This window comes from Zea mays, chromosome 5 (genome assembly GCF_902167145.1).
Source record: "Zea mays cultivar B73 chromosome 5, Zm-B73-REFERENCE-NAM-5.0, whole genome shotgun sequence".
Lineage (NCBI taxonomy): Eukaryota > Viridiplantae > Streptophyta > Magnoliopsida > Poales > Poaceae > Zea > Zea mays.
In genome coordinates, this window is record NC_050100.1 from 224,944,624 (window position 1) to 225,014,635 (window position 70,012).

At 44.9% G+C, this 70,012-nt stretch overlaps 4 protein-coding genes across 9 annotated transcripts; 2 read left to right on the forward strand and 2 right to left on the reverse strand.

Moving 5' to 3' along the window:
• Positions 1–22,490: 22,490 nt before the first annotated feature.
• Positions 22,491–27,741, reverse strand: LOC103627906 (26S proteasome non-ATPase regulatory subunit 12 homolog A). Its single transcript, XM_008648220.3, has 11 exons — positions 27,519–27,741; positions 27,153–27,350; positions 25,526–25,633; positions 25,336–25,440; positions 25,148–25,204; positions 24,784–24,980; positions 23,729–23,828; positions 23,512–23,624; positions 23,253–23,406; positions 23,098–23,175; positions 22,491–22,927 (listed from the first exon to the last, which is right to left on the reverse strand). Exons 1-11 carry the CDS (start codon positions 27,519–27,521, stop codon positions 22,709–22,711), a joined length of 1,332 nt encoding a protein of 443 aa, XP_008646442.1. The 5' UTR covers positions 27,522–27,741; the 3' UTR covers positions 22,491–22,708.
• Positions 27,742–27,799: 58 nt separating this feature from the next.
• On the forward strand, positions 27,800–35,114 carry LOC100279733 (O-fucosyltransferase family protein). Of its 2 annotated transcripts, none has more exons than XM_008645252.3 (11): positions 27,800–28,008; positions 29,258–29,438; positions 29,559–29,643; positions 31,278–31,345; positions 31,428–31,516; positions 31,608–31,851; positions 31,938–32,050; positions 32,620–32,710; positions 32,791–32,919; positions 33,399–33,952; positions 34,243–35,068. In XM_008645252.3, exons 2-11 carry the CDS (start codon positions 29,286–29,288, stop codon positions 34,676–34,678), a joined length of 1,962 nt encoding a protein of 653 aa, XP_008643474.1. In that variant the 5' UTR covers positions 27,800–28,008; positions 29,258–29,285; the 3' UTR covers positions 34,679–35,068. The 2 variants fall into 2 exon arrangements, with proteins under 2 accessions (XP_008643474.1, NP_001146164.1); NM_001152692.1 differs by having other exon boundaries at positions 27,870–28,008; positions 31,671–31,851; positions 34,243–35,114.
• Positions 35,115–35,566: 452 nt separating this feature from the next.
• LOC100383336 (uncharacterized) lies at positions 35,567–41,919 on the reverse strand. Of its 2 annotated transcripts, none has more exons than XM_020553520.3 (21): positions 41,641–41,919; positions 40,718–40,781; positions 40,493–40,629; positions 40,313–40,399; positions 39,967–40,042; positions 39,588–39,662; positions 39,439–39,508; positions 39,269–39,346; positions 39,118–39,178; positions 38,937–39,015; positions 38,238–38,328; positions 37,938–37,998; positions 37,776–37,846; positions 37,573–37,646; positions 37,333–37,470; positions 37,124–37,228; positions 36,737–36,861; positions 36,552–36,648; positions 36,311–36,385; positions 36,079–36,134; positions 35,567–35,862 (listed from the first exon to the last, which is right to left on the reverse strand). In XM_020553520.3, exons 1-21 carry the CDS (start codon positions 41,703–41,705, stop codon positions 35,787–35,789), a joined length of 1,761 nt encoding a protein of 586 aa, XP_020409109.1. In that variant the 5' UTR covers positions 41,706–41,919; the 3' UTR covers positions 35,567–35,786. The 2 variants fall into 2 exon arrangements, with proteins under 2 accessions (XP_020409109.1, NP_001169465.1); NM_001175994.1 differs by having other exon boundaries at positions 35,596–35,862; positions 37,573–37,640; positions 41,641–41,841.
• Positions 41,920–42,302: 383 nt separating this feature from the next.
• Positions 42,303–45,481, forward strand: LOC100303994 (prolyl 4-hydroxylase alpha-2 subunit). 4 transcript variants are annotated; one of them, XR_552435.3, is made up of 8 exons: positions 42,303–42,877; positions 43,020–43,101; positions 43,744–43,939; positions 44,173–44,302; positions 44,407–44,594; positions 44,787–44,903; positions 45,017–45,136; positions 45,297–45,481. XR_552435.3 is itself a non-coding variant. In XM_035968120.1 (7 exons), the coding sequence occupies exons 1-6, from the start codon at positions 42,624–42,626 to the stop codon at positions 44,858–44,860; spliced, it is 924 nt and encodes a 307-aa protein (XP_035824013.1). In that variant the 5' UTR covers positions 42,303–42,623; the 3' UTR covers positions 44,861–44,903; positions 45,087–45,479. The 4 variants fall into 4 exon arrangements, 2 of the variants coding, with proteins under 2 accessions (XP_035824013.1, NP_001159002.1); XR_552436.4 differs by having other exon boundaries at positions 45,087–45,136; XM_035968120.1 differs by having other exon boundaries at positions 45,087–45,479.
• Positions 45,482–70,012: the final 24,531 nt, after the last annotated feature.

Genomic DNA, 70,012 nt, shown 5'->3' on the forward strand with positions numbered 1-70,012 from the left:
GGGCTAGTCGGTGGTGCCAGAGCCAACCCATGTTAGTCTTAGCAATTAAGCAAGTATCGAGTTCAGCTCTATTGAAATCAACTAAGTATAGTTGACCCTCTAATACTCCCTTAAAAGCTATTGAATCATCACTTCTTCTAAAGACAGTAACACCTACATCTGTAAAAAGACAGTTGTAGCCCATTTTACACAATTGTGAAACTAAAAGCAAGTTGTAATCTAAAGAATCTACAAGAAAAACATTGGAAATGGAATGGTCAGGTGATATAGCAATTTTACCCAATCCTTTGACCAAACCTTGATTTCCATCCCTGAATGTGATAGCTCGTTGGGGATCTTGGTTTTTCTCGTAGGAGGAGAACATCTTCTTCTCCCCTGTCATGTGGTTTGTGCACCCGCTATCGATGATCCAACTTGAGCCCCCGGATGCATAAACCTACAAAACAAATTTAGTTCTTGATTTTAGGTACCCAAACGGTTTTGGGTCCTTTGACATTAGATACAAGAACTTTGGGTACCCAAACACAAGTCTTGGAGTCCTTGTGTTTGCCCCCAACATATTTGGCAACTGCTTTGCCAGGTTTTTTAGTTAGAACATAAGATGCATCAAAGGTTTTAAATGAGATGTTAGAATCATTTGATGCAATAGGAGTTTTCTTTCTAGACAATTTAGCACGGGTTGATTGCCTAGAGCTAGATGTCTCACCCTTATACATAAAAGCATGATTAGGGCCAGAGTGAGACTTCCTAGAATGAATTCTCCTAATTTTGTGCTCGGGATAACCGACAGGGTACAAAATGTAACCCTCGTTATCCTGAGGCATGGGAGCCTTGCCCTTAACAAAATTTGACAATCTTTTAGGAGGGGCATTAAGTTTGACATTGTCTCCTTTTTGGAAGCCAATGCCATCCTTGATGTCAGGGCATCTCCCACTATAGAGCATGCTTCTAGCAAATTTAAATTTTTCATTTTCTAAGTCATGCTCATTAATTTTGGTATTAAGTTGAGCTATGTGATCATTTTGTTTCTTAATTAAGGCTAGGTGATCATGAATAGCATCAATATTAATGTCTCTACATCTAGTGCAAATGGAAACATGCTCAACAGTAGATGTAGAGGGTTTGCAAGATTTTAGTTCAACAATCTTAGCATGTAAAATGTCATTTTCACTTCTAAGATTGGAAATTGTAACATTGCAAACATCTAAGTCTTTAGCCTTAGCAATTAATTTTTCATTATCATTTCTAAGGCTAGCAAGAGAGATATTCAATTCTTCAATCTTAGCAAGTAAACTAACATTATCATCTCTAAGATTGGGAATTGAAACATCACAAACATTTGAATCAACCTTAGCAATTAAACTAGCATTCTCATTTCTAAGGTTGGTAATAACATCATGGCAAGTGCTTAGCTGACTAGATAGTTTTTCACATTTTTCTACTTCTAGAGCATAAGCATTCTTAACCTTAACATGCTCCTTATTTTCCTTAATTAGGAAGTCCTCTCGAGAATCCAAGAGTTCATCCTTCTCATGAATAGCGCTAATTAATTCATTTAACTTTTCTTTTTGTTGCATGTTTAGGTTGGCAAAAAGGGTACGCAAATTATCCTCCTCATCACTACAATTATCCTCATCACTAGAGGTTGCATATTTAGTGGAGGATTTTGATTTTACCTTCTTCCTTTTGTCGTCCTTGGCCATGAGGCACTTGTGGCCGATGTTGGGGAAGAGAAGGCCCTTGGTGACGGCAATGTTGGCGGCGTCCTCGCCGGAGGAGGAGTCGGTGGAGCTCTCGTCGGAGTCCCACTCGCGGCATACATGGGCATCACCGCCCTTCTTCTTGTAGTACCTCTTCTTTTCTCTCCTCTTGCCCTTCTTGTCGTTATCCCTATCACTGTCACTTGATAATGGACATTTTGCAATAAAGTGACCGGGCTTACCACACTTGTAGCAAACTTTCTTGGAGCGGGGCTTGTAATCCTTCCCCCTCTTTTGCTTGAGGATTTGGCGGAAGCTCTTGATGATGAGCGCCATTTCCTCGTTGTCGAGCTTGGAGGTGTCGATGGGGATTCTACTTGGAGTAGAATCTTCTTTCTTCTCCTCCGTTGCTTTGAATGCAACGGGTTGTGCTTCGGGCGTGGAGGAGTCGCCTTGCTCGATGATCCTTTTGGAGCCTTTGATCATTAGCTCAAAGCTCACAAATTTCCCTATTACTTCCTCAGGAGACATTAGTGTATATCTAGGATCACCACGTATTAATTGAACTTGCGTAGGGTTAAGAAAAACGAGTGATCTAAGAATAACCTTAACCATTTCATGGTCATCCCATTTCTTACTCCCGAGGTTGCGCACTTGGTTCACCAAGGTCTTGAGCCGGTTGTACATTTCTTGTGGCTCCTCCCCTCGGCAAAGCCGGAAGCGACCGAGCTCCCCCTTGATCGTCTCCCGCTTGGTGATCTTGGTCACCTCGTCTCCTTCGTGCGCGGTCTTGAGCACGTCCCAAATCTCCTTGGCGCTCTTTAACCCTTGCACCTTGTTATACTCTTCTCGACTTAGAGAGGCGAGGAGTATAGTGGTGGCTTGAGAGTTGAAGTGTCGAATTTGGGCGACGTCGTCCAAATCATAGTCTTCATCCCCTGGTGATGGTACATGTACTTCAATTTCAACAACATCTCAAATGCTAGTGTGGAGTGAGGTTAGATGATGTCTCATTTTATCACTCCACATATTATAATCTTCACCATCAAACATAGGTGGTTTGCCTAATGGAACGGAAAGTAATGGAGTACGTTTGGAAATGCGAGGGTAGCGTAGGGGGATCTTACTAAACTTCTTGCGCTCATGGCGCTTAGAAGTTACGGACGACGTGTCGGAGCCGGAGGTGGATGGCGACGAAGAGTCGGTCTCGTAGTAGACCACCTTCCTCATCTTTTTCTTCTTGTCACCGCTCTGACGCGACTTGTTGTGTGAAGGGGATCCCTTCACCTTGTTGGCGGACTCCCCGGATGGAGCCTTCCCATGGCTTGTGGCGGGCTTCTCGCCGGTCCCGATCTCCCTCTTGGCGGATGCTCCCGACATCACTTCGAGCGGTTAGGCTCTAATGAAGCACCAGGCTCTGATACCAATTGAAAGTCGCCTAGAGGGGGGTGAATAGGGCGAATCTGAAATTTATAAACTTAAGCACAACTACAAGACGGGTTAGCGTTAGAAATATAAACGAGTCCGAGAGAGAGGGCGGAAAGCAAATCGCAAGCGAATAAAGAGTATGACACAAGGATTTGTTTTACCGAGGTTCGGTTTTTGCAAACCTACTCCCCGTTGAGGTGGTCATAAAGACCGGGTCTCTTTCAACCCTTTCCCTCTCTCAAACGGTCACTTAGACCGAGTGAGCTTCTCTTCTCAATCAAATGGAACACAAAGTTCCCGCAAGGACCACCACACAATTGGTGTCTCTTGCCTCGGTTACAATTGAGTTGATCACAAGAAGAATGAGAAAGAAAAGAAGCAATCCAAGCGCAAGAGCTCAAATGAACACAAATGTCGCTCTCTCTAGTCACTATTTGATTTGGAGTGATTCCGGACTTGGGAGAGGATTTGATATCTTTGGTTGTGTCTAGAATTGAATGTTATAGCTCTTGTAAGGTGTGGGAAGTTGGAAAACTTGGATGCAATTGAATGTGGGTGGTTGGGGTATTTATAGCCCCAACCACCAAAAGTGGTCGTTGGAAGGCTGACTGTCGCATGGCGCACCGGACAGTCCGGTGCGCCACCGGACACTGTCTGGTGCGCCAGCTACGCCACCCAGCCGTTAGGGTTCGACCGTTGGAGCTCTGACTGGTGGGGCCTCTGGGCTGTCCGGTGGTGCACCGGATAGGTCCTGTAGACTGTCCGGTGCGCCGTCTGTTGCTGCTCTGACTCTGGCGCGCACTGTAGCGCATTGAATGCGTTTGCACTCGACCGTTGGCGCGAAGTAGCCGTTGCTCCGCTGGCACACCAGACAGTTCGGTGTGACACCGGACACTGTCCGGTGCTTCACCGGACAGTCTAGTGAATTATAGCGGAGCGCCCTCCCATTTTCCCGAATGTGGCAAGTTCAGCTTCGAGTACCCTGGTGCACCGGACACTGTCCGGTGCGCCAGACCAGGGTGCCTTTGGGATGTCTTTAGCTCTCTTTATTTGAACTCATCTTTGGTCTTTTTATTGGCTTGTTGTGAACCTTTGGCACCTGTAGGTTCATAATCTAGAGCAAACTAGTTAGTCCAATTTTTTTGTGTTGGGCAATTCAACCACCAAAATCTATTTAGGAAAAGGTGTAAGCTTATTTCCCTTTCATTAATCAACTAAGATTGGATTGGAGAAGTTTGGCTAAGTGCAGCCAAACTTGAACTAGCCTGAGGTGCACCGGACTGTCCGGTGTGCACAGGACAGTGTCCGGTGCCCAGGCTGGCTCGGCGACGAACTCGTCGCTCTCAGGAATTCGCCGAGGGCGTTGCGGCTATAATTCACTGGACTGTCCGGTGAGCCAACGACGCCCGTGCCAATGGTCGACAGCGCAATCAGCGGGTGACGCGTGGCCTGGGCCAACGGTAACTTGGTTGCACGAGACTGTCCGGTGTGCACCGGACAATGTCCGGTGCGCCAAGGGGACCGATGGCTCAATGGTCGGTTTCGCTAGAAAAGGAAGGAGATCAGGCACCGGACGGGGACTGTTCATGTCCGGTGGTGCACCGGACTGTCCGGTGCGCCACCCGACAAAAGGCAAGAATTGTCTTTCAAATGGAATTCCAACGGCTCCTAGCTGCCTTGGGGCTATAAAAGGGACCTCTAGGCGCATGGAGCATAACACCAAGCATTCACTAAACATCCTAAGACGACTAGTCTCCACAAATACACATTTGGATCATCGTGACTGAGATTTGAGCACCAAGTGTGTTGTGAACTTGTGGCATTGTTCTTGTGTGCTCTCTTCTTGACTTGTGTGCGTATTATTGATGCGATTCTAGTCTTGTGTGTGTTTCTTTCCCTCCCTTACTCTTGTGCTCTTGTTGTGATCAACTTTGTAAGGGTGAGAGGCTCCAACCTATGGAGATTCCTCACAAACGGGAAAAAAGTATAAGGAAGAAAACTGTGGTATTCAAGTGGATCATTGGACCACTTGAAAGGGGGTGAGTGCAACCCTCATCCATTGGGACGCCACAACGTGGAAGTAGGCAAGTGTTTTACTTGGCCGAACCACGGGATAAAATCACTGTGTCTCTTGTGTCACTTTTCTTTGTGACTGGTTTCTTCTCAAGAGTTCTCGCTATAGCAACTTGGCTTTAATCTTACTAACATTTCATAGCCAAGTTGTGCTATTTAGTGTTAAATTTTACACGATCACCTATTCACCCCCTCTAGGTGCTCTCACCCATTGATTACTACCAAGGTGACCTGGCAGGGTCTCACTACGTAGCCTTTACAAAGACTCCCCTGGTGCATATCTGCTCGTTAGGTTTCACCAGTCGTACAAATGCAGTACACCACCCCAAGGTGGGTGACTAACAAAAACCAAATCAAATGAACCTCTGCACCCCCCTTGGCAGAGCGAGCACTACGCCCCAGCCCCCATTGACAGTCCTTCGGCAAAGCCAACTATACCCCAGGTTCATCTAATTATTTAGCTAAGGACGTCACATTCCACCCTCATGGTTGCGCTGTTATCCCAGGTGGTCAATCAACGAACAGGTCCTTACGGAGAGGAACTCAGGAAAATTGCCCGAGTCCCCTAAAATATCACAAGATCATCATCGGGATAACATCATCGTATCATAAATATTCACATCATATTCATTGATTAAGTTGAAGCAATAGCATAAAGCTAACCATGATAACCTAAAAGGTAAGCAAGGACAAGATAAATATAGACTAGTAAATCCTTAGGTTACGATAATGTAGTGCAGTACGGTGAATTATAAAGTAAGTAAGACATAATAGGTCAGAGGACACTTGCCTTCACCAGGTTGTTGCTCAGGAAGATCTTTGGCAACACAATCGGGAACCACGGGCTGCTCATCGTCTAAATAAAGCGATCATACATTTAATATATTGGTGACTTGTTCTTAAATGCTATGAGTTAAGAACAAGGCAACACAGAAAATGTTAAACATTAAAGTCCTTCGCCCTACGAAGCATTATATCCCTTTGGGAGATAATGAGTTTCGGACGAAGGTTATGAGGGACATACCTTCATCAGTACAATAAATAATGAAGAAGGATTCACATAAAGTATGAGAAATAACATAAACACTTAAACATTATTATTAGCTCATTTCTATTTTATTATTATGGAAAAATAGAAATGATAACAAATTACAAATGTACCTTCGGCTTGAAAGAAGGCAAAAGTACAAGCGTGATGCAAAAGCAAATGCCAAGTCAGCGTGAACAGTACGGGAGTACTGTTCATCTATTTATAGGCATGGGACGCAGCCCATGTAAAATTACATCCAGGCCCTTTACATTTGCTAATAACTCCATAGTAATTCATCGGGGTCTAGATAGCCTTTTCCCCTTTAAGTCGGTTCCCTTTTTTCTGTCATCATACCAAAGCTCCCTTGCGCACAGCTTCGGCTCTGTTCCATCCTTCGTTTCCCTTGTGCTTCTTCTCATTATGATTTTGACTCAAGTCCGAAGGGTCCAAGCCCGAAGGTACCTGTTCATGTATTATACTCCAGAAACATCGTTGAATCACGTTTTTGAGGACCTTCGGAAGCCGAAGGCCCCCAACAGTAGCCCCTCGCAATATTAATTTGTTAGAATGATAAATTCAGATTGCGATATGGACAAAGACCTTAAGCCGAAGGTCCGAAAACACCTTCTCTTTGCTAGAATAGCTAGGGATGAAAACAATTTCGGTTTTTTTCGGTTTTTCGAAAACCGTTTTCGATTTTTTTCGCCCGAAACCAACGGTACCGGTATTTTTCGGAACCAGCATCGGTTATCGGAATTTTGTTTCGAAATCGGTATCGAAAACAATATGAGATTTTTCCGACCGTTTTAATCGGTTTCCGTTTTCAATCGGAATTTACCGAATTTAGGTATCGGAATTTTTCCGAAAACAAAAAAATAAGTAGGTTATTTAAAAGCCCACACTCAATAATGGACGCTTAGGCCCAAGTGCCTACCGTTTCATCTGGCTCGGGCTGTTATATAGATGAGACTCTTCCTCGATGACATTTAGGTGGGCGAGGTGGGACTAAATAATGTTGTGCACTGTACCCATCCGGCTTCGCTAACAGCTGCTGGGAGAAGTGGGTCCGTAGGTGGGCTGCATGTCTGATGAATCCGCTTCGTGGGCGACTGGACGGTGAGCTCCTGGTGGGCTGCATGTCTGATGATAGGCGACTGGGTGGTGAGCTCCCGCCATGTTCATATTGGCCCTCTTGCGTGCGTGTGTGTATATATATATATGGATATATAAATAATATTGTGTATTGTATTTGTATTGAATATCCAAGTTTAAATAGTTTGACTTAAGATAATTCTAGAAAGACAAATTCATGTAGACGGAGAGAGTACTCTTCTATGTGATATGGATGAATAAAGTTATACATAGTTAGAGTAAGAAAATGTTGAACCTTGAATCTATAAACATGTGATATTTATGAACTTGTTATATTGTGAACTTGTTATGTTATGAACTTATGATATTTATAAACTTGTTATATTGTGAATTGTTGGCTTGTGATCTTTATTGTATTGTGAACTTGTTATATTCATATGTTTACCGGTCGTATTTTAGATTCCGACCGTTACCGATGTATTTTCCGTATTAAACTTTCGTTTCCGATGTTTCCGAAATATCGATATCGTTTCCGTTTCCGGTTTAACCGTTTCCGATTCCATTTCCGATAAAAATTATGAAAATGAAAACGGTTTTAGTGTTTACCGACCGTTTCCGACTGTTTTCATCCCTAAGAATAGCAATAGTCAATGACAAACGGGGCCCTCCCACTTGCAACACACTTGATGACAAGCGGGGCCCTCCTACTTGCAACACACTGGGCGTATAAATAAGAGCACACTGCAAGCACATTTAGCACGCTTTCTTGCCATCTACTCTTGCTTTCTCAATTTTTAGCTCTTGCACACCCACGCTTGCTTAGTTTTTTAGATTTTTTTAGCTTCGGCCTTAAGAGCATGTTTTCAACATTTCCGAAGATGTCTCAGGATAACAAAGTTGTCGCCGAAACAAAGTTGAGCCTTTCTGAAGAGAAGAATCTTGGGTTTCTTGAATCGATGGCAAAGACGAACATAGAGAAGATCACTAGGGAGATTTTAGAAGGTTTATCTGAAGACACTGGTGAAAGTGACAGCTATGACATAGAAAGTGGAGGTGAAGACTCCGAAGATCGACCGTGGCGGCCCAGTCACGCAGTCTTCGGAAAGTCTAGTATTAAACAGAGTCATCTCGATAACATGAGGGGAAGATATTTTCGAGACATATCTACTGTGAGGACTGATGACGGGAAGAAGATTGTGCCTACTCCCGAAGAGAATGAAGTTGTGATCTTCCGAAGCTTTTTTAAAGCTGGGCTTCGGTTCCCGTTAAGCAAATTTGTGGTTGAGGTTTTAAAGATCTATCAGGTTTACCTTCATCAAATTACTCCTGAAGCGATTATAAGAATGGGAATTTTCGTACGGACCGTGAGGAGCCAGGGCTTGGAGCCAAATGCAAAAAGTTTCTGCGGCATGCACGAACTGCTTTATGAGACGAAACCCTGGGGCAAAGAGCAATATCATAACAACTTTGGCTGCTATAGCTTCGTCGCTCGTTCTGGCTCGAGCTGCCCCGTGCCAACCTTCCGGAAAAGATGGCCTGAGGACTGGATGAAGGAATGGTTTTACGTGAAAAACGATTTAAAGGCACGAGAGGACATTAAAGATATTATCATGCGTCCTATCTAGCAGCGCTTCTGCCTTCGGAAACCGAAGGTGGAAATTGATGAAGCAGCCGAAGAATGCCAAAAGGCCTTCGACATAGTATGTTGTTTCATCGGGACAAGGGATTTAGTCCAGGAGCACATAGCCTTCAGAGTGTGGCCGCTTGTAGAGCAATGGGAGATGCCAAAAGAAACTATCAGTAAGTCTGACGAAGGCGGACTGGTTAGATTGAAATACACCTTCAGATACGAAGGTAAATTTATTGAGCCAGATGACGATTGGCTGAAATGCATCAAAGCTACAAGCGACGAACTACTTGGGGCATATTCAAAGGCGGAGGATAACACACTGTCTGTGACCTTTGGAGGCCGGAAGAAGAAGAGGTTGAATAGAGTTTTCGATGCTATTAGGTTTATGTACCCTGATTACCGCTACCCGCTGAAAGGGCAAAAGAAAAAAAGCGCAACTTCTGGAAAAGGAGATGCTTCAGTTGCTCTAAGTGAGGCCGCGCCAAAGAGGAAGAGGGTGAAGGTCCTTACTCACCGTCCGCGCTTCATCGAACCGGCCTCCGTGCCCGAATTTGGTGGTGAGCCCTCTATGGCTATTGAAGCCAAAGGAACTGCTCTTACACAGAAGAATGAAGAGTCGGCTGCAACTGAGAGCACCTAGAGGGGGGGGGGGGTGAATAGGTGATCCTGTAAAACTTCAAAACTTAAGCCACAAAAACTTGGTTAATTGTTAGCACAGTTAATGCCAAGTGGCTAGAGAGAGGATCTTGCACACAAAGACAATCACAAGAAGTTCAACACAGAGAAGACACAGTGATTTATCCCGTGGTTCGGCCAAGTACAAAAACTTGCCTACTCCACGTTGTGGCGTCCCAACGGACGAGAGTTGCACTCAACTCCTCTCAAGTGATCCGATGATCAACTTGAATACCACAGTGTTATGCTTTTCTTCTCAATATCCCGTTTGCGAGGAATCTCCACAACTTTGGAGCCTCTCGCCCTTACACTTGAGATTCACAAAGAAATACGGAGTAAGGAGGGAACTAGCAACGCACACAAGACTCAAAATCAGAGCAACAACACGCACGCAAGTCGCAACAAGAGCTCGCAACACAACTCAATGAGTTCACAACTCAACAAGAGCTCTAGATGTTATCACAATGAAATGAATGCGCGAGATCGATGTCTTGGTGCTTAGAAATGTTGTAGGAATGCTTGGTTTTCTCCTCCATGCGCCAAGGGGTCCCTTTTATAGCCCCAAGGCAGCTAGGAGCCGTTGGGAACAAATCTGGAAGGCCATCTTTGCCTTCTGTGTCGTGGCACACCGGACAGTCCGGTGCACACCGGACACTGTCCGGTGCCCGATTTGTTTCCATAAACAGTGCATCCGACCGTTGCTGTCTGATGCAGATCTGCGCACCGTTGGCGCACCGGACATGTCCGGTGCACACCGGACAGTCCGGTGCCCCTTCCCGACCGTTGACTCGGCCACGTGTCGCGCGCCGATCGCGCGACCGACCGTTGGCCCGGCTGACCGTTGGCTCACCGGACAGTCCGGTGCACACCGGACAGTCCGGTGAATTTTAGCCGAAGTCGCTGGAGAAAAACCCGAGAGCGGCTGGTTTGCGCCGCGCTGGTCTGGCGCACCGGACACTGTCCGGTGCACACCGGACAGTCCGGTGCCCCAGCCCGAAGCAGCCTTTGGCTGTACACAGCCACTCTCCACTTCTTTTCTTTTCTTCTTCTTCCTGTTTCTAACACTTAGACAAGATATTAGTACACAAAACCAATGTACTAAGGCTTAGAAACATACCTTTACTTGTGATTTGCACTTTGTTCATCCATGGGCATATTTTCACATTTAAGCACTTGTGTTTGCACTTAATCACCAAAATACTTAGAAATGGCCCAAAGGCACATTTCCCTTTCAATCTCCCCCTTTTTGGTGATTTATGCCAACACAACATAAAGCAAGTAGAACAAGTGCAAAATTACTTCAAATGAAACTCAAATTCATTTTGATTCAATTTTGGCATATATGGATCATCCTTTGCCGCCACTTGGTTTGTTTTTGCAAATCAAACTCAAATCTCTATCTCTAAGTCAAATACACATGTTGAAGCATAAAGAGAGTCATTCCAACAGAGATTGATCAAGGATTTCAAAAACTCCCCCTTTTTCCCATAATTACTACTTCTCCCCACAAGAAGCCAACTTTTCTCACAAAAGAGGCAATAAGAGTTTTGACAAAACAAAAGCTCTACTCTACTATTTTCAAATCTCTCAAGTGGTAGCTGATCCATTTATTGCTTTGGCCTTTATTTTCTCCCCCTTTTGCATCAAGCACCAAAACGGAATCAACTTTGGCCCCTTTAACCCCTTGCCTCACCAAAATCTTCAATTAAGATCAAATAGCAATAAGAGTTCATGAGATGGACTTGGAATAAGTTACCCTCTCATCGGAGTGCAGTGGAAGTCTTTCATAGGTCCAAGTCCACCTTTCCCTTTCAATTCTCCTTCGAGACTAAATCAAGCAAACTCAACCACATAGTTAGTCTCAAAGGGTCAAGTTGTAACACATCTCCCCCTAAACATGTGCATCACCTTGCAACGGACTTGTGAGGTCCAGGGAGTGTTTGTACAACTTGAGCACCACATTAAGCAACAAAATACAGAATGAACATGATCAAAAGCATAAACACACGTATGCTACAATTCAATCCAAGTTCCGCGAATCTAAGACATTTAGCTCACTACGCAGCCTGCAAAAGGTCTTCTCATCTAGAGGCTTGGTAAAGATATCGGCTAGCTGGTTCTCGGTGCTAACATGAAACACTTCGATATCCCCCTTTTGCTGGTGGTCTCTCAAAAAGTGATGCCGGATGTCTATGTGCTTTGTGCGGCTGTGCTCAACAGGATTTTCCGCCATGCGGATAGCACTCTCATTATCACATAGGAGTGGGACTTTGCTCAGACTGTAGCCAAAGTCCCTGAGGGTTTGCCTCATCCAAAGTAGTTGCGCGCAACACTGTCCTGCGGCAACGTACTCGGCCTCAGCGGTGGATAGGGCAACGGAAGTTTGTTTCTTAGAGTTCCACGACACCAGGGACCTTCCTAAGAATTGGCACGTCCCTGATGTGCTCTTCCTATCGACCTTACATCCAGCATAGTCGGAGTCTGAGTAACCAACCAAGTCAAAGGTAGACCCCTTTGGATACCAGAGCCCGAAGCAAGGCGTAGCAACCAAATATCTAAGAATCCGCTTCACCGCCACTAAGTGACACTCCTTAGAATCGGATTGAAATCTAGCACACATGCATACGCTAAGCATAATATCCGGTCTACTAGCACATAAATAAAGTAAAGACCCTATCATTGACCGGTATGCTTTTTGATCAACGGACTTACCTCCTTTGTTGAGGTCGGTGTGTCCGTCGGTTCCCATCGGAGTCTTTGCGGGCTTGGCGTCCTTCATCCCAAACCGCTTCAGCAGATCTTGCGTGTACTTCGTTTGGGAGATGAAGGTGCCTTCCTTGAGTTGCTTCACTTGGAACCCAAGGAAGTAGTTCAACTCGCCCATCATCGACATCTCGAATTTCTGCGTCATCACCCTGCTAAACTCTTCACAAGACTTTTGATTAGTAGAACCAAATATTATGTCATCGACATAAATTTGGCATACAAACAAATCACCATCACATGTCTTAGTGAAAAGAGTTGGATCGGCTTTCCCAACCTTGAACGCATTAGCAATTAAGAAATCTCTAAGGCATTCATACCATGCTCTTGGGGCTTGCTTAAGTCCATAGAGCGCCTTAGAGAGCTTACACACGTGGTCGGGGTACCGTTCATCCTCAAAGCCAGGGGGTTGCTTTACGTACACCTCCTCCTTTATTGGCCCGTTGAGGAAAGTGCTCTTTACATCCATTTGGAACAACCTGAAAGAATGGTGAGCGGCATATGCTAGCAAGATACGAATGGACTCTAGCCTAGCCACAGGAGCAAAAGTCTCCTCAAAGTCCAAACCTGCGACTTGGGCATAACCTTTTGCCACAAGTCGAGCCTTGTTCCTCGTCACCACTCCGTGCTCGTCTTGTTTGTTGCGGAACACCCACTTGGTTCCCACAACATTTTGCTTTGGACGAGGCACCAGCGTCCAAACTTCATTCCTTTTGAAGTTGTTGAGCTCCTCTTGCATGGCCAACACCCAGTCCGGATCTAGCAAGGCCTCTTCTACCCTGAAAGGCTCAATAGAAGAGACAAAGGAGTAATGCTCACAAAAATTAACTAATCGAGATCGAGTAGTTACTCCCTTGCTAATGTCACCCAGAATTTGGTCGACGGGATGATCCCTTTGAATCATTGCTCGAACTTGGGTTGGAGGTGCTGGTTCCGCTTCTTCCTCCATCACATGATCATCTTGTGCTCCCCCTTGATCACACGCCTCCTGTTGATGAACCTGTTCATCGTCTTGAGTTGGGGGGTGCACCTTTGTTGAGGAAGAAGGTTGATCTTGTTCATCTTGTTCCTGTGGCCGAACTTCTCCAATCGCCATGGTTCGTATAGCGGCCGTTGGAACATCTTCTTCATCTACATCATCAAGATCAACAACTTGCTCTCTTGGAGAGCCATTAGTCTCATCAAATACAACGTCGCTAGAGACTTCAACCAAACCCGATGATTTGTTGAAGACTCTATACGCCTTTGTATTTGAGTCATAACCTAACAAAAACCCTTCTACAGCTTTGGGAGCAAATTTAGAATTTCTACCCTTCTTCACTAGAATGTAGCACTTGCTCCCAAATACACGAAAGTAAGATACATTGGGTTTGTTACCGGTTAGCAGCTCATATGAAGTCTTCTTGAGGAGGCGATGAAGGTAGACCCTGTTGATGGCGTGGCAAGCCGTGTTCACGGCTTCCGTCCAAAAGCACTCGGGGGTCTTGAACTCTCCTAGCATCGTCCTCGCCATGTCGATGAGCGTCCTGTTCTTCCTCTCTACCACACCATTTTGCTGTGGTGTGTAGGGAGCGGAGAACTCGTGCTTGATCCCTTCCTCTTCAAGGAACTCCTCCACTTGAAGGTTCTTGAACTCGGACCCGTTGTCGCTCCTTATCTTCTTCACCTTGAGCTCAAACTCATTTTGAGCTCTCCTGAGGAAGCGCTTGAGGGTCCCTTGGGTTTCAGACTTATCCTGCAGAAAGAATACCCAAGTGAAGCGGGAAAAGTCATCAACAATAACTAGACCATACTTACTCCCTCCTATGCTCAGATAGGCGACGGGTCCGAAGAGGTCCATATGCAGCAGCTCCAGGGGTCTTGAAGTGGTCATCACATTCTTGCTGTGATGTGCTCCTCCCACTTGTTTACCTGCTTGACAAGCTGCACAAGGTCTATCTTTTTCGAATTGAACGTTAGTCAAACCTATCACGTGTTCTCCTTTTAGAAGCTTGTGAAGGTTCTTCATTCCCACATGTGCTAAGCGGCGATGCCACAGCCAACCCATGCTAGTCTTAGCTATTAAGCATGCATCTAGACCGGCCTCTTCCTTTGCAAAATCAACTAAATAAAGTTTGCCGTCTAATACACCCTTAAAAGCTAGTGAACCATCACTTCTTCTAAAGACAGACACATCTACATTTGTAAATAGACAGTTATACCCCATGTTGCATAATTGACTAACAGATAGCAAATTATAACCAAGAGACTCTACTAAAAACACATTAGAGATAGAGTGCTCATTAGAAATTGCAATTTTACCTAACCCTTTTACCTTGCCTTGATTCCCATCACCGAATACAATTGAATCTTGGGAATCCTTATTTTTGACGTAGGAGGTGAACATCTTCTTCTCCCCCGTCATATGGTTTGTGCATCCGCTGTCGATAATCCAGCTTGAACCCCCGGATGCATAAACCTGCAAGGCAAATTTAGGCTTGGGTTTTAGGTACCCAACTCATGTTGGGTCCTACAAGGTTAGCACAAATATCTTTAGGGACCCAAATGCAAGTTTTATCTCCCTTGCATCTTGCCCCTAACTTCCTAGCAACAATTTTCTTATCCTTTCTACAAATAGCAAAGGAAGCATTTAAAGCACAATAAATTGTAGAAGGTTCATTTACTACTTTCCTAGGAGCATGAGTAATATTCTTTCTAGACATAGCATTTTTCCTAGACATATTTCCATTATGCATAAAGGAAGAACTAGAAGCAAACATGGCATGAGAGTTAAAATCATCATATGCATTATAACTCCTATAAGCATTTCTAGTTTGTCTCCTATCATGATATATAAAAGCATGATTCCTTTTAGTACTACTTGCCATAGGGGCCTTCCCTTTCTCCTTGGCGGAGATGGGAGCCTTATGGCTTGTTAAGTTCTTGGCTTCCTTCTTGAAGCCAAGCCCATCCTTAATTGAGGGGTGTCTACCAATCGTGTAGGCATCCCTAGCAAATTTTAGTTTCTCAAAATCACTTTTGCTAGTCTTAAGTTGGGCATTAAGACTAGCTAATTCATCATTCAATTTTGAAATGGAAACTACGTGTTCACTACAAGCATTAATATCCACATCCTTACACCTAGTGCAAATTTCAACATGTTGAACACAAGAGTTGGATTTTTGTGCTTCTACTAGTTTAGCATTTAAGTCATCATTAATGCTCTTTAATTTAGAAATTGAATCATGACATGTAGACAATTCACAAGCAAGCATTTCATTTCTCTTAATTTCTAATGCAAGGGATTTTTGAGCCTCTACAAACTTATCATGTTCTTCATACAACAAATCCTCTTGCTTTTCTAAAAGTATATTCTTTTCATTCAAGGCATCAATTAATTCATTAATTTTGTCTATCTTAGATCTATCTAAGCCCTTGAACAAACATGAATAATCTACTTCATCCTCATCACTAGATTCGTCCTCACTTGAAGAAGCATAGGTAGAGTTGCGAGTACATACCTTCTTCTCCCTTGCCATAAGGCATGTGTGACGCTCGTTTGGGAAGAGGGTTGATTTGTTGAAGGCGGTGGCGGCGAGTCCTTCACTGTCGGAGTCAGAAGAGGAGCAGTCCGAGTCCCACTCCTTGCCTAGATGCGCCTCGCCTTTTGCCTTCTTGTAATTCTTCTTCTTTTCCCTCTTATTTCCCTGTTCCTGGTCACTATCATTATCGGGGCAGTTAGCGATAAAATGACCAATCTTACCGCACTTGAAGCATGAGCGCTTCCCCTTCGTCTTGGTCTTGCTTGGCTGCCCCTTGTGACCCTTTAGAACCGTCTTGAAGCGTTTAATGATGAGAGCCATCTCCTCATCATTAAGTCCGGCCGCCTCAATTTGTGCCACCTTGCTAGGTAGCGCCTCCTTGCTTCTTGTTGCTTTGAGAGCAAAAGGTTGCGGCTCGTTGATCGGTCCATTCAAGGCGTCGTCCACGTACCTTGCTTCCTTGATCATCATTCGCCCGCTGACGAATTTTCCTAGGACTTCTTCGGGCGACATTTTGGTGTACCTGGGATTCTCACGAATATTATTCACCAAATGAGGATCAAGAATGGTAAAGGACCTTAGTAATAGTCGGACGACGTCGTGGTCCGTCCATCGCGTGCTTCCATAGCTCCTTATCTTGTTGACAAGGGTCTTGAGCCGGTTGTATGTTTGGGTTGGCTCCTCTCCCCTTATCATAGCGAATCTCCCAAGTTCGCCTTCCACCAACTCCATCTTGGTGAGCATGGTGACGTCGTTGCCCTCGTGAGAGATCTTGAGGGTGTCCCATATGTGCTTGGCATTGTCCAAGCCGCTCACCTTATTGTACTCGTCCCTGCATAAAGAGGCTAGCAATACAGTAGTAGCTTGTGCATTTTTGTGAATCTGTTCATTGATAATCATAGGGCTATCCGAGCTATCAAATTGCATTCCACTCTCTACAATCTCCCATATGCTAGGATGGAGAGAGAATAAGTGAGTACGCATTTTGTGGCTCCAAAATCCGTAGTCTTCTCCATCAAAGTGAGGGGGCTTGCCAAGTGGAATGGGAAGCAAATGCGAATTTGAACTTTGCGGAATACGAGAGTAGTCAAAAGAAAAGTTCGAATTAACCGGTTTTCTTTTCTCGTAGTCGTTGTGGTCGTCGTCCTTTTGGGAAGAAGAGGATTCGTCGCTGTCGTAGTAGACGATCTCTTTGATGCGCCTAGTCTTCTTCTTCTTCCCATCTTTGCGCTTGTGGCTTGAACCCAAGTCGGTAGACTTGTCATTCTTCGGCTCGTTGAAGATAGACTCCTTCTCATTGTTGTCGACCACCATCCCCTTTCCCTTAGGATCCATCTCTTCGGGCGATTAGTCCCTTTCTTGAAGAGAACGGCTCTGATACCAATTGAGAGCACCTAGAGGGGGGGGGGGGGGGTGAATAGGTGATCCTGTAAAACTTCAAAACTTAAGCCACAAAAACTTGGTTAATTGTTAGCACAGTTAATGCCAAGTGGCTAGAGAGAGGATCTTGCACACAAAGACAATCACAAGAAGTTCAACACAGAGAAGACACAGTGATTTATCCCGTGGTTCGGCCAAGTACAAAAACTTGCCTACTCCACGTTGTGGCGTCCCAACGGACGAGAGTTGCACTCAACTCCTCTCAAGTGATCCGATGATCAACTTGAATACCACAGTGTTATGCTTTTCTTCTCAATATCCCGTTTGCGAGGAATCTCCACAACTTTGGAGCCTCTCGCCCTTACACTTGAGATTCACAAAGAAATACGGAGTAAGGAGGGAACTAGCAACGCACACAAGACTCAAAATCAGAGCAACAACACGCACGCAAGTCGCAACAAGAGCTCGCAACACAACTCAATGAGTTCACAACTCAACAAGAGCTCTAGATGCTATCACAATGAAATGAATGCGCGAGATCGATGTCTTGGTGCTTAGAAATGTTGTAGGAATGCTTGGTTTTCTCCTCCATGCGCCAAGGGGTCCCTTTTATAGCCCCAAGGCAGCTAGGAGCCGTTGGGAACAAATCTGGAAGGCCATCTTTGCCTTCTGTGTCGTGGCGCACCGGACAGTCCGGTGCACACCGGACACTGTCCGGTGCCCGATTTGTTTCCATAAACAGTGCATCCGACCGTTGCTGTCTGATGCAGATCTGCGCACCGTTGGCGCACCGGACATGTCCGGTGCCCCTTCCCGACCGTTGACTCGGCCACGTGTCGCGCGCCGATCGCGCGGCCGACCGTTGGCCCGGCTGACCGTTGGCTCACCGGACAGTCCGGTGCACACCGGACAGTCCGGTGAATTTTAGCCGAAGTCGCCGGAGAAAAACCCGAGAGCGGCTGGTTTGCGCCGCGCTGGTCTGGCGCACCGGACACTGTCCGGTGCACACCGGACAGTCCGGTGCCCCAGCCCGAAGCAGCCTTTGGCTGTACACAGCCACTCTCCACTTCTTTTCTTTTCTTCTTCTTCCTGTTTCTAACACTTAGACAAGATATTAGTACACAAAACCAATGTACTAAGGCTTAGAAACATACCTTTACTTGTGATTTGCACTTTGTTCATCCATGGGCATATTTTCACATTTAAGCACTTGTGTTTGCACTTAATCACCAAAATACTTAGAAATGGCCCAAAGGCACATTTCCCTTTCAGCAACGCCGAAGGCTGACAAAATTGGAGAGCCGAGAGCTGAAGGGACAAAAACATCAGAAATTTTAAGTCCTTCGGCTGAAGTTGAAATGCCAAAAACCCAAAAAGGTCCAGCAATGACCCTCAAAAGAAAAAGGATGATTAATGTTCTGGATGTATTGGAGACAATAAAGTCTTCAAGCACTACTCCGAAGAAAATTACCGAAGTTCCCAGAGCGCAAATTGAGACAACAACCTCTGATGCCGAAGCTACAAAGCACCAAGCTGAGACTGAAGCTGGCCTTCAGAGCCCGCCAAGGTGAAATCCTTGGAAACCATAGAAAAAGAAACAGAAACGGCAGAACAAATTTTGGCTGAAGAAACTGGCATTGCCACCCCCGAAGCATTTTCCGAAGCTCTCAATTATATTTTACGACATGCTTCGGGGAAACAGTTGACTGAAAAAGAAAAGCAAGAGGCTCGGTTATATGTCCAAAAATTGAAATATCCGAAGGGGCATTGATTTTCAATGGCAGCGGAGAAGAAGACTTCTTATATTGTCTCCTAGACAATAAGGAGATCTTTGTCTGCCGAGAGATGGGAAGAAGCTTCGGATTCCCGACGCTAGAAGACGAGCTCTCAGTGTTATCAAAAGATGAATTGGCCGACAGCTTAGCGTATAACAGCTTAAAGGTGAGAGAACAAGATTTTTGTGCTTAAAAACAAGATTTTTTTCGTTTGCTTATACTTGATACCACACTTCTTTTGCAGTGCCTTATTCTTAGCAACACCCTCAGGGCGCAAAAAAGCGCTGAAGACGAGGGATATACCATGGCCTTGAATAACCTTCGTTCTGAAGTAATTGAGCTAAGGAACGAAGGTCTTGAAAAAGACAAAATATTAAACTCATTGTTAAACAAGATAAAAGAAGATGAGGCTATTTTGAAAGCCCAAACTGAGACCCAGAAGTGCGAAACTGAAGATCTTCGGAAACAGTTGGCAGAAGAAAAATTAAAATGTGCGGTTGCCGAAGCTGAGCGAGACGCTAGTGAATACTGGAAAAATCACTAGGAGAAAACAGTTGTGGAGCTTCGTTCTTCAAGAAAAATATGTTATGAAAAATCTATGGCATGTGTAGAAAAGATAAAAACCAGCTTCGCCAATATTGGCGCATACTCAAATGAGGACAACTTCGTAGTAGGCGACCCCGAAGGTCCAATCGAATGGATCAAGGGCAAAGCCGAAACCTTTGAGGAAGTTTTGAGTGGTCGCGGAGATGTCTGCGCCTTCTCAGGTGCCAGGGGAATTGCGGGTATCTTAGAGAAGGCAGGATGCGAGCATGTGAAGATTCTGGCCCAAGCCGAAGCTGCGTTTTCTATTGAAGATACAAAATACCCTTCGGCTGAGGCAAACCTGATTGGCGGAAAGATTTTTACCGACATCTGGGAAAATGGTGGCCGAGAGATGGCTCACGAAATTATAAAGAAGAGTGAAAAAGATACCCACGATGCTAGAGAAGCAGCAAAGGCAGTTGAAAAAACTGCAGAACTTGAAAGGCGGATAGGTTTTGTCTAATTGTTTTTGACTTTATGTTTTATCTTGTGACTTCGAACTTATTCATGTTTTATATCGCAGCCGAATTATCTCCTCCCCCGGAGCCCTTCGAGTTACAAACCGACCCCGAAGCAAAAAATGAAGATGAAATTATTAAGATGGCCGAAGCTATTATGGACAAAGTTGTGACTCAACTACTAAACGAAGCTACAGAAGTAGTTCTAAAAGAAGACTAGCTATTGTTGTAAAAACATTCGGAGTACTGATGTAATATTTGCTGAACTAAGTGTGTAATATTCTATAGTTTTGAAAGTAATATATATAAGCTGTATGTAATTCAGTTCTTTACAATGCATGAAACTTTACACACATACCGTTTTTGAGCCTTTGGCGAAAAAAACACCTTCCCTTCTTTTCATGCTTCGTGAAGAATATCCATATTCGTGAAAATATTATGCTTCGTAAGCAATAGATTTCCTCTGATACTAAAGTTGACGAAACTGCACTTCTTCAAACTTTATTTTGTGCCTTGGCACAATTTCTTCGAAACAATTTCCGAAGGTTAACGTTGTATTCCCTTCTTGTGCCATTGATGCGATATGATGTATGATGACATGTTATGCGAATGATGTGATGATGCTATGATATGCAAGATGATATTTGTGCCGAAGATACACACACATTCCCACAGTAGAATACAATCACTTTGCCGTTTATTTTTCGGCTTCACCGTTTATTTTTCGGTGTATCAGCGTTGACTTTTCGCTGTAAGCCTCCCTTAGGAGCTTCTTCGCCTTTTACTTCGGCGGTATCAGCGTTTATTTTTCGCTGTAAGCCTCCCTTAGGAGCTTCTTCGCCTTTTACTTCGGCGGTATCAGCGTTTATTTTTCGCTGTAAGCTCTGCATTCCCTTTGGAACGACTTTTGAGCAGTAAACTTACGTTGTGTTCCCTTAAGAACGACTTTTTGTAACTTCAGAGATTCTTTCTGTATCCACGGGCTCTTAATAATGAGTTTTCATGCTTCAGCGATTGTTTGGATTCCGTATATCTGTGTATAAGATACATTTTCACTATGACAAAAACGAAGCTGTTACAAGAAATTGAAAACGACAAGAAAAACTTAGGCTTTCAATGATTGTTCCTTATTAAAAAGAAAAATGGTAACAGATGCAAGAACTATTTCAGCAGCAGGATATCTTCTAGTAGATGTGCTTCGACTCTGGTACAATATTGTTTACTGTGCGAACTTTGGACTCCTCTCTGAAGTCTCGTTGCTGATGAGTGTGTTGGCTCCCTTCTGGCTGCTGAGCTCGTTGTATTGGTGGTAGAGGTGGAAGCTGTTGCCAAAATGCCTGAGGTTGGCTTGCCGAAGCAACAGAAGCTGCAGAATGGTTACCCACATATTCTGGAATGTACGGTGAGTGGTACGAAGCAGTATGCATAACTTGCTTCGACTGACTCTGCTGTGCTGCAGCTTCTGCTATCTCTTTCTGTTTCTGGATGGTGACATGGCACATCCTGGTAGTATGACCCTTGTCCTCACCGCAGAATAGGCAATATTTTTTTCTGGGCTGATCCCCAAACCTTCCTCCGAAGCCCCTGGCGCCTCTGCCCCTTGGAGCTGTGGGCCGAGGATAGCTCTGTTGCTGCCCCGAAGCCTGGGAGGAATATTGTGGCCTCTGTTGCTGGCTTCCTCTGTCGTCATTCTGAGTGGAATGAATTGATTTGACGTGCCTAGGATGGACTCTCCCTCCAAAGCCCCTGGTCATTTCGGAGAATCTGTAAGCTTCCTCCCTTCTCTGTCGAAAGTCATTATCAGCTCGGATGTATTCATCCATCTTCTGAAGTAGTTTCTCCAGAGTCTGAGGGGGCTTCCTGGCGAAGTATTGGGTTGTAGGTCCTAGCCGAAGCCCCTTAATTATGGCCTCAATGACAATTTCATTGGGCACCGTTGGCGCCTGTGCCCTCAGTCGTAAAAACCTTCGGACATACGCCTGAAGGTATTCTTCGTGATCCTGGGTGCACTGGAACTCCTATATTACCGACAGCAAGTTACTGGTTTGGACGTAGAGAATTTTGGTCCAAACCAGAATAAAATTATTGTATATTTCTTGCACATCACCCGCATGGTACACATAAATCACATATATTACTAGGCGGTGATTGTAGAACATCGGCATCGACCGAGAAACACTAAAATTAATTATGGGATATTTTTATCGTGTTTTTCTTTTCAGTTTTTTATAAACGTTTTCAGATTTTTAAAATTTTAAACAAAAAAATTTAAAAAACGTCTGGAAAACCGTTTCTGGGCCAGGCTGAAAACGGGAACGCATTTCTGATTGTGCCCGTTACAAAGTGGCTCGCCCAAACAAGGTGTCTACTTTTCCGAGACTGAAGCCTGGAGAACTGAATTTTAATAAAAAAAAAGGTGCATCTACTTTTTTTTTTCAGGACTAGGTATCTGATTGCAGATCTAGGAATCCGAAAAATATTCAGCGAGTCAAAGCAAATTTGCGGGGACACTGGCCGTGCCCAACAACAACAAAAAACCCCCCCTCCTGTTACGGTAACTCATGAACAGCACGGGTTTCAAAACCTAAACCAAAAGAGTTAAACTTTTAACGCCGTCTTGTGGATCATGGTCTCTTTATGTATCTCGTGGCAGCTCTTCTCAACGAGGTCCAGAAGCTTCTCAAGGCTCGTGGCCCATGAGTTCAGTGTGCCATTGCTGTCTTGGGTCGTCCGGAAGCTGACAACTCCCATCGGCCTGTCGATCTTTGCCACTAGAGATTTCGAGTTAACCATGTCTGAGAGATGCTTCTCTGCCTCCTGAAATGAAAGAGTAACGTGTAGGGGGGGCAGTTAAGATATCTCAAGCTGCAGCCATAAAATGCCTAACAATTCAGGTGATTGTCATGTAGTGGGTTTAAACACAAGATGCCACGGTTGGCATCACAAAGGAAATACAATATCATGCAAAGGTGAAAAAACAAACAAACCTGCAAAGTCAGGCAAAGAAGATCAGCAAGCCTCTCGAGGGTAACCCTTGCATAGTACTTGGATACAACCAAGATATTCTGAAGAGAGCAAGAGATCAGATTCAATGGACAAGCATAGAGCAAAATAACTAGACCAAACACAAAGTAACCAATACATGTTCGATAATCCTCAGCCTCAAATCTTCTGAAGCTTTGGCACCCAAAGCTCCCCCAAGAAGATCCTTCTCCTTCTCATATTCCTCCTTGAAGAATTCCCACAGACTTGTCCACTGTATCACCTCCATGGTGACCAGCTGCTTCAGTAATAACCTTTTTTTCCCATCACATTACAGCAGGAAAAGAAAATAGGTGATCATTGAGATAAACCCACCTGGAGTTATTATTAGATCAATTTTGAAAACATACAGATTGTACCTGAAATTTGGGATTTCTGAAAGGTTTTTATCCTCTAGTGTAGCATTGAGAAGGCTTGATTGCATAGGATCATGAGGTGCTAGCACCAAGTACCAACAGATCTTCCTAAGAATCTGCAAAGGAAATAAGGTAGTCAGATAATTGAGGGGTTGGTTGATGGGTGTCTGTCAGGGCGGGGAAGTGTATACACATGTTGAGAGAGAGAGAGAGTGTGTACCGGTATCCACTTTGTTGGATCCTCTTTTATTGCTGGAATATCATAAATAGCCTTGTAACAACGGCAGATTTCCAAGTAATCATTGTTGTGAGAGTAATAACTGTGAAGAAACAACGGATCATTGTTTTCAGAACGCCTGGTCGTCTGACCGACCCCACTGGGCGATCAGGCGATTAGTCGCGATTAGGCGACGATCAGGGCGATTAGTCGCCCCTGATCGAGCCTAATCGTTCCCCTGGTCGTCCTGTGTATTTGCGGGACATATATATGTATATATAGACTATATAGTCATATATAACACTATATATATTATATAGATATATAGTCTAAACTGAAGTCTGAACTAAACTAAACTGAACTCAAGACAGGAGCTTCAGAAGTCTTAAACTAAACTGAAGTCTGAACCAAACAAAAAATGAGAAAAGTTCAGACATCAGAGTTCAGTCTTAACTGGAGACTTCAGAGTTCAGTCTAAAATGGGAAAAGTTCAGTCTTAACTGGAGACTTCAGAGTTCAGACATATACCTTCAGATGAGGAGCTCATCTCCAATCCCTGTGTTTTCTCCCAGCTGGTGTAGAGAGAAGGGTGTTGGAGCCTTGGAGGGAGAGGGAAGGGTGAAGAAGGGAGAGGGAAGGGAGCTGGAAAGAGAGAACTGAGAAGGGTGTTTTCTCCCAGCCGGCATGGAAGATGAAGAGACAAGAAGATCTGGGGGCGGCTACCTCTATTAATAATGGGCCAGTCCAGTCAAACAGACAGTTGGACTACCCGTGCCTGATTAATCGAGACTGATTCGTTTCCCAAACGATCGTTCCATATCGTCGCCTAATCGGACGATATGGACGATCAGCCACCCTAATCAAATCAAACACCCTTATCGAGCGCAGAGTACCGATCAGTCTGACTAATCGCGATAAGTCGGATGATCTGAAAACAATGCAACGAATAATTATGATTGGCTCCAATATAAAATGTCATTGTGAAGCATAGCGTTAAATAGAACAAAGAGATTAGCGGTTCCAGAAGCAGTCAGGTAGACGATCTAACGATGACATACCGAATCATCAGTTCGTAGTAGACGCGCTTCAATTCTAGAAGGGAAGGAATATCTGCAGGAGCATCCTGAACAATACTGTCACCTTCCTTTGGTTTCTTTTTTTCCTTTGATGGATCTGCGTCAAATACTCTAGTACTGATTTTCCTGGATAAAATTTGTGCTCTGACAAAATCTTGCCGATCCAGGCATAGCCGGACCTGTGACAACGATAATAGTAAGTTTTGCATGAATACACATTTTAGTAAGAATACCAAGTATTAACATAGTAGGTTGCCATAGTACTACCTCCGTTCTCAAATATTTGTCGCCCGCTAATTCATTTTTGAACTAAACCGCGACAAATAAAAAAGAACGGAGGGAATACCTGCTCAAGAATGAAAGCAATTTTCTCCGTCTTTGCCATAGAGCCAAATGTTTCAACCTGATAAACAGCTTGTTAGTCCATTATAGTCATGGATAGTGAGAATTGAGGAACGGTACTAAAGAATGACAAAAACATTGTCACAGAATATGGAATTACATGTCCTCAATTATAGTGCGGGGCAAACTTACAGCAACTTCTTGCATCAAATCAGCAGCCTCGTAAATTTGTCCCTGCTCCTCTTTAATTTTTGCAAGCCTTTTGATCAATCTTGCTCTCTCTATCTCAACATAGATCTGTAGATGAACAACTATGAGATTACACACATATAAACAATGAATCTTATAAAAGGAATAATCATCAAGATGGAAAAAATCTCACTTTGCCAGCAGAGACACTGCTCAGTGTTTTTATTAGCTCGATGCTTGTGTCAATGCCTGGTGTCAAATCAATGTACTCCATTGCTTTCTGAACCATAGCAGTAATAGCCTGCAATAAACATAAGTGACAGTAATATAAGCTTCTGTTACCAGACAGGAGTTCAATAGATGTTTGGGTCAATACCTCAAACCAATAGCTAGAGTCAACACCAAAAGTACAACAAAGTTACAGTACTGGAATATTTCTTTGCCCACTTCAAGCACACGTTATTCAGCAAAAACCGATGTTTAAAGGCCACTCTGCCTTCGTACAAGCAAACTGATTACTAAAGCACCTCTAAAGGGAGAATACACATATACTAATAGTAAAAGTCAGCTTCACACGGAACTATATGCAAGATGCCTTTTTTATGTGCCTCTAGGTTGTTGCTTCAAATTGATTTATGTGTCTACTAAATGCAGTTCATGTATGTTTCTAGGGCTTTTCTGTTTCATAATATCTATCACCATAAATTTGTTGCTATTTGTCGGATTAAACAGAAGAGGTCACATGGCCTGACTTTCATTGCCATTATGTGATTTTGCAGGCTGTCTACTCGAATCAAGATCTGTCAAGCTTCTGCACACAGCGATCTTTTATTTATATTTCAGTAGGTATTCTTACTCTATGGGCTACACTCCAATGTTAGTAGGAACAGATCATCCTAAAATAAAACAACTGGCAGTTTTTTTTGTGCATTGAAAATTCTGAAAACACCTCAGCAGACTGTTCAGGACTGTAAATGCTCAGACAGATTTCTACTTCTCTAAGAAATTATTTGATATTTGTACTGCAGTTTGCATAAAGTTTATTCATTTGATACCCCCCTTTACAATTTTCAGTTAATTTGTATTCGGCCTCGAGGAGAGAGTAGTGTGTTTAGCAGCATGAAAGTTTGCAAATTTGGTACCTCAAGGTGATGCATTCAGGGGTTGTTTGGTTTCATGGGACTAAACTTCAGTCCCTCCCTTTTAGTCTATTTTAGTCCCTAAATTACTAAATATAGGAAATAAAAGGGAATAAATCAGATTTCCTCCCCTCTCTTTAGTCCTATTTTTGGTAATTTAGGGACTAAAAAAGAGGGACTAAAGTTTAGTCTCATGGAACCAAACATGCCCTCAGTCACCCTGTGTTGCTGAAAGAAGTTGCTTCTAAAATTGGTATTTAAATGATGCATGAATGGCGGGTGTATCTTTCATCCAGGCCAATGTCTTTAGTTTAGAAAATTAGATCAATGTTCAGCGTAGGTTCCTACTATTAGGATAATTTTGCAATGGCAGATTATGTTTTTCCAGTATAATTAAAGACGGACTCTATGCCAACAACCAACTTTTATGATTTATTATCTCTTTCTTTAAGAGGTCTGTTCACATTTTTAGATGATAATATTGCTGACACAACTAGAGCTGAGATATAATTGATCTTAAGTCACAGCAACATGCAGAGCCACTGACATCCCTGAACTTATGAAACAGATCATGGTACACAGCTTACAGGGCGCCGCGAATCCCGGCGCCTATCTTTCTAGTAGTTAAAAAAACCCAACCGAAAGATGTACGAGCAAGCCGTGAATTCTCGAGAGCCTGACCTGCTTAAGCTGGCCTCTCCTCTTAGATAGGAGAACGATCTGGTCGTTTAGCGTCTTCCACGCGCCGGCCTTGTAGCAGAGCTCGACGATGTCGATGACGGCCTTCCGAGTGCCGGCGACATCTCCGGCCAGCCTCATCTGCTTCTCGACATTCAGGAGCGACTCTATCGCCGCATCAAGGTTGGTACCGTCGCCCTCCTGCACTCATCCATCAAGCGCAGGGTCAGACTCGCGAGGTAGAAGATAAATCAGCGCGAGATTGAAACCCTAGGCGGGGAGCGCGCGTCCGGCCCAAACACTACGAAGCGGGGTGGAGCGCGGACGGACGAGATACAGGTGGCAGAGGAGGCCGGCGGGGAAGCTCACCATGGTCGGGATCGCGGGGAAGCTGCGGAGGAGGAGACGGGTGAGGCGGCGAGGAGATCTATTGGACAAACTGCGAGGACATCAAGTCTCTTCTCCTTTCTCTCCCACACTTTGTACCGCCGCTGCTTCCCAGTCCGATAACAAATACGGTCGTCTCGTTCGTCCCCGTCGCCCCCTCCAGTCGTCCACGGTAAAATCGCGCCGACATGTGGGACCCTTTTCCATTTTTTGCAGGCTTTGGGTTGGGCCGTGTGGGCTGGGCTGGTTCACACCTCCTCTCCACGCTAGCAGCCACTTCCACTATCACGGACTCATCCACCCACCACCTTCCCCGGTCCCCCCCGCGCCGATCACGGCACGGCGAAGCCCGCCCGCTCCCTCCCTCCCTCCAGATCAGGCGCCGCCTCTCCGCCCCCACTGCCCGCGCCGCCGCTCGCCCCGTTAGCCGGGGCGTGGATTGATTCGCACCTCCTTCTCCTCCTCTCGATCGGTAAGGAAACCCACCCTCCTTCCTGGGCTGGCACGTAGAATTCCCAGCCCCTGCACTCGTGCTTCCATTCGATTCGACTGCTACAGCAGTTTGTCCCCGCGAGCTTTTCTCGCCGCCAAACTTTGCTCCGCCGCCCTGCATTTGGCGGCATCTATATACGGTTTGTGAGACGCGTTAGCTGTGCCGGTGTAGGTGGATTCGGTTGAAGGGTGGTGTGCGGGCAACTGGACTAGTGTGCGGTGGCTATTAACGTTCCATACCGATTCACTAGCTGTTGATTAACAGCTCCTACTCGTAGAACACACGTCGAGTCGTCGATCGCCTTCCGAGATTTGGTTTGGGGTGGGGGGGGGGGGGGGGTGCTTTACTCAACTTGATTGAATACTTGGTCATAGCAGCAGCAGTGGCCTACCTAACTGAGCCATACGACACTGGGTTACCCCGAACATCAATATGCTGCTCTGAGTCTGGCCTACCTCCAGCATCGCATCTCCTATTTCAAACTTCTCTATGCAAACAGTGTCATCCGCGTCCCCTATTTTACACACTCCACTGGAGACGGTCTGCTCAGGATCCAAAGCCTTGGTCTCACGCTTTCCACCAAAACCCCACCAAGTTGTCGAATCTGCATCCGAGATTGACAGATCCTTCTAGACATGCTTCTCCTGCTTCTGAGTATTTGGTGTGTGCTCTTAGTGTTGTGTGAGGTACCCAGTGCAGCTGCATTCAGGAGCTTTCTAGATTGGCCACTGTGCGCTTGCTCCATTGGATTGGTTGAGGCAGGTCGTGCTGCTATGTTGTTTTTTGTGATTTTTTTTTTTCTGGTTAGCCCTTCGCTGTTACTTTGTTGTGGTCATTTTGTACACCCATAGGTTTAGCATATAGCCTTATTGTTGTGGATAAAATTGGGTGTCGGTTTAGCATATAGCCTTATTGTACTAGCTCTTTTCTTTGCTAAATAAATGCATGCAACTGTGCCCTTTTTCATTTGTGATTTGTTGGCACCTGATATAGCTGTGTGGAGATGTCTATGGGGGTGTTTGGTTTATAGGGACTAATTTTTAGTCCCTCCATTTTATTCCATTTTAGTCTCTAAATTTCCAAATAAGGAATATTTGGCAATTTAGATACTAAAATAGAATAAGATAGAAGGACTAAAAATTAGTCCCTAGAAACCAAACACCCCCTAAGACTAAGAGTTACCTTTTCACCAAACACCCCCTAAGACTAAGATTTACCTTTTCACCAGGGTTTGGAGGTTAGAGTAATGAAATAAAATGCTACTCAAAAGCAAGTTTAAGTTGGCCACAGCCATTGGCATCGTGCTATCGATGCTATCGCTGCTCGTGCACCTTTTTCTTGCTAATTATTCAGCTGGGGGCATTACAAAGTACAGCATGCACATGGACGATGTCCTTCCATTTGGACCGGTAATTCACATGCTCTGACCATGTAACAGTATCGATTCTCAATTTCCCTTAGTTTTATAACAAAGGAATCATTGATTATGTGTCTAATATATTTTTCTATGCTTCTTGATTTTTTGGCAGAGGCCTCGACCACGGAGACTGTGGGGTCCGTTGGTCCCACTTGATCACTTGCATCCTTTTGTGAAACCTAGCAAATCATATGCTGGTAAATTGATCTTAAAGTTGCGCTCACTTTATTAGTATTTTCATTGTGACATCTTCTGTTCAACTAGTCGTTTGGCTACTTCAGACACTGAGTGAAAAGCTGTAGGTGCATTTGTATTTCTTTTTGAACAAATCATTTGTGTATAAGAAATGCCTCAAAGATACATGCATATAGTAGTGATATGCATTTTTTGTATGTATGATGATCATTCCTTTTCTACAAGTTTGCATATTTTATCATGCTATCTGTCTTTCATTTTTTTTCTGACATGTATACATATCAGCGCTCAGACTAAAATGGGCACAAACACACCCAGGTGTATTCTCGCTCAAGGTAAGTTGTCCGACTAATCGCGATTAGTCGGCCTTAACGCTGGAGCAAGCTCGAGCAGGGTCTTCGACTCTAATAGGGCGATTAGGAAGCGATTAGTCGTCCTAGTCGCTGCCTAATCGTGATTAGTTGTCCGACTAGGGTTATGGCTGAGTAATTTTGTCCATTTTGGGCCATTTTCTAGTCTCTGTTCTATGGGCTGGTCCACCATCTCTAAAGGTCTAAATACATTGTTTTGTCGTACCTGGAATTCTGGATACGTAGCACATGTAGCAGTCGTCACCTGTATGCTGCGTGCGCCCTGCTCAGCGCCGCCGCCCTCCTCTCCTACCGCCCTGCTGTGCGATCGTTGCTCCATCGCGTGGCTGCCCCCCCCCCCCCCCTCCATCGTGCGGCGGCTACAGAGATCCTCTGCTCTAGCGCTCGGCGGCCTTCTGCAGCCGCGGCCGTCCTCCACTCTCCTCCATCAGCCACGACCTTCCTCCTCTGTTTAGACTTCAGAGAGAGATGAGCACCTTTTTAGACAGTAATCTCTCTGTTCTTTTGGTTATTCACTTGTTCAGTAGTATTGTGCCCGCCTCGGCCTCCTCTTGAGTTTCTCTTCGCTTGTTTGTTCTGACACTGCAGATAAGAATAGGAGACGACGGTATTTGCAATGTAGTGTCCTTCTGTCCTGCATTTAATCTTATGACTTGCATTTGAATTTTGAACCTATGATGCTGCTACAGCTATATATATATCAATATATATACATATGGTCCTGTTATAGGTGGACGACTATAGGATGACTAGAAGTCGACTAGGCTCGACTAATCGAGCAAATCGACGGCTTATGGCGATTAGTCACCTTATCGGTGCTCAGGCGACTAGAGTCGACTTGTCGACTTTAAAACCTTCGCTCGGCATTGTATAACTTATATTTTCCAAACATTGAATATGCTAGCGTTCTTCATTAATTTCCACATTTTGTCTTATGTTGAGATTCATTCAGAATGGTAATTAAATATTCTATATTTTCCTAACATTGGAACCATTAGTATTATGTTGTTGACCTTAGGGCAAACCCAGCGCCAGAGACTCCCGCATGAGTGAGGTCCGGGGAAGGGATAAACTGATGTTTTTAATGTGATTTCTGTGCAATAATGTGGATAAATCTATTGCCACACTTCACTATAATTACTACATGCTTATCCCATTTTATAAAGTGCAAGATTACCTGAGATGCTATGGTTTGTATACTCCACATCAAACTGTTTTACGATATAGCTAAACATTGATAAATCTGTCTGATTACCTTATTGCAGTTCCCAGTAAGCATAATGGTTTTATTTATGCAAAGATATATGGTGGTTTTGAGAAGATACAGTCTTCAGTAAGTTTTCTTGTGTGATGTGTAATGGATCCTTGTACTTGTTATCATTGTAATAGGATCATGACATTGTTTCCTTTATTAGATCTGTGATCTTGTTGCCGTTGCCAGGCTATTAAATGCCACTCTGGTTATTCCTGAGATACAAGCAACAACTCGTACAAAAGGCATCAGGTTGCTGTGCCCTTCCTCGTTCTGAAATTCATTATGGTGGTTGTCTATTCCTTATCCTTTTTTTTCTGCTCGACCTCTACCAACTGTGCAGTTCAAAGTTCAAAAGCTTTTCTTATCTATACGATGAAGATCATTTCATACATTCACTGTCCAGTGATGTGGTTATTGTGCATGGCTTGCCAAAGGATCTCAGAGAGGCTAGGAAAAAGATAAAATTTCCCACAGTATCTCCTAGGAATTCTGCTACTCCAGAATACTACATCAAAGAAGTATTACCCAGACTTGTAAAATCAAAAGTTCTTGGGATAATTGTTAATGGAGGTAATTGTCTTCAGGTATCTTCCGAGACCATACTTACTGCGTTTTGTTTTCATTCTTTGGCCAGCGTGAAGTTAGAGCCTTTCCATGCGGTTTTCTGCAGTCAATTCTCCCTGCAAGTCTGGAGGAATTTCAGCAGCTTAGATGCAGGGTAGCCTTCCATGCACTGAGGTTGCGCCCTCAAATTCGGGCTCTTGGGAGCCAAGTAGTAGGAAGGTGAGGCTTCCCACCTTTGCCATTGATCCACTTACCTTTCTTTTTTTGTTCATTGATGAATTCTAGAATTATCAGTTATGCTCCATACCCTATGCATCATCAATTTATGCAAAGAAACTATTACTCCCTCTGTTCCAAATTGTTAGTCATTCTAGCTTTTCTTGGTTTCTGTTACCCACCTAAATATCTGTTATGTTTAGATTCATGGCTAGTGAAAGCTATGTATCTAGGAAAGCTAGAACGACTTACAAATTGGAATGGAGTATTTTAGTTGTGATGCCTCATTAAATAATGGTTGGCCTTAATCCGTAATTCAAGCTGACTTCCCTTGTACCAACTAAGGAGAAAGATGGACTTTGATCATTTGTAATGTTTCTTTTCCTTGTATGTTCTGGAAAGTTTTGGGTTGCTTTCTCTGGATTGAGAATGTTGTTTTAAATTAGGCATTAAAATCTTACCTTTTCAGGGTATGCTAGCTATAGGAGTTGAAGGGTTTCTTTACTCATTATTTTTCCCTATAGTGTGGCTTTCTATTCGTGTAAGTCATAACTCCAGAATGATCTGTATAGGTTGCGAGCATCTGGCCGTCCTTATGTGGCCTATCACCCAGGACTGCTTAGAGATACTCTAGCTTTTCATGGTTGTGCTGAACTGTTCCAGGTCTGTATGCTTACAATTATTGTATCCCAATACTATCAACTGACTTATATTTGACTGGTTGTTAATTTTTACATCTCTAGGATATTCATACAGAACTTATTCAGTATAGAAGGAATCAGATGATTAAACGAGGAACAGTAAAGGAGCAGCTAACAGTTGATTCAGTGTCCAGGAAGATGGCTGGGTTGTGTCCACTCATGCCAGAAGAGGTGAGCTTGCTTATAACAGTCTTGTATGTTTGCTAACTAAATCTGGATGCAACTTTTGCATGTTTATTAATAATAGGTAAGCTGGTGTTATATTACTGCTTACACCAGGAGAATTTACGTAGAAAAAATCTGAGGCTGACAAATTATAAGCAACCAAACAAAAGAAAACTATATGATAATTTTCCTTTACCATGTGGGCCTTTACCTTTGAAATATGAACTTCATGTTTTGCTTTTATACGACATTGTTTGTACTAATCTAATCATTATGAAAATCAAGCTCGAGACAAAGAAGTTTAAAGAAAGAAAAGTTAACTATAAAAGTAGAAAGACTTCGTCTCTTCTTTCCATTCCTTGGTCTTGTGGCACACATTGAGCTGCACGATATAATCTGCTTGATACTATGCCTGATTCACCATACCAGCTTACTGATTCATTTTTATTGCTAATGCTGTGATGTAAACAATCCTGTGATTCCAGGCTGGACTTCTACTTCAAGCATTAGGTTACCCACCAACTACAATAATATTCTTGGCTGGTTCCGAGACTTTTGGTGGACAAAGAATGCTGATTCCTCTACGAGCTATGTTTGCTAACCTAGTCGATCGAACTTCATTATGTAGTCAGAGGGAGCTGTTTGATTTAGTTGGGTCAGAAGATCCTCTAACCTCAGATTTGCCACAGCCTCCACCTCCCAAAAGTGAAAAACAACTCATTGAAGAATGGAAGAGAGCAGGGCCTCGTCCAAGACCGCTGCCTCCACCTCCTGCAAGGCCATTCTATGCACATGAGAAGGAAGGCTGGTATGGTTGGATTGGTGAGAATGACACAGAACCGGAGGCTTCACTGATTGAGTTCAGGAGGCAAGCACATCGGTTGCTCTGGGATGCACTTGATTATTTTGTTTCTGTTGAAGCTGATGCCTTCTTCCCTGGGTTTCACAACGACGGGAGTGGTTGGCCAGACTACTCAAGTTTGGTCATGGGACACCGGTTATACCAAACACCTTCCGGTATAACCTACAGGCCTGACAGGTACAGGCTATTATATTTTTGTGGCTACATACTTTTTTGTGCAGCTTGAAACAGTTTTTTCCTATCTTCAACCATTAAAAATGTATTTAATATTTGCTAAATTGCAGAGGGAAAAAATGTAACTGACATTAGTGGTAGGAACAAACACAATAGCTATCCTAATTGTAAGTTCATCAAAGTTACTGGATTGTCCAGCAGTATATTGTAGGTCAAGTATAATAACCTTTTGACAGCTATCCACTTGCTATGTAGTTTTGCATGATGATGTCTTTTTCATTGTGAATCAACAGGAAAATTATTGCTGCACTGTTTGAAGAAGTTAACGATCATAGGTATCATCCACCACGGAATTGGACAATTGCTGCACGTGAGCACCTCAACAGGAGTGCAAGTGTGGAAGGCATCGTGTCATCGGCTATGTTGTCAAAACCTGTATCGTTTCTTGCCCACCCATTGCCAGAGTGCTCTTGCAGAACACCAAAGTCACCTGCTGTTCAACCGGTAAAAGACAGCAATGGCAGATCCCTATTTGGAGGTGAGGTAGAGTGTCCTGATTGGATGGCACGCAGCCTGGCAATGGCATCTGCTAGGAATAGCGAACCTCAAAATGAGGACTATGAGGATGAGTTGCGTGAAGATGGCTCTAGCCAAGACACGCAGGAATCTAATACAAGTGACTCGAATAAATCTTCGGAGCAAGATGAAGAGATGGATCCGGATGATTAGAGATATGCGGAGCACCTTTTTAACTGCTACCAGGTCCAGGCTACTCAAGCAAGAAAAGCAGGAATCATCTTGCATCGCAGCAGCGCATCACCATCTGGAGTAGCCCCAGCATGACAAGCTGGTCATCCATCGTGGGGGCTTGCCTGGATCGTACTCTGGTATACAACCAGGCTGAATACGAAACTAACACTTTGTTCTCTTCTTCCTTCACGTCTTACTCATTTTTTTGTTTACGCGAAATTGTTTCTGTACAAATGTCTTAACTGAAAATACATTAATTTTTGAGTGGGTTTGATATGTAGCCATTTGTTAGGTAATGAGATTGGCTTACGGTGGGCAGATGTGCACCCGTAAAATACCGGACAGTACAGGCATTGCCATTTTGTCCCACGTTAATTGTTGAGTTTTGTTGGTGGCCGAAGAGCCTGCTTAGACCATCCAGGTGCATCAAAATAGTACCCAAAAAATTAAAATGTTACATTATTTAAAGTGTTTAGGTACTAAAAATAAATTTAGCTTAAAGTGAGCCTTAAATCATGTATTTTAGGAAAAAGAAAAGATTGAGGATGATATAGAAAATAAGGACGTGACATTAATTCAGGATATTTTTATAAAATTTTGTAAAATAGAGTATTGTTGGAGCTATTTTTTATGGAATAAGTTTTATATATTGAGATAGTATCGATTGAAGACAGATGCTCTTCGAAGGTGGTGCTTATGCATGACTATGAATCAGTAAGTCGACTTTAGCTACACAAAAAGTTTGATTCACATAAAATCTGGTCAAAGATTTTGTCAGAAGATGATTCCGACGTGAAACCTTTTTTCCAAATTCCGCTGGCTGGTGTAGTCGTTGACGATCTATGAACGATACAACGGTGGATAACATCTTTCCAGGTTGTGTCCATGTAAAGATTGAACAGAGAAAATATTTTTGTTCCAATAAAACATGTGGACTATAACCAGTATATCCAACAACACACTCACAAAGCTCTCTTCTCACACAAGGTCCAGATACTTTTGCACAAAATTCAGTCCAGAAAACTGAGATACAGTGGCAAAAAAACATTTTATTCCATTACTCCAACAATAGTTTGTTCTATAAATATTATTCAGACGGCAATTTTTCTTTGAGGTACTTGAGAACTGCTTTCGTTCCTCGCTCCAACAGAGTTCGTCTTATGCTGCACAAGAAAGCAACAGGAGGCTAAGCATATTGTAACGTTGACCAATGTCTCCGTCAACTATATATTTCCCTTTTATTTCATTCTTTTTGTCACAAAGCACCATATGGCTATTATGAGTGTTTCTGTAATTTTTGGTAGAACCATACCGCTACATCCCGGGTTCCTTTATTAACACATGTATCACCGAATCACAGCCCGAGGTTACATTCTTACCTTCTTAGCGGATTTCCATCCAGTTTCAGCACTTGCAGGTTAGCTTCAAGCAATCCCTGCAGAGAAAAGCATCCATAAATAGAAGATCAAGTTAGATTGAGATACATGCGTAAAATACAACTCGTGGACAGGAAGAGTTGTCCACAACATTTATATTATAGTGTGCTGAAATAGATACTAAGAAGATACAAGAAATGAAGTACTAAAAATTGGAAGGAAAAAAAAAACATACCAGCTCCGCTGGGAGTGCTGTTATATTGTTGTCAGACAGATCAAGCTCAATGAGTGCAGTGAAATTCTTGATGCCCTGTTTTATGTGCAGTTCAGTCAGTATATGCAGAAATCAGAATAGGACCACTATCAGCTGCTTACAAATTTGTATAAATTTTGGTCTTCAAAACATGTCAGGAAATCAAAAGGAAAATTTATTAAAACTAGCAAACTCCAGCCCTCGCTTGCCAAGAAATCCTTACCTCCGGCACAGTTGTAAGGTGATTCTGACTCAGGTCAAGAATCCTAAGCAGTTTTAGGCCCAGCAAACCATTAGGAAATTCATGGAGTTTCATTCGTCTGCTCACAGATAGAGAAAGAGAAAGAGAAATAAGCCTCCTTTTAATAGTTATAGTTTAGAGGCTGTGCATATGTTCCAACTTCCAACCTTAGGTAAAGCTCTTGCAGCTGTGGTAATGCAGAAACTGCAGAAGGTTCAGGAAGTGCTGAAGCATTGCCACTTAGATCAAGTACTTCAAGTTTGGACAGAGGCACAAGATCAGTGGATGATATCTACAAGAAAAGCAAGTGTGTTATGATTTGCATATTTACGCGTAATGTTTCAAGCATATTCTCTGTGCTCTCTCAAAGTTAATACTGCTTTCATTTTGTACTATCGACATTTTGGCAAGTTCTGTCACTGCCTATAACAATTAAAGACGTCCATAAATCAATAATCAACATTGGCCATAAGACTTGACAAATTGAGATTCTTCTGTTTGCCAAATATATACCATAAGACAAATGATACAAAGAGACATGAATGTTATATTACCTCTACCAAGGGGTTATTGTCCAGCTTTAAGGAAGACAGACAGGGAAGGGAGGAAACCACTGTGTGAGGCCACCTTTTTATCTTGTTATTAGACAAAACTAAGGACTGAAAAGAAGGGCAAACGTAAAAAAAAATCATGTTGAGCATGATAATAATAATAATAATAATAATAATAATAAATGACAATATTTCCTTTCTAAGAAACTTACTTGAAGTGATGAGCATAATGACAACTCATTTGGTAGATCTTCTATTGAATTTTTAGAAAGATCCAGTTTCACCACATCACTTGTCTCCCACGCGGCAGCTGGTACACTGGTCACTCCAAGGCCACTCAAGTCCAGTTCCTGATACAGCAGCAATGTGAGAACCAATTCATTTAAGGCGAATAAAAGGAAAAGGAGAACTTTCTTGTGACACCACAAATATTTTGAAAAATTAAAACATACCTTTGAAGATAAGGACAAGCGCCTTGCTGCAGCAATTTGGTCATCTTTAGTTGGGGTGCTTCTGGATCCTGATGCTGTGCAGAAAATAGCTTTAATGATTATTCAAGTGGTTGAGGCGATGATTCTCAAATCTCGACAATCTAATATAAAATGTTGCCATCAAAGATCAAATGCATGCATGTTGACTTAGCCTTGTCAATTACCTTCCTCATCGGATGAAAGCCGGCTGCGCAGATACTTCAGCAATGTTGTTGTTGGTCCAGAAACCAATGAACTGGGAACACAATATATTAATTTTGGCAGCTCCATAGAGATCCCTAACAACTAGTTTAAGAAACAGTAGGAGAAACAGGGATAATGCATACCTCCTAAGTGTCCTCATAGGATTTCCAGTAAGCAGAAGCTTTCTTAGGGTAGTCATTTTACCTTGAGTGGCGCATGGATTGTCAGAATTTTCAGTAAGGCAGTACCACAAACTATATGAGGTTCTTAAAGGCCAAAGCATACACTTATCACGCATGCAAGAATCAGATCTATGATCTGTTAGTCACATAAAAACAGACAGAGAGGAATGCATAACATATGCCTAGGCAAAAAAGCAGACCAATGCATAGTGAGTCCAAACAAAGCAGACAAACAGTAGCATAGGGCAGAGTAGAACGAACCTAGTTCAGCTGGTAGACCAGATAATGAGTTATTTGATAGATCAAGGAAAGATAATTTGAGGTTGCAGGCTCCAACTGGATACTCCTTTAGCTGGTAACAGGAGAAAATTCATCAGGCATTGGGGTTTGTCGCTGGATACTCCTAAACCCAAATAAACAGCAGTCTACCACAACTTACTTGGGACTAAAAGGCTACATTGTTATTCATATGCGCTACTGACAAATAATTTAATTGTTTGAAGTCATCCAAAGTTTTAACAAATACGTTTGTTGTGAAAGCCATCATCAAGTGACAGGAAGCAACAATACAACTAAAGTTACTCTGAATTACTGTGCTCTACAAATCCATTTGATGTATCATGTATGCATCCTAACTAACAAGATCTCAAAGGATATTCTACCCCCACCCCCCTAAAAAAGCCTATTAAAACAGTTGACAGGATAGGCCAGTAAGCCTATTCCGGGTAAAATTGTAAAAGGAAAGATAATTTATCATGTATGAAAAAGCCAAAGCAACTATCACACACTATACGCTGCTTGCAATTCCAGATAAATGCTAGATATTCCCAGCCAAGGAACTAGCAGCTATTCTCGACAGTGTCTTCTTTTTTTCTAAATGATGCAGGGTAAATGTGTAAGGGTCTAGGGGAATGGTGAGAATATAATATTGAGTTTGGCCATGAAAAAGATGGGTAGAACCTGATTAGAATGGAGATCAAGTATGCCTAACTTTGATAACGTGCCAATATCAGCTGGTATTGAAGACAATAAGTTATTTCTGGAACACAAAACAGAAAAGATGAATTTACATCACAGAAAAATAAATGCACACAAGAAGAAAAAAGTTGAATATGTCTTGAGTTGTGAGTAGAGAACAAACCCCATATACAACTCGGCTAGCGAAGAGCAACCTTTTATGGAAGGGGGAATCGATGTTATTTCTGACACAGAAAGGTAGAAATCCATCAATGCTAGTGAAAGAGTAAAAATGCAGAGCACGCACATGTGACAACATGGATAGACAAGCTCACTATTCTGATGCATGTCCAAGCGGATTAGTTTTGGAAGTGCTCCAATGCTACCTGGGATGGCTGTAAGTAGATTCTTTGCTGTAACGAGCTAAAAAGATAGTTAAATGCAAGCAAAACTCAAACAAAACACATAAATTCAACGGATCTTAATCTTATGTTATTTTTCATACCGAGATTCAATTCTGTGAGCATTGTCCATGACACAAACATGTTTTCAGAAAGTGCCACAAGCTTGTTACCCTGATAAGTTGTCGCACATGAGTTTCAATAGGCAACTGGAACAACAAAATAATAGCTTTAGCATTCTATTAGTTCTTACCTCTAGATCCAATTTACTTAACTTGGAACAGCCAGCAAGTACATCTGGTACTCTGGATATGTTGTTGTTTGATGCCTGTACACAATGAAAACATTATTTTGTGTGTCTGAACCAGAAAGTAAACAAGGAAGTGATAAATTGGAAAGCCATCAAGTACAAGGACCAAGAAACTAGATAACTATATGTCAAAAAAAAGATAAGAATACATCCAATGGAACTTTTTGGAGCGAAAAAACAGCATGGGAGGCCCCCACTGTGAAGTTTTATTAAAACAAAGAGAAGCTCGACAACTGATCCAGAAACAACAGGGAGAGAAACTGTACCAGAGCAAGAAGGAAGGGGGTATGAGGTGGAACAGAGAGCATCCAATGCAACTTACCTTGAGTTCGGACAAGTCCGGGCATGTGGCGAGGTTAGGTGGAAGCTCAGTAAGGCAATTGTTTGAGAAGTCAACCCTGGAAAAACATGGCATAAAATACATGAGTATTAAGCATCACATGTTGCTTCTACTCTTCTCGCAATGTGCAAATCAACAGCTGATGTACACTTTTTGAAACATAAACAAGGTGGAGCAGTAAAAAAAGGTCATGCAGACTATGGAGATCTCAACTAGAGGGAAGGAAATATGGCTGCAAGATACTCCTGTTCGCTAAAAGAATGTGAAACTGTGTAACAACACAAAGTAAATTAACTGAATTACACAAAAAAAGTACATATAAGCTTACTTGACTAAAGCAGTAGCCAGGCCAATCTCTTCGGGCAGAGTGTTTATTTGATTGAAAGACATGTCCAGTGATTTTAGCAACGGGAGACTGCAAGAAATAGGATTAACAAAAAACACGGTGGCATTATATTAATGGCGCATATTTATTAATGAAATTCGTCAATAGATAGGAGGTGCATACTCTCCGATAGCTGCTGGAAGGGAAGATATCTTGTTGTGACTTATATTTAGAACAACAAGCGAAGACAAGTTCCTAAGGTCTTCTCTTAACACCTCAAGATTATTGTGAGCCAGAATGAGCTTTTGGAGGTCCACTCCCTGAAAAATGCACACACAGTCTGATTACTTGACATCACCTGTAGGCGTGTGTATATTAGCTCGTAGTGGTGGGTAATGAGCATGTTACCTCCCACCATTTCTCATCCTGGCTGCCAGTGTCCAAGTTGTTGTAAACCTCCTTGGGTATCTCCCTGCAGAGCAAGGCGGCAAAGGAACAGGCAGAAGTACTGAGGTGAGCAACACACACAATAACTAACTAGCTAGCTAGATACTCCCTCTGTCCCATAATATAAGGCGTAACCACTTTTTATTCTATACCTATAATATAAGGTGCGCTCTCTCTATACATACAAACATTGATGCAGTAGTATTAGTATTGTTAGAGAGAATTAAATATATTTCTTGATCTTTGAACCATAGGTGGTTAATATACTGAGACGGAGGGAGTATAACAGAATGGATCAAGTGAAGGATAGAATGTGTATGTTTTAGGTACGACAAATAGAGTGATCTCGTATTTAGCAACAAGCTCCAGAGTTGAGAATGTGGCGATGTGAGTGAGGGTAAAAGGAAAGATATAAGTGCTAGCTCTGAGGCCGCCCCCTAACAGGAAGTGCTGATATTTATTGAAGGATAGATGAAGTCATAAGTGGGGCAGGTGATGTTGGAATCACCAAATGCATCAATGCTTTCCATGTTCTGTCATCTGGGTTTGCAGCAAATGCAAGTATGGAACAGCGCTAACTGCCAGTTTTTTATTGTTACAGTTGAGTGAAACTGAACAGAGGCCAGCTACAACAGTTATATAGAGAGCACTGATTTGATTTGATACACATACACGAACACACGAAAAAGGACGAAATGTTAATGCCAGCACGCGATCCCCTCGCCAGAAGGGGAGAAGCTAGCTAGCTAGGCAGCGTTGGCGGGTGCGAGACGTAGAGGGAGGGCCCGCCCCATTGGAGTGGGATGTGATCCAGGTGACATCTGAAGGAGGACGCTACAGAAACGAGGTGGGAGAGGTGAGATTTGAACGAGATGGTGACAGACCTGAGGGAGCGATTGGAGAGGTTCAGGGAGCCCGACTCCCTGGCGGACTTGAGGATCCGCTCCATGTCCAAGCTTCCAGATGCCTTGGTTGATTCAGATCGCCATTGATGGGAGTTTTTTTTTTGTTGGGAGGGGGATATGGACGTATGGTTGGGAGCTGCCGCTCCCGAGTCCCGAGCTGACCGGACCTGGGAAGGAAGAAGACGAGGGATAAAAGAGTTTTGTCTTGTGCTGGGCCTTGTCACACGGTCCAGCGTACTAGTGCCACATCAGCAATCTAGCGTCCACAAATGCAACCACAATACATTATATATATCACAACTTAGGACATTTAAGAGTTCACATAAAGTAATCAATCCATAAGAGTATATATTATGCATCACAAAATAGCATATACTTTTGTGTTGTTCAAATAAATCGGGTACGAGAGCATATTACCCGATTTGCTTGATATAATCTCGGGTTTTCAGACCTAGGACCCGAGCTAGTGTTTGACTGTAATTCGGGTTTAGATAGATCAGGTAGTTTAGGTTAGAGCAATGGGTATCGTGTTTTTTTTTCACCTATACAATCTATGACCCTGTTTGGCACAACTTATTTTCAGCTTCTTCACAAATTTAAGCTGAAGTTCTGCCAAATAGACAGCTTCTGCAACAACTTATCAGTTCAGCTGTTTCTCAAAATGAACTAAAAGCAATCAATAAACAGAAGCTATTTTTTAAGCAGCTTATCAGATAAGCTGCTTTTTTAATGTAACCCCCAACTCAAACTACATGGAAATATGGAGCTAGAGACACCCGTATGCCGTATCACATGAGCGGCGCCCTCAGTTTTGGCCAGAACGGAAACGGACGGAGACAAACCCGCGGCTCGCGACCGAATTCCATTTTCCAGCGCGCACGGACGACTGTACCTCCCCCGCCCTTCGCCACTCCGCTCCCTCCTCCACCTGTCATCTCCCGCGCGGGAGACCTGCCCGCTCCATGGCGCCGTCGCGACCGCTCATGCGGGGGATCCGCCCGCCGCGCGTCTTCCCGACCCGCGGCGGCCGCGCCTCGCCGTACACCGTCGCGCTCACCGCGCTACTTCTCGTCTCCGCCGCCCTCCTCGCGCTCATAGCCTTCGGCGTCTTCTCGCTCCCCGTGTCCGCGCCAAATGCTGCCGCCACCACCGGCACTGCAGCCGGAGGGGAGACCGAGTCGGCCGACGTCCGCCCCCGCGCCCGCCGCGACCTGGGGTGAGTCACGACTGATGTGACCCTTCCTCCTCCACCTGGGGCTTCCGTTTCGGTCTCCCCACCTGTTGTCGCTCGTTCAGATTTGGCTCGATCCGCTGCTGATCCTCATCGTCGATGCTGTTGGTTGGTTGGTTGGGAGCAGGGAGGGGCTGGGAGAGCGCGGTGCGCAGTGGACCGAGGTCATCTCGTGGGAGCCCAGGGCATTTGTCTACCACAACTTCCTCGTAAGCAACTTTAAATTGCAAATTCCACCACCGCGGTCGCTCTGTCTGTTCGTCTTCGTATCATCAAAGTTATTATTCGCACAATGTTCCTGTGCGTGCATGCATGCTTGCTCATCTTCGCCTGTCATATGATTCCCATGACCGAGTGGATTGAACCATGAGCTGTGTGGTAGTACAGTTGGATCTGGGAATACAATAATGGTGCTCAGCTTATGACTTACGGATGGGTTTTGCCATGGACTTATGAATTGGGCAGGCTAGTACTGTATGTGTTACTCTATGGGCCATCTTAAACTAAACAATATTAAATGCAGTGGAAGAACCACATGCATCGTCTTTTGCTTCTTGTTGTGCGTCACTATTTTGAAATGTGAGTACACCTGACTTGATAAATACCATGTTTAGGTTCACCTGGTTGGTTATGCAATTCCATATGTACCGTCACTTGGAAAAAAAAACCCAGATGCTACATATGTGTTTGATTGTTCATAGTTACGCATACTATACAATCTATATACCCAGCATCTATTAACTTCTCCCCACCCCCACCAACACAGAAACTTTTAATAACTTTTAGTTCATAACCTGATGTCAATGATTATCTGACTATGATGATTGCTGATATTTTGTTCTTTTCCTTAGTCTAAGGATGAGTGTGAATACCTAATTGGATTGGCCAAGCCTCACATGGTAAAATCAACAGTTGTCGACAGCACTACCGGCAAAAGCAAGGACAGCAGGGTCCGGACAAGTTCAGGCATGTTTCTTCAAAGAGGAAGAGACAAGGTTATTCGAGCAATTGAAAAGAGGATAGCAGACTATACCTTCATACCCGTAGGTGTGTGAATTTTATGATTTTTATTGTATGGCCATACTCTTCATGTGCAAACTCTGTGCTTAGAATGATCTTAAAAATGATAAGTTAAAACCGAGGTGTAAGTAGAACTTCCACACACATAGCACATAACACAATCAGGCTATGAATCTCCCAACTCGTTCTCTCTTTTTGCTTTGATCATTTATAGGATGTATTTATCCTGTCGAATCATATTAATTCATGCTGCCTTGCAGATCATGGTGAGGGACTCCAAGTGCTGCATTATGAAGTCGGGCAGAAGTATGAGCCTCACTTTGATTATTTTCTTGATGAGTTTAACACAAAGAATGGTGGTCAGAGGATAGCTACTCTTCTGATGTATCTGTAAGTGCATATTTATACATATATCTCCTATCTCCTTGTTACATTTTTTGTAGTGTTAATTGAGCCTGTAGTGTTTTCTTATGAATTATTTTCAATGGGTACAGATCAGATGTTGAAGAAGGGGGCGAGACTATTTTCCCTGATGCAAATGTGAACGCCAGTTCTTTACCATGGTACAATGAGCTTTCAGATTGTGCCAAAAGAGGCCTTTCTGTCAAACCAAAGATGGGAGATGCGCTTCTTTTCTGGAGCATGAAACCAGATGCCACTTTGGACCCATTAAGCTTGCATGGTTAGTTCAATACCCGTCTTTTGTTTTTTTTACTTTTTTTTTCTCCAATGATATGGAAACATCTGATGATATTCCACCTTTTCAATTATGATGCTCTTGTAGACTTGTTCCATTTTCCATGTGAAAATATATTGATCCTCCAACTTTTTCTATGTTATATGCAGTTTTATTTATATACTGTTGTTCTTGCAGGGGGTTGTCCTGTGATTAAAGGAAATAAATGGTCATCAACCAAGTGGATGCACATCCATGAGTACAAAGCTTGAGGCTTGGAGAATCAAATATATGCTGTTGAATTGGGTTTGTAAGGTGTTATTACTTGTTCTAGTTGATTAACATGTATTTTTGTCTTGGCACAAATGTGGCTTTGAGCTTTGAAGTAACTTGGCACGTGTCTCCAACTATGTTTGCACGATCGCCAGGAACACAGGACCTTGGCCATGTGAAGGTTTTGCTTGAAGAATTGATAAAGCGCTCTACTTTCTCCTGCAGATGGATCTTTATGCATGTGACTTGGGGATTTCTACGGGATTGACACTCATGTATGCTTTACAGACCCACTGGAGCTGTATTCTTTGCTCCTTTGTTGGAGGGGAGATAATAGGGATAAGCAGGGGCCTTGCTCATCCTTGCAGTTTTTTTTTTTTTTGGCTGATCCTTGCTGACTTGGCTTTTTTTCACTTTTCTTTTTCTTCCTTGCAGTACCCCAACTATAGAGGAGTTGTGTAGTGCCTATAGAGTTTGAGATTTTGTTTTTGTGTCATGCCCCTAATATTAGTACATGAATGTTGTGTTACTATGATACTTGTAAGCTTTGGTACTAATGAATAGTGAGGTCTAGAGCTCAACATTAATGAGGCTGTTGTGCTACCTTTTTGTGTCCTCTCTGTTATGTTGTTCCTGCTTAATTTTGACTGTACACTGTCTTTTCATGTTGCTATTCGTCATGGACAGACACCGGAGTATACAGAGTACACAAAGAAGAGATTAGGAGAGGGGTGACACTGTGAAAGGAACGGTGGTGACGTCTAAGAAGTGGGGTGAACTAGTCAATTTTTTTTTACTAATTTATGGTCTCTATTTTTTTTCTAAAACAAAACCTATAAATAACCAAGTGTTAATAGTTTATACGCGCAATTTAGGTTTTGCCTTAGCGTTACTATCTTTATCGCAAAAAAAGTTTAGCAGTCTAAGTTTTAGACCTACACACTAGCCTATAATTAATCTAATAAGATAAAGCACACAACCAAAGTAATAATATAAATGTGAAAGTTTAAATATAAACTCATGTTGATGTGTCGATATTTATATCTAGATATCAAAAAACATGCAAGCTTCTTACTAATCCTCGTTAAGGCTTCATGCAAGAGAAGCATATGTGAGAGTTAAGCTCCCGGTCAGGTAACTCTATAGATAGTTAGGGTCTTCTCCCACGCGTATGTGATGTTTCACTTTATACCTCTCTCGGATGCTCTTTGTCGTCTCCATTATCAAGCTTTTGGGTGAAACATAGCGAACCTTGTTCTCACCGGTACACGGTGGCAATCACACCTCAGCACAGTCTATGTAATCTCGCAATATATAGTCTCTCTTGGTATAATATAATGATGCTAGCATGTCAAGGGATACTATACTATAGTGCGCATAAGCACTAAGGGTTTTGAGGTGTCTATTCCTCACTACTATCTACTAGGGATATCTATCGAAGATTATTTGTTAGTGAAATGGGGTAGACAAGGGATACAATGTTGCACATACCGACAAATAATTCTCATTGTATGTGCACTCTTTATTGACTTGATTTGTCACTAGCATCGAGACTCCTATGACTCGGATCTGATGGATGCCGAGAGTGACAGATATTCTCATGCTGAGTAGTATAGCTCCATACTCGACTATATTATTGGAGACATGGGATCATATTTGTAGCACAAATTTAAACTTCTCACTTTTAGAGGAAGTAACGACCACTCGTGTTCAAGCCCCGCCGAGTTATAGTGACCCGTCAAAATTGATTGCCCAATAATCTAAGATCTTCGTTTCAACGGGGACATGTGCCTTGGTCCACTCAACCACAAAGTCAATAAGAGTTTGAGCTTTGATAACAACACATGGCTTGAAGATTATATCATAGACTCCAAGCCCTAGAGCCCATTTGATAACTCGGCCAATAGCATCTTTGTTATGCATAACTTCACCTAGTATGGATGAGGTGTGTACTTCAACCTAATTTGATAGAAAATAATGAGTCAACTTATGAGAAGTGATCAACAATGCATAGTGAAAGTCGCATAGAGGGGGGATGAATAGGCAAATCTGAAAATTTATAAACTTTAAGCACAACTACAAGCCGGGGTTAGCGTTAGAAATAAAGTCGAGTCCGAAAGAGAGGGCGAAAACAAATCACAAGCAAATAAAGCGGATGACACGGTGATTTGTTTTACCGAGGTTTGGTTCTTGCAAACCTACTCCCCGTTGAGGTGGTCACAAAGACCGGGTCTCTTTCAACCATTTCCCTCTCTTAAACGGTCACCTAGACCGAGTGAGCTTTTCTCCTCAATCAATTGGGTCACTTAGACCCGACAAGGACCACCACAACTTGGTGTCTCTTGATTTGATTACAAAGGTGTTGAGAACAAGAATGGGGAAGAAGAAAAGCGATCCAAGCGACAAGAACTCAAATGAACACAAATATCTCTCTCTCACTAGTCACTAATTGTTTGGAGTGATTCCAGACTTGGGAGCGGATTTGATCTCTTGTTTTGTGTCTTGGAGTGAAGTATAGAGCTCTTGTATTGAATGCAATGGCTGAAAACTTGGATGCCTTGAAGTGTGGTGGTTGGGGGTATTTATAGCCCCAACCACCAAAATGGTCGTTGGGAGGATGTCTGTCGATGGGCGCATCGGACAGTCTGGTGTGCTAGCCACGTCACCCAACCGTTAGGGTTCGACCGTTGGAGCTCTGACAGCTGGGTCCACCAGACAGTCCGGTGGTGCACCAGACAGTCATTGTTCACTATCTGGTGCGCCTTCTGGCGTCTGCTCTGACTCTGCGTGCGCTATCCGCGCACTGTTCACGCACTGTTCACCTTTTGCAGACGACCGTTGGCGCAGTAGCCGTTGCTCCGCTTGGCACACTGGACAGTCCGGTGCCACACCGGACAGTCCGGTGAATTATAGTGGAGTGGCATTTCCATTCCAGAAACCTGAAGGTGGCGAGTTCGAGTTGATCCACCCTGGTGCACCGGACACTGTCCAGTGGCACACCGGATAGTTCGGTGTGCCAGACCAGGGCAACCTTCGGTTTCATTTGCTCCTTTCCTTTTGAACCCTTTCTTGGACTTTTTATTGGTTTGTGTTGAACCTTTGGCACCTGTAGAACTTATAATCTAGAGCAAACTAGTTAGTCCAATTATTTGTGTTGGGCAATTCAACCACCAAAATCATTTAGGAAAAGGTTTGACCATATTTCTCTTTCAATCTCCCCCTTTTTGGTGATCGATGCCAACACAAACCAAAGCAAATATATAAGTGTAGAATTGAACTAGTTTGCATAAGGTAAGTGCAAAGGTTGCTTGAAATTAAACCAATTTATACTTTTATAAGATATGCATGTATTGCTTTCTTTCTTTTAACATTTTGGACCACGCTTGCACCACTTGTTTTGTTTTTGCAAATATTTTTGGAAATTCTTTTCAAAGTCTTTTTTGCAAATAGTCAAAGGTATATGAATAAGATTTCGAGAAGCATTTTCAAGATTTGAAATTTTCTCTCACTATTTCAAATGCTTTTACTTTGACTAAACAAAACTCCCCCTTAATGAAATTCTCCTCTTAGTGTTCAAGAGGGTTTTACAAATTGAAAGAAGGTCAAATATTTTAGATACTGTCAGTACCCTGGAACAGGGGTACCCCTTACTACAGTATGAAGGCGCGGAGTCCATGCGGCTATCTCTAGTCACGTGGCAAACAACGCCCGACCCCACCACGCGGGTAGCTCCAGGGCCGCCACGTGGTCAGATAAGACGATATCCTCCAAGGTACCGTCAGTAGGTCCGGACCCCCATGGGAAGTGTTGGACCCCTGTATATATGGACTGGACCTCCGGGTAAAGTCCAGGACCCCCACGGGCACGAACCGGACCCCTGGTATGGGTCCCGGACCCCTCTGTGTGGGGTCCGAGCCACTCACGGTAGGGTCCCGGGATTCTGGGACAAAGAGTACCCGGACCTTAATCAAGACCAGGCGGGGGTCCAGAGCCGACACGTGTCCGGTTCATGTCGTGTACGCTTCTGCTCCCTGCTCAGGCGGAGACCTGATGCTACCACATGGCCCACTGCCCGTGACGTAAGCCTGCGGGCGGAGCCTGACGTAAGGCCTCTGGGCCGCGCGGCCTCTGCATTAATTGCGGATAAGCCGCGCCGCCTGTCCACTCTGCCTGACAGGCGATGTGCCGTCTCGGCATTTAATGAGCCCTATCCATTCCACTGGCACGGATGTGCCGCCTCGGCATTTAACGTGCCTTATCCACTCCGCTGGCAGGTGGTAACCAGGCCGTCTCGCAGGCGGCGTGCCTGTCCATTCCATTGGCAGGCAGTATGCCCGTACTGCGGAGTGCATTGTGCTCATCATCACTCGTACGTTGCCAGGGAAGCTTCCCCTGCACGCCAATGCTATGCATACCGCGGATATCAGGGCGCAAGGAGATTGCACTGGTAACTAGCATTAGTTGCTCCAAGTATTACATCCGTTATGTTCCTAGGCCTGCATGTCGGGGCTTAGCACCCTTGTACGTGCCCCCCTTGAGCTATAAAAGGGGAGGCACACAACGATACAAGGCAGACACACTTAGACCCAACTCAGGCTCACAAGTTCATACAAGCTCTCAAGCTCAATACATCACATAGTGGAGTAGGGTATTACGCTCCGACGGCCCGAACCACTCTAAATCCTTGTGTGTTTTTGTGTTCTTCCCGTTTTCACTCGACAGGCAAAACGCTTAGGCCCATCCTCATCTTAGGATTTAGGGCGGGTGCATTCTGCCACCCGGCCGGAGATTTTCTCTCCGACATTTGGCGCGCCACGTAGGGGCTTAGGCTTTAGGTTTTTACTTGTTTTCTTGCTCAGCATGATGGTGCAAATCGTTGAGCACCGTGCCGAGACTTCGGAGGATTTCCTGGTGGAGGAGGAAGCTGCTTCTTCGATGCCACGGGTTCCCAACCGCCCAGTGCCGGGCACTGCTGCTGTGCACGCGACACATCAGCATACAACTGCGCAGACAACCCAGACTTCGTCGAGGGCTGCTCCGGGGGGCATTGTCTGCGGCCAGGGAGTTGCTGTGCCACCCTCCAAGCTCCACGGCCTCACCAGGGGCCATGAAGTAGTGGCGCGACGACGTCGACCGCCTGCTCGGCATGGCACACTCTGGCTCAACCAGGCCAAGGCCTCGGTCATCCCGGCGCCAGCATGAGGCATCAGCATCAGTGCGCTCTCCCTCGGTGAGGGCCGCGCCGACTAAGGACCTACGGGCGGAGCTCAACCACCGGCGAGCGGGCGAGGACGCCCCAGTCTCTATGGAGAGGTCTAATGACCTGGTGGCGGAACTCAACCGCAGGCGTGCGGGCGAGGATGCCCGTGTCTCTCTGGAGAGGGCGCGTGAGCGACGACAAAACATCGAGGGTTGCAACCTCGACTACGACTTCGTTGCGGTTGCACCGCAGACCCCAACGGGCGCCCGAATCCAGACGGGTGTCCCTTTGGCCGGCGTGGACTGCGCCGCACTCGCGGATCATCTCCACACGGCGACCTGACCATCCAAGTTCCGGCCGCACCTGCCGGAAAAGTACGACGGTACGTCCAACCTGTCGGAGTTCTTGCAGGTGTACGTCACCGCCATTACGGCAACGGGTGGAGACACCGCCGTGATGGAAACTTATTTTCATGTTGCCTTGTCTGGGCCTGCCCGGACTTGGCTCATGAACCTTACCCCAGGATCAATCTGCTCCTGGGAAGAGCTCTGCGCGCGGTTCACAGCGAACTTCGCCAGTGCTCATCAGCGGCATGGCGTGGAGGCTCACCTCCATGCAGTGAGGCAGGAGCCCGGGGAAACTCATCGGACCTTTATCTCCCGCTTCACCAGGGTATGAGGAACTATACCCCGTATCTCTGATGCTTCCATCATTACCGCTTTCCGCCAGGGGGTGCGTGATGAAAAGATGCTGGAGAAGTTGGCCACGCATGACGTGGAAACTGCCACCACACTCTTCGCTCTAGCCGACAAGTGCGCCAGGGCTGCCGAGGGCCGTGCATGGCACACGGCACCACAGACCGGGGTTGCCCAGACGGGTGGCTCGGGTGTCGTCGCTCAGGACGGCAAAAAGAAGAAGAAGAGGAATCGCGGCTCTGAGAGGTCATCGTCTGCTGCTTCGATCGTCGCATCTGCGACTGGGGGCCGAAACAAGCGCAACAAGCGCCCACGACCGCAGAGGGGTAACAGCGGCTCATGCCCTGTACACCCCAACAGTCGCCATAGTGTCGCAGAGTGTCGCGAGATCATCGAACTCGCGAAGCGCGTCGGCGAGCGGCGCGAGCAGACCTCCAAGGACAGCTCCCCTCCTCGTCGCCGGCCTGGCAAGGAAAGGGTCGACAGCGGCGAGGTGGCCGCGAGAGAACCGAACATCGGGTATCAGTCACCCGAGGGGGTCCTGAAGGATGTTTTCACCGGAGACTCCGACTCCGGCGATGACAACTAGTCGGGCCACCGGAGAGACCCCGTCCTTCCTGGTCTACGGGGCTAAAGCCTGCCTTCCCCCGGAAACCCTTATGGGCTCCTCACGGGTCCAGTATTTTAACGAGTCTATGCAGGAATAGCTGCGGCGTAAGGACGTGTACTTCATCAACGAACACAGATGGCAAGCGGTGACCTGAAATGCACGATACAACCAAGCGCTCGGGTGCCACCACCAGCGGATCGTGCATAGTAGGGAGCTCGGGGTCCGGGACCTAGTCCTACAGCGAGTACTGAACCGAGAAGGGCTCCACAAACTCTCCCCCAGTTGGGAAGGACCCTTCAAGGTGACGGAAGAATGCCGACCCAGGAGTGCCCGCCTCGCCACAACTGAAGGGGTGCCTCTTCCCAATCCCTGGAACATGGAGCATTCCTGTAAGTCCTACCCACAGAAGCAAGTCCGAGGGGTTATGATTTCTCCTTGTAACTAGGTTGTGCATACGGGTACGCCAGCCCGGTGAGGTCTGCCCTCATAGGCCCGGCCTGTTGGTTTGCACTCATGTGTGTCAAGTTATAAGGAAAGAATTTACCCCCTCAGATGTGCCCTGTGATGGTTTTATTTTGCTACAGATTCCAGATACTATTATTTTTTATCTAACCCACCCATACGGTCTCCCACCCTTGCTGGTATAATGACATCCGAATTGAGTAGCCAGGCTTGCAGTTTGGGACCCCTCTACGAAAGCGGAGAGGTCTGGCAGCCTGGGGGCCAGTTCTAGAGAAGGGTACTCGTCTCCTGGGGTGGTCCGGAGCTGTGTAGCCGCTTAGCTTGGTTCTGCACCCTAAGCCTGCACGCTCCACCACTCTGCGATGGGTATCCTAGTATTTGGAACTATAGCCCTGTGGGTCCGGGAACCCGGGGTCAGGTTTTAGAGAATGGACGCACGTCCCCTGGGGTGGTCCGGAGCCGTGTAGCCGCTTAGCCTAGTCCCGTACCATAAGCCTGCACGCTCCACCACTCTACGATAGGTGTCCTAGTATCTGGAACTGCGATTCAGGGGGTCCGGGCACGCGGCTTGGCTTCCTAGGCCAAATCCTGCAGGTCCTATTGCATGAATCAAAGGATGGCTGATACCAAACGATGGACCCTGATGGGTGTGCTACTAACACTTCCTAACCGAAGTTGTGTGCAGGTCCGGGCCCAGTCGAGGCTGCCTCCTGGGGGCCGGGACACCAACTCTTTCTTAGGTATGCTGGTATCTAGCCTCGACACGTCAAGCCTACATCCCAGGGGGGCAGGTATCAAGAGAGAAGTTGATAAAACAACACACAGCAAGAACAAGCATCATACAGATAAGAGCTATTTAATTGATAGTTCCCAAAAGTATCTTACAAAAACAGAGTTATTACATCCGCCTTCAAGCGGGACCCTAGCCTCATGTCTACAGGTATGAGCTACTCGACATCAGTAGGGTCACGTTGGAAGCGCGCAGCCGTCGTCTCCACGACATCTTGTACGACCTCCCGGGTGGCGTCTTCGGTATCAGCAGCCGGGCCAGTGGTCACCGTTGGAGCCGGCACCGAAGCCATCAAAGCCAAAGAGATGGAGCCGCAGCTTAGCTCGCTTGCCACCTCATGGAATTGGAGCTAGACCAGTTCGTGGAGGAGCACCATGGGATGCTGGTGAAGCTCACGCGAAAGATGGAGTCGTAGCTCAGCTCGCTTTCCGCCTCCAGAAGGTCGCTGCGCAACACCCTTCCGTCCGTATGCTGGAGGAAGAAGCGTCGCCCCCACGGACATCTCGCAGAGGTAGGCGAAGATGGCCGCCTGAGGGATGAAGCGGGGCGTGAAGTGCTGAGGTTGGAGGCCGAGCTCCTCCAGCAGCAGCACGAAGAAAGATGAGATCGGCAGCGCCAACCCGCAGGGGAGGTTGGAGACGAAGAGAATGAACTCCCCGGCGGTGAGATCGCCGGGGGGAGAGATGCCGACATAGATCCTTCCGGCGAACGCCAGCACACCCCATCCAAGCAGGTTGCGCACCAAGTTGAGTGCCACCTCGGACTGGAAGCACTCGGGAGGGTCTAGCAAGGCCATGGCGGCTATGGCAGCAGAAGAGCGCGGAGTACTCGAGGGCGAAATGGCGTTGCGAGTGATGAGAATGACTACCGCACTCGAGGGAACCCCTTTTTAAGAAAGATTCCCCCTCTGACGCCCCGAGACACCGCAGAAGATCTCGCCCGACGCGCACCAAGGTGACCCAGCCTTTGACACGGGGGCCCGGGCCCATGAGTCATACTCCTTGGGCGTCGGTCTCCGTGTGCAAAGAAGGCGAACCGCCACGCGAAGGCGAACCGCCACGCGAGGAGCGAACCGCCGCGCCTCTTCATCTCCGCCAAAAGCAGCGGACCAGCCTCTGACACGGGGGCCCGGGCCCACGAGTCATACTCCTTGGGCGTCGGTCTCCGTGTGCGAAGAAGGCGAACCGCCACGCGAAGGCGAACCGCCACGCGAGAAGCGAACCGCTGCGCCTCTTCATCTCCGTCGAAAGTAGCAGACCAGTCTCTGACACGGGGGCCCGGGCCCATGAGTCATACTCCTTGGGCGTCGGCCTCCGAGTGCGAAGAAGGCGAATCGCCGCGGGAGGAGCAGGCCGCCGTCCGCGGTAGTACGCCTCTTCACCTCCGCCGAAACCAACAGCCCAGTCTCTGACACAGGGTCCGGGGCCCACGAGTCATCCTCCCTGGGCGCAGATTCCTAGGTGCAGAGAAGTCGAACCGCCGCTCGCGCCATAACCGCGTCTCCTCGGGGCCGCAGCAGAAGATAGAGAAGGTGAATTTTCAAAACCAATGCAGCGGTATCGAGGCACCCTGCGCGTGGCCCAGCAAAACCATCAAGTGCGAAGGCCACAAGTCAGTCAGCCGCGGGGACAGGCGTGACAGTTGGCATGACCGAAGGCGGACTGGCAGTGATTACGTCAGCAAACACACGGAAGCGGCGCGCCAATCACCAGTCAAGCTTTGGCCCCACCTGCAGGCTCGTATCCTCCCCTGAGGCGGGCCCGGGGGCCACTGTCAGTACCCTGGAACAGGGGTACCCCTTACTACAGTATGAAGGCGCGGAGTCCATGCGGCTATCTCTAGTCGCTTGGCAAACAACGCCCGACCCCACCACGCGGGCAGCTCCAGGGCCGCCACGTGGCCAGAGAAGACGATATCCTCCAAGGTACCGTCAGTAGGTCCGGACCCCCATGGGAAGTGTCGGACCCCAGTATATATGGACTGGACCTCCGGGTAAAGTCTAGGACCCCCACGGGCACGAACCGGACCCCTGGTATGGGTCCCGGACCCCTCTGTGTGGGGTTCGGGCCACTCACGACAGGGTCCCGGGATTCTAGGACAAAGAGTACCCGGACCTTAATCAAGACCAAGCGAGGGTCCAGAGCCGACACGTGTCTGATCCATGCTGTGTACGCTTCTTCTCCCCGCTCAGACGGAGACCTGATGCTGCCACGTGGCCCACTGCCCGTGACGTAAGCCTGCGGGCGGAGCCTGACGTAAGGCCTCTAGGTCGTGCGGCCTCTGCATTAATTGCGGATAAGCCGCGCCGCCTGTCCACTCCGCCTGACAGGCGATGTGTCGCCTCGGCATTTAATGTGCCCTGTCCATTCCACTGGTAGGCGGCAACCAGGCCGTCTCGCAGGCGGCGTGCCTGTCCATTCCGTTGGCAGGCAGTACGCCCGTACTGCGGAGTGCACTGTGCTCATCATCACTCGTATGTTGCCAGGGAATCTTCCGCTGCACGCCAATGCTATGCAGACCGCGGATATCAGGGTGCAAGGAGATTGCACTGGTAACTAGCATTAGTTGCTCCAAGTATTACATCTGTTATGTTCCTAGGCCCGCATGTCGGGGCTCAGCACCCTTGTACGTGCCCCCCTTGAGCTATAAAAGGGGAGGCACACAACGATACAAGGCAGACACACTTAGACCCAACTCGGGCTCACAAGTTCATACAAGCTCTCAAGCTCAATACATCACACAGTGGAGTAGGGTATTACGCTACGGCGGCCCAAACCACTCTAAATCCTTGTGTGTTCTTGTGTTCTTCCCGTTTTCACCCGACAGGCAAAACGCTTAGGCCCCTCCTCATCTTAGGATTTAGGGCGGGTGCATTCCGCCACCCGGCCGGAGATTTCGTCTCCGACAGATACCAATTTTGAAAAACTCCTCCTTAAGATATAAATATCAAATGAGATAGAATTTCTTAGAGGACTACACATTTGAAGAATACCAATTGAAAACAACATTTAAAACTTAGACTTGTTTCGAAAAAATTTGAAATTGGCGTGGTGGTGCGGTCCTTTTGCTTTGGGCTAATACTCTCTCCCCCTTTGGCATTAATCGCTAAAAACGGAGTCTTTAGAGCCCTTATTAAATTCTCTCCCCTTTGGCAAACAATATATGAGTGAAGGATTATATCAAAGTGGAGAGCGATGCGGAGTGATGGTGAAGGGTAAATAATACGATGGAGTGGAAGCCTTGTCTTCGCCGAGGACTCCATTTCCCTTTCAATCTATGACTTAGCAAGAAATACACTTGAAAAACACATTAGTCATAGCAAATGAAAGAGATATGATCAAAGGTACATAAATGAGCTATGTGTGCAAGGTATCAATCAAAATTCCGAGAATCAAGAATGTTTAGCTCATTCCTAAGTTTGGTAAAAGTTTCTCATCTAATGGTTTGGTAAAAATATCGGCTAATTGTTCTTTGGTGCTAACATAAGCAATCTCGATATCCCCCTTGTTGGTGATCCCTCAAAAAGTGATACCGAATGGCTATGTGCTTAGTGCGGCTGTGCTCAACGGGATTATCCGCCATACAGATTGCACTCTCATTATCACATAGGAGAGGGACTTTGGTTAATTCGTAACCATAGTCCCTAAGGGTTTGCCTCATCCAAAGTAATTGCGCGCAACAATGGCCTGCGGCAATGTACTCGGCTTCGGTGGTAGAAAGAGCTACTGAATTTTGTTTCTTTGAAGCCTAAGACACCAGGGATCTTCCCAAGAACTGACAAGTCCCTGATGTGCTCTTTCTATCAATTTTACACCCTGAACTAAATATCTCAAGATTCGTTTCACGGCCCTAAGGTGAACTTTCTTAGGATCGGCTTGGAATCTTGCACACATGCATACGGAAAGCATAATATCCAGTCGAGATGCACATAAATAGAGTAAAGATCCTATCATCCACCGGTATACCTTTTGATCTACGGATTTACCTTTCGTGTCGAGGTCGAGAAGCCCATTGGTTCCCATGGGTGTCTTGAAGGGTTTGGCATCCTTCATTCCAAACTTGGTGAGTATGTCTTGAATGTACTTAGTTTGGCTGATGAAGGTGCCCTCTTGGAGTTGCTTCACTTGAAATCCTAGGAAATACTTCAACTCCCCCATCATAGACATCTCGAATTTTTGAATCATGATCCTACTAAACTCTTCACATGTAGATTTGTTAGTAGACCCAAATATGATATCATCAACATAAATTTGGCATACAAACAAATCATTTACAATTGTTTTAGTAAAGAGAGTAGGATCGGCTTTACCGACTTTGAAGCCATTAGGGATAAGAAAATCTCTTAGGCATTCATACCATGCTCTTGGGGCTTGCTTGAGCCCATAAAGCGTCTTAGAGTATTTATACACATGGTTAGGGTACTCACTATCTTCAAAGCTGGGAGGTTGCTCAACATAGACCTCTTCCTTGATTGGTCCGTTGAGGAAGGCACTTTTCACGTCCATTTGATAAAGCTTGAAGCCATGGTAAGTAGCATAGGCAAGTAATATACGAATTGACTCAAGCCTAGCTACGGGTGCATAGGTTTCACCGAAATCCAAACCTTCGACTTGTGAATAACCCTTGGCCACAAGTCGAGATTTGTTCCTTATCACCACACCATGCTCATCTTGCTTGTTGCGGAAAACCCACTTGGTTCCTACAACATTTTGATTAGGACGTGGAACAAGATGCCATACCTCATTCCTCATGAAGTTGTCGAGTTCCTCTTGCATTGCCAACACCCAATCCGAGTCTCTTAATGCGTCTTCCACCCTATATGGCTCAACAGAAGACACAAAAGAGTAATGTTCACAAAAATGTGCGACACGAGATCGAGTGGTTACCACCTTATGAATATCGCCGAGGATGGAGTTCATGGGGTGATCTCGTTGTATCGCTTGGTGGACTCTTAGGTGTGGCGGTCTTGGACACTGATCATCTTCCTTGTATTGATCATTAGCATCTCCCCCTTGATCATTGTCCTACTCTTGAGGTGGCTCCTCTTGATCTTCATTTTCATCATCTTGAGCTTGATCCTCATCTTGGGTTGGTGGAGATGCTTGCATGGAAGACGATGGTTGATCTTGTGCATGTGGAGGCTCCTCGGGTTCCTTGGGGCAGACATCCCCAATGGACATGTTCCTTAGCGCGACGCACGGAGCCTCTTCATCATCTAACTCATCAAGATCAACTTGCTCTACTTGAGAGCCGTTAGTCTCATCAAACACAATGTCACAAGAGACTTCAACTAGTCCAGTGGACTTGTTAAAGACTCTATATGCCCTTGTGTTTGAGTCATAACCAAGTAAAAAGCCTTCTACAGCCTTAGGAGCAAATTTAGATTTTCTACCTCTTTTAACAAGAATAAAACATTTGCTACCAAAGACTCTAAAATATGAAACATTGGGCTTTTTACCGGCGAGGAGTTCATAGGATGTCTTCCTGAGGATTCAGTGAAGGTAGAGTCGGTTGATGGTGTAGCAAGCGGTGTTGATTGCTTCCGCCCAAAACCGATCCGAAGTCTTGTACTCATCAAGCATGGTCCTCGCCATGTCAAGTAGAGTTCTATTCTTCCTCTCCACTACACCATTTTGTTGTGGTCTGTAGGGAGAAGAGAACCCATGCTTGATGCCCTCCTCCTCAAGGAAGCCTTCAATTTGAGACTGTCCGGTGCGCGCCACGTCAGCACGCCCGTCGGGGTTTGGAGCGACTTGACCGTTGGAACCCTTGTCCTGTAGTTGCACTGGACAGTCCGGTGCCACACCCACTACCGGAATTTTGCTCTTTGCCGAGTGCCACATTCCTTGCCGAGTGTTTTTTTGGGCACTCGGCAAAGAAGCTCTTTGCCGAGTGCCACGCAAAAAACCCTCGGTAAAAGAAAACACTCGGCGAAGAAACTCTTTGCCGAGTGTTTTATTTTTGACACTCGGCAAAGAGTTTCTTTGCCGAGTGTCTTTTTTGACACTCGGCAAAGAGCTCTTTGCCGAGTGTTTTTTTCTCCAACACTAGGCAAAGACAATTTAAAAATCACATTTTAAAGTAGTAAATTAATTCAAATGAAAAAGTTTTCAACTACAAATTTGTATAACTCATCATGATGTACAATTTATATATTGAACATTTCTTCATATGACAAAATAAAAATAAATTTGTTCATAAAACATATATCTCTCTCGTAGTTTATGAAACTACGAGAGAGACGTATAGAATTTGTGCATATTGTTAGAACCATCATGTGAGATAAACAAATGACCAAACAACCAAAATAAACTTTATAGATCTTGAAAAGTTATAGAAGTTAATAGTTGACAACTTTTTCATTTGAAGTCATATTGTCAACGAAAACTACGTCTGAATTTAAAAAAATTAAAATTTGAATTTTGAAAACGACTTCGAAAGAAAAAAACCACCAACATGAAAGTTGTAGGTATTGAAGAGTTAGGAAACTTTGTAGTTGACAATGTTTTGGTTTGAAATCATCTTGTTATGCAAAACTATGTTTGAATTTTAAAATTTGAATTTTTTAAACTATTTCAGATGGAAAAAACACCAAAATAAAAGTTGTAGGTCTTGAAATGTAATGAAACTTTGTAGTTGACATTTTTTTATTTGAAATCATCTTATCATTGAAAAATTTGTGTGAAGTTTTCAAATTTAAAATTCAAATTTTGTAAACGGTCTCGAATGTAGAAACTATTAAAATAAAACTTGTAGATCTCAAAAAGTTATGCAACTTTATAGTTGATCACATTTTTTAAATGAACTCATTTAGTGCCTTAAATAATCAAATTACTCTCGGTTTGTTATAGTACATGGGGAATGAAAACACAATATAGACATAATTGGTGTAGTAGTGTAGTGGTATAGAAGGGTATGCGCGAGAGAGAGGTTGCGAGTTCGAATCTTATAATTTACAAAATATATAAATTTGATTCAAAATAATAGTGACAAATAATAGGGCAATGGGTAAGGTAAATAGGTAGGGTTGGAGAGTTGTTCCTAGAATTTAAAAAAATGTTTTGTTGTTTTTTTTAATTTTCGATTATTAATTTGTCGAGTGTTTTTCTTTGCCGAGTGCTTTTTGACACTCGGCAAAGTCTTTGCCGAGTGTCCGAAAAAAGTATTCGTCAAAGAACCCTTTGCCGATAAAAAAATTTTCCGAGTGTAAAATAGCCTTTGCCGAGTGTTTTAGACACTCGGCAAAGAACACGATTCTGGTAGTGACCGGACATGTCCGGTATGCTCTGACTTCTCTGCTCTCGCTCTGACACGCACTGTTCACCACTGTTCACTTTTGGCAGATGACCGTTGGCGTCAGGTAGTCGTTGCTCCGTTGGCTCACCGGACAGTCCAATGAATTATAGCGGAGCGCGCCCAGAAGAAACCCGAGAGTGGCTAGTTTGAGTGCTGCTCGGTCTGGTGCATCGGACACTGTCTGGTGCGCCATTTGCAGTGCACTCTCAAGTCCTTTGCTCCAAATAAATTCGAGTCCCCAACTGAATTTCTTTCTTGGTTTGTGTTGAACCTTATGCACCTGATATAAAAGACATCTTGGCAAACTAATTAGTCCACGTGGTTTGTGATGGACGTCAACCACCAAAATCGATTATAGGAAATGATTAAGTCCATTTCCCTTTCACCACTCTCGGGAAAACCAAGACTTCGTCGGCTATAAATCATCGGATAGTCCGCAAGGAGCGCCGAACAGCCCGGTGTGCCAGCCGGCCAACAGATAGTTGACACGTCGGCCAGAGCCAATGGTCAACTGGTGCACCGGACGATCCGGTGCCCCAGAAGTGGAAAGCAGCCAATAAGGAGATACGTAGCTGTTGCACTGTGTAGTGTCCGGTGTGCACCAGACAGTCGGGTGCACCCCGCGGACAGAAGGCAACCAGGGCCTTCCAAACAGAGCTCCAACGGTCCCTAGGTCCCTTGGGGCTATAAAAGGACCCCTAGACGCGACGGAGCACTACCCAAGCGTACTAAAAGCACATCAAAACTCCAATTCAACACAACCACGCTTTCGACTCATTCTAGAGAGAATTGAGTGTTTTCTTGAGAGAAACTATGTCGTTTTGATTCTTGTGTTTTCTCCTTTGCTTGTGTGCGTGGTGTTGCTGCTCTTGTACTCTTGTTTGTGTTGCTATTCCTCCTTACTCTTGTGCTTTGATTGAGATGATTCGTGTAAGACGTGAGAGACTCCAACTTGTGGAGATTCCTCACAAAGGGATTTGATATAAGGAAGAACAATATGGTACTCAAGTTTGATTTTTGGATCACTTGAGAGGGTTGATTGCAACCCTTGACCGAAGGAGGTCACCACAACATAGAGTAGGCATTGACCGAACCACGGAATAAAATCGTCGTGTCTCTTGTGCATTTTATTTATTACGATTGTTGTCTTCCAAGAGTTTTCATATTTTACTTGCGTTATTGTTCCTGAGTTTAATACACATATCCAAGGACAGCTCAAGTGAAGAATTCTCTTCTTCTCTCCACCTTTACTTATAATAACTTGGTTTTAGTTTTCACTAACACTCATCATAAACTAAGTTTGTCTTGTTTAGAGTTGATTTTCGCAGGATCGCCTATTCACCCCCTGTAGGTGCTCTCAACGTTCCCACGTCAGTAGTGGCTAAAGCAGTACGAGCCCATAAATCTTATGCTTGGGTGGATGGACAAAGTATCTTACCTCTCGACTTTGGGGATCGAACAAAAATAAACTATAAGGCTGTCTTCAGCTGATCGTGTAAAATAGGGGACACGACCTTATAGATGACATTGTTTATAGAGTGAAGTTTCAAATAGATGAGGAGATAGAGGAGCCGACGGAGACAGAGCCTCGACACTGACCAACACAAAACATTCAACACACTTCACATGGGAACTTGGTATGTACCCGTGCGTTGCTACAATAGTTAAAAATTAGTATAAAATATAGATACAGAATGACAAACATTACTATGATATACAAATCAGTGTTACAAAATATCACCGTAACACTAATAATATTATATTGATGATATAAATATGTAATCTAGTACAATGCCCAATAAAATGTTAGTGTACAACGTAAAAACGAACATATATGGTTGTGGCTCCGTGCAAATGGCGGCACAAGGAAGGACCAGATTACTATGCACGATCAATGATCAACATGACTGAGACTTTGCCAAAGTAAAGCACCACATGCCTGAAAACCTGTTAAAGTATTGTGCACGCTCAAATATCAACACGAATGACCATGAAATACTTCTATAAAATGACCTTGTATCTTGTCAGCCTGTGTGAGGTCATTTTATAAAAGTATGACCATTGGATCTTTTTGCCTATTGTAGAGGCAGCGACAGCTATCTATCGTTAGAAAAACTTTATAGGTCTTAACAAGTATCGATGATTAAAACCAGTAGACCAAATACAGTTAACTGCACACGCATAAAAAGTACGTACCTGAAAAGCTTTGGTGATGTAACCAGTAGACCAAATACAGTAGACTACACACTTATAAAAAGTGAGTACCTGAAAATCTTTGGTGATGTAGTTTTCAAGAACAATATTAACATCACTTATTGCATTCATCCCTATTGGCACAAAAAAGGACCCAGAATTCTCCTAAATCTAATTATGCTTGCAGTTTCCCATTGTAAGTGTTTCGTATCTCGCTCCGACAAGTAAATTTATTATACGCATTCCAGACTCCAGAGGGTGTGCGCGGAGGGTGCAAGGTTTATACTGGTTCGGGCAGAACGTCCCTACTTCCAAACATCGGTGGCTTGCGCTACCGACACCATTGATGATCAAACTCGTAGTAGAGGTTACAAGCGGACGAGAGAGGTAGGAGATGCTCCCAGATCTATTTATCGGGGTAGAAGTGGAGCTTAGAAGTTCATAGGTCGAGTCCTAGCTAAGTCTTGGCTTGGTGGGCTCCGACCTCCTGGTCCTCGTCGGAGCTTCTCCTCCTATTCGTCCTTATGGGTTTGTGTCCGTCTGAAGGCGCCCGGTTGCCCAAGAGCTCTCTCCTTTTGATCCCCTTGCCCTAAAGCTAACATCTCCCTTTTGTAGGCTGGGAGAGGGGTCAGCCAGCGGTGGCTTCCTTGGGAAGGAGCCATAAGGCAAGGGTAAAACCAGCGTTTTACCTTGGGTGGAGCCACGCGTACTCGTGGGGCTTAGAGCTACCTGGTTATCTCGTATTTACCGCAGTGGATGATGTGGGGGCGGCGATGGTACCAGACGTCATCATTATGGCTAGGCCGACCCCTAGCCTCCATAGCCTGGGGCTCGGCGCAACCCATCGTGTAGTGTCGTACTAAAGTCTAGTCTGATAGGCCATAAGTGCGGCGTAGGCCGAGGGGTGCGTGGACCATTAATGCGCTGCAGTCTGAGGGGCTCGTAGATCATGAGTGCTATGCAGTTTGAGGTGCTTGTAGGTCATGAGTGGGAAGCGAACCGACGTCGTGTTGTGGCTCGGTTCCAGACATGGTTAAATGTGGTCGGGTATTTATGGCGAGTCAGTTTGGTGCCGGGTCCGAGATTCACTCGAGTGGTTCACTTTCGACATGCCCGGCCTCCCCTGTCAGGTTCCTCCACACCCGACCTCGGGCTCGGTGCCATGGGGTTCGACCGGGGGCGGGTCCTTTCAGGGTTGACACATCTGCCTCTCCTAACTGACTAATGGGCCCCAGTGATCAGGGGCTCCTTTCCTCAACGTACTCTCTGACGGGCGGGTCCTAGGGACCGAGGGTCATTTTCCCAACAGATGGTTAGGTTATTGCACACAAATAAATTAGCAATCATATTACTCACAAATATGACACTAAGTAGAACAAAGACAACCCTTAAAGGTTCAATTTCAGTATTAAAAGGTATAGTTAAACCTTTTTAAGTAAAATAAAACCTCATACTTTAGAGTAAAACTTACATGTCTTTTGCTGACATTTTTGTATATCCAATTGCCAGGGCATGTTGTTTGTCTTCAGCCATTATAGCCTAGAAAAACATATTTAAATAGAGAAGATGAGAGTGACCATTGGCATGTACAATGCAAGGCCAAGCTTGGTAAAATATTATCAATTACTATGGTGCATAACTAAACAACACAGATGAGATGCAAAATATCTACACATGGATAGTTTATAAGTGTATCTCTTTAATCGCAGAATGCAGAAGCACACTAAGGTATACATTTTTTGGTTGCAAACTACTTACTAAAGCAATATTAAACATTCAGTATTTGTAACATATGACCTAGAAATTTAGCATAAGCCATTTACCACTGGTGTTTCCTCCTTAAAAGTTGCCTAGAGGGGGGGTGAATAGGCAAGTGAAAACTTTTTTTAACAAAAACTAGAAACAAACTGGGTAAAACCGGTTCAACCGATGTCAAAACCGGTTCAACCGGTTTGCACGAGCTCAACTAAAGAATGAGATATAAATCTAAATTGATCTCGAAATCCACCTAGTTAACTTTGGAAATGAGATGTTCTAGTTGATCCACAGGGTTCAAAGTAGTAGATCTGAGAAGGGCACTTCTCAAAATACACACACCAAAAAGATATAAACAAATCTTCCACGGAATGGAGAGAGGACGAAGAACACAAACAAACACAATGAGCAAGAACACAAGAGAAACAAGATTTATCCTGAGGTTCGGTCACACCACCAAGGTGCTCTACTTCCTCGTTGAGGCGCCCACAAAGAGTAGGGTCTCTTTCAACCCTAATCCTCCCTTTGCCGACCACAAAGGTCAAGCCCACACACTAATCTTTGCTCAAACGAGCGAGTAATACAAACTTTCTTGTGGTCTTCCACAAGACTTGGAGACTCACAAGAGACACCTAGTCGTCTAGGAGCTAGAAGCTCCAAGAGTAATGAATCCACAAAGAACTCGATGTAGTACCAAAGCTCGAATGAAGAAGAGCAAGAGAGATTTAGAGATGAAGCACAAAAACCGCAGCTCTCAAACTCACTCAAAGATTTCTCTCCAAAGATTTGAAATGGGAGAGGCAAGAGGTGTGTGTGTGAGAGAGTGGGAGGTGTTTCTCAGGTTAGAAATGGAGTCCAAGTCGTGCTCCGCTGTGGGGGAGAGAGGTAGAAGTGAGTATATATAGGTGGGGCTCCAAAACTAGTCGTTTTTACTTTTCTACACAAAAACCGGTTGAATCGGTCCCAAACCCGGTTGAATCGGTTTTCAAAAAGCTGCGCACAACTTTTTGGCTGACACTGCAGACTGGCAGAAAAAAGTGAACAGTGCAAAAACCGGTTGAACCGGTTTCCACCAGACTAAAAACCAGTTGAGTGTCCGGCTGAACCAGTATTTGAATACCAGCTGAACCAGCCTGAAAACCAGCTGAACCAGTATTTGAATACCAGCTGAACCAGCCTAAAAACCGGCTGAACAAGTATTTTCCAGAGAGCAATTTTGGCCAAGATAGACTTAAAAAGGTTGTACTACATAATTTCACTTAGGATTAACAAGGGTAAAAGTAAAATAGAAGTTTTGGATCAAGGATTTTGAGCTTTAGTACCAACATCAACCTTCTTTTTGGACCCCCCTTGATAGTACGACGATTCCTATACTCAAGTTAAATAAAATATAATTAAGTAAACTCCTTGAGTATTTGGTGTCTCATGTGTGATTTCTCCATGGCATTGCTTCATAAGGATCACAAACATCTTTGTCTCACCTTTTGAAGCAAACACAAATCAAACCCTGTGACTTGTACCATTTCACCATATATGAGTTCAAATCATGGCTTCAAGTCACCTTACTGATGCATCAACATATTATAACTCTTCATAACTGATTAGTTCATCGACTTAGTGCAAGTACTCTCTTCTTCACCTTAGCCATGGTACCTCGGTCCACAAGCCGTTGCTTGGCCTTCACCTTCGCTTAGTTCCTTGAAGCCCTTTCCTTGCTATCTTCACCCTATCAAGCCATTCTTGAGTCACATCACATTAAGCATCTATTGAGAGAATCATTTCTTCGATATTGTGAACCTTGCTTGAATGTCATCTAGATTTAAATGCTAAGATCAATCAAGCTCTAGTTTGATTCTCATAGAAGCATATATGGACTAATAGTAATATGGTCAAGCCAATTCATGATTCCTCATATCTCATTCACTTTGGCTTGACCAATCCTCTTAATCACTTCAACCTCTATTCTGATCATATTTATGCATAGTGATTTCTTAGGTCTTATCCATATATTCAAACCAATATAGAGACCATATTATATCCATTTGCATTGTCTCACTGGTTATTTAACCTTGTGTTGAACCTTTGTTCACTGATCATTATACACTATTCAAGTATGTTCATCATACTGAATTTCCTGTTCAACACTTAGCAAACTTGTTAGACCTTTAAATGTGTTGTTATCCAAATCACCAAAACTCATAAAAGGGATGAATGCACTTTCACTCCTCGACTTTGTCATCTAAGGCACCACCAGGTGAAGTCAATTCAGGACACATTATGTTTGCACTAGATAGAGTAAAATATGCCTGGAACCATCAGGACATAAGAAATCACATAGGGGAACCGTAAGAAGATCGAATATCTAACACACATCAGCTGGAATGACCCTACAAGGTGCGACCATCACCATTATCGAGCGACCAAACTAAAGTGTCAGGGGCGAGGGTGACGCCTTGGAAGGAAACAAATAGAATATCTTGCATGCTCAGCCACCACATTGGGTCACCCCGGTCGCCTAAAAAGAAAACAAATCGAGTTGGGCCCTAGTGGGAAGGGGGGAGTGAGGGCGGGCGGGTTACCAGGATGGTGTTGATGATGAGGCCAAACAAGAGGAAGAGTTTGTCGAGTGGGAGCACGATGAGCACAAGCGAGATTGCCATGGCTACCGCCGCAGCCTTCAAACTCGGAGGGGTCAGATGAGATGGCAGTGAAAAAGCTCCATGTGGCGCCTAGAAATCGGAAAGGGGTTACATGTAAGTGATGCAGGAGGAGAGCAAGAGAGGACTCGCTTCTTAAACATGGCACACGCCACAGGAACTTGTACCCCCCTGCTTGACGTCGTACTGAAGCGGACGGACGACGGGAGATAGGGAGAGGAGATGCGACCGGATTACGCATGGTCTCGCGAATCAGGAGCAGGGGTGGGATGGTGGAGTCGACAAGGGCGAGCGTGTGGATTCCACGATGAGGGATATAGGGGACACGAAGAACCGCATGAGCAGCTATGCGGGGGACCCTCCGTCGACACCTCCTTATACCCGCCACGGGTTGGGGATCGCGGGCGAGGGCAGTGCGACTGAGCAACAGTGCAGGCGATGGTGCGTTCAACGGCGAAGGTGAAGGGCAAGTTTGCTACAGCCTATAGGAGGAGGCCATAGGGGTGGGGAGCGAGACGTTCAAGGGGGGTTGTGGCTGTGGTCGCGGAAGCCGAGCGGGAGGGGATGAGAGAAGACTATTGGTGGGGGCACCATGGCATGCGTCATGGAGACGGGGTGGGCGTAGGGGCAGGCATCACGGGGATGAGCGCAGGGGCACGCGTGGGTGTGGGTCGGGCAACGTGGACTTTTGAGATGCAGGAGAGTGGGGGAGACGATCGAACGGGGAGCGTGGAATGTAGTCATGGTATCGCTAGGCGTCTATGTTAGGTTTTTGAGAGATTAAGCATGTGTTTGGTTTCGGAACGACGTGGGTCGGGTCGGAGCCGACCAATTTTTGTGGGTTGGGTCGGACCTGTTCCTGTTTGGTTTCAGTGACAGGTTGAACCTAGTTTCTTGTTTGATTACAGGGTTAAAGTGGGTTAGAGCTGCACCATCTCTTGTTTGTTTCGTGATGAAGGATGATCTGGATATGGTAACCTTTTTGATTATATTACCACACTCAGGATGATATCTTCAATTCAATCAGATGACATCATTCAAAATAAATGAAACTTACACTATTTTAATATTTGAGGAATCCATAAGCATAAGATATAAATAAATTAAAGCCATTATTGACTAAGTCGTAAATTTTTAGTGACGAGGTCTCGCTGTTATATTTTAGTCATAATTAAAGGAACATTCCAACAGCATCAAGATGCATTTCAGTGAATTTATAACATTTGTCATCATTAGCAGGCTTGTCTAGACAGTGATGAACAGTGACCTTTACATGTTCGACGATAACACTAGTAAGACTCGCGGGTTGTGCCTACTAGAGAACTGTTGAGCACCAATCTGAGCGCGGATGGTCCGGCCCTAAGGTCGGACGGTCCACGCGTGCGCAGAGCAGATTAGGGTTCCGAGTTTTGTGCTGCGGTTGTTAGTTAGATTCGTGGAATTAGCTCGGGAAATTAGTTTGTAAAGGGTCCATCCCCCTCTTCTATAAATAGAGAGGTATACGGTCGATTTGTAATCATCAATCGAATAAATAACACTTCTATTTTGCATTTATTTCTTGTACAATTAGGAGTAGTTCTAGTCTAGTTCTAGTTTAGCCTCTCGATCCCCAAATTCTCCGCTTCTCTTTGACTCTACGTCGATTAGAGGAGTCTAGGTCGGCCTGCCTGAGCCTAGACAACTCCTAGGATCTCTCCTCCCCGACAGGGTCCCTCCCGGGAGCGAGATGCAGGCGCCGTCAGCGATCTTCTGCCGCCCCTACGCACGCGCGGACCGTCCGGTCCTAGGGCGCGGACCATCAGGCAGGAAAACCAAGCCTCGCGCCAGGCCGCGGACCGTCCTCCCTTGCGCAGAGAGCACCACCGCTGGTTCGTGTTGAGTGATTGGCGCCCTAAAAAGGTGTCAACATACTTTTTGGCGACTTCGCTGGGGAAGATTTTTATAGAGACCTATCGATATCGGCCCTCAATGGACGGTTCAAAGGATAGCTCTGAAGTTTCCACCAGCAATATCATCAAGCCGACATGGGAAACCTTGTCGGCTGAAGAAAAACTCCTATTCGAGGAGCGCCAAGAGCAGCTAATCTAGGAAGCAAAGGCAAAATTCCTAACCGACTTCAAGGTGGACAGGAACAACAAAGTCGTTCGGCAACGTGCGACAGATCTGGCTTCGCTCCGACCTACTACGATTACCCCAATGTAAGTAGCACCAACGAACTCCAATCTCTTAAAGCTTACATAGACGAACATCGAGAGCAGTTGCAACGTATCGTAGGGGATATACAAAACGATCATAAAAGGCTAGTGTGTGCGCTTGATAAGTCTACTATGGCAAATCTTCCTTCGCACGAGGTTGAATTGAGGGAATACACACGTAGTTCATCGGCTACAGGGTGTCACGACCAGTCACAACCCCTTTATGGGATGCCGATAGACATGTACCTTGGGCAACGACAACCTCCCACGCACATCGGCAATAAATTTGCCGATCTGCGCATGTCCGGACCGTCCGCATGTGAGCGCGGACCGTCCGGGCCAGCGGCGACTGATCCCATTTTTAGAAGCGAATTACCGAGACCTACACCCAAGCCGCCACATGTCGTGCAAACCCTAGATAACCCATTCAGACCGTCTGTGTATGGCGCTAGACAGTCCGAATATAATGTCGGACGGTCCGGCCACATGGCCGGACAGTCCGCGCATGGAGCCGGACGGTCCGCGTATTTAACCGGATGGTCCGGCATAGAGTTTTTTTGAGGAGGATGGATATCCAACTCCGTATCTATCCCAGCTAGACTCCCCATCTCACCATACGATACACCAGCACCATAATATAATCTACCAAAACCGTGAGAGTGAGTACTTTCCGGCCCCCAGAAGGCCAGAAAGGAATGGCCAGTCCTATGAGCCTCATAGGGCATGTATTAACGCGTCGCAAAACCCAAACCAATGGGGAAGAAAACAACATACCAACATCCAAACAAACTCACCCATATTGGACCAACGAGTCGGTGATCTCCCACCGGCTGCCATCGATATAGTAAGAGAGGAAATAGCTGGGGCGTTCCGAGATAAGCTCGGAGTTAGTATAGTCCCCGGAGGGCAGTCATATCGGAGACCTTATGATAGCCAGTTTGACCGTCTCCCATACCCACAGGGGACCAGAATACCCGAATTCGCAAAGTTTTCGGGTGACCAAGGAAAAACACGCGCGAACACATAGGACAGTTCTTAGCACAATTAGGAGAATTGGCCGACACGGAAGCATTTCACGTGCGTTTATTTTCACTATCTTTAACAGGAACCGCGTTCGCATGGTACGCTACATTACCTCCTAATTCTATCTTGTCATGGGGGATTTAGAACAAAAAATCCATGATCACTTTTTCTCCGGTGACTGAGTTAGATTTAGCGGATTTAGTGACCTTGCGACAAGAAAAGGATGAATCAGTTAGTGATTACATCCGGAGATTCCGGGATACGAGAAACCGATG

What these genes read in the sequence shown, in the direction of transcription:
- LOC100279733 (XM_008645252.3), top strand. Translation starts at nt 29,286, where the DNA reads ATGCTACTCAAAAGCAAGTTTAAGTTGGCCACAGCCATTGGCATCGTG. An exon ending in TTGAGAAGATACAGTCTTCA is followed by an intron (nt 31,346 to 31,427) that starts GTAAGTTTTCTT and finishes TTCCTTTATTAG; the next exon opens with ATCTGTGATCTTGTTGCCGT. An exon ending in ATGGAGGTAATTGTCTTCAG is followed by an intron (nt 31,852 to 31,937) that starts GTATCTTCCGAG and finishes GGTTTTCTGCAG; the next exon opens with TCAATTCTCCCTGCAAGTCT.
- LOC100303994 (XM_035968120.1), top strand. Translation starts at nt 42,624, where the DNA reads ATGGCGCCGTCGCGACCGCTCATGCGGGGGATCCGCCCGCCGCGCGTC. An exon ending in CGCGCCCGCCGCGACCTGGG is followed by an intron (nt 42,878 to 43,019) that starts GTGAGTCACGAC and finishes GGTTGGGAGCAG; the next exon opens with GGAGGGGCTGGGAGAGCGCG. An exon ending in TTGTCTACCACAACTTCCTC is followed by an intron (nt 43,102 to 43,743) that starts GTAAGCAACTTT and finishes TCTTTTCCTTAG; the next exon opens with TCTAAGGATGAGTGTGAATA.
- LOC103627906 (XM_008648220.3), bottom strand. An exon ending in GGAGAGGCCAGCTTAAGCAG is followed by an intron (nt 25,634 to 27,152) that starts GTCAGGCTCTCG and finishes TGTTTATTGCAG; the next exon opens with GCTATTACTGCTATGGTTCA. An exon ending in ATTTGATGCAAGAAGTTGCT is followed by an intron (nt 25,205 to 25,335) that starts GTAAGTTTGCCC and finishes GCTGTTTATCAG; the next exon opens with GTTGAAACATTTGGCTCTAT.
- LOC100383336 (XM_020553520.3), bottom strand. Translation starts at nt 41,705, where the DNA reads ATGGAGCGGATCCTCAAGTCCGCCAGGGAGTCGGGCTCCCTGAACCTC. An exon ending in GCTCACAGAATTGAATCTCG is followed by an intron (nt 39,347 to 39,438) that starts GTATGAAAAATA and finishes AGCTCGTTACAG; the next exon opens with CAAAGAATCTACTTACAGCC. An exon ending in ACCTTACAACTGTGCCGGAG is followed by an intron (nt 36,386 to 36,551) that starts GTAAGGATTTCT and finishes CACATAAAACAG; the next exon opens with GGCATCAAGAATTTCACTGC.